Raw genomic sequence first — 70,866 nt, 5'->3', positions numbered from 1 at the left:
GATACAGTTTCTAGTGACAGCACCCTGCTTGAGTCAGCTCGCTCTAGCTCAAAGAAATGAGACACAACTGAAAACCATATAATGTACCCTGGAAAACTATTAGCTCAAAAGTGGCAAAGAAACTGGATGACAAAGGGGCAAGTAAGTATGGCTTCATCGAATGGGAGCATGGAAAATCAGCGAGACGGTCGTTTGGAATTGATATAGATAATACCTGATATTTTGACGTATGTAATGAAATTAATACATTTTATATTTTAGGGAAAGATTTGACTATTTAATCTGGGTCATTATATCTTTTATGGATTTTCTCGTAAGAAAATGTCTTTAATGGTCAGGGTCTCCTATCTTTGAGGACATGAGGGAGCTTCCTGAGTTTAGGCTGAAGCAGGAGACACTCAGGGCTATAGCATCAATACTGGTTTTGCAATTTTAGTTAATTAGCAACATGTTCATTTTTTAAAAAAATTTTTTGGCCGCGCGGTTTGCGGGATCTTAGTTCCCCGACCAGGGATTGAACCCACGCCCTCGGCAGTGAAAGAGTGGAGTCCTAACCACTGGACCACCAGGGAAGTCTCACAAATGCTAATTTTATCCAGGGGCTTTAAGACAGTCATCTTTAATAATTCATTTCATAGGCTGCAAGTAAATAGCCCGTTATTTTACACAAAAACAAAGTCAACACAATTAGACCTCTTTTCCAGGTAAGAACCAAAAAAAGGCTATTTCTTTCTGCCCACTTCAGTCCCCAAGGAAGGACAAACTTTGAGAATGTGGAGGACAGATGGACCAACAGGTAGGAAGCAGAGAGAGGGCAGAGCGAGGTACAGGAATCCCCGTAGGACGAGCAAAGGGGCTGCATCTGAAAGGAGAGAGGGGACCTGGGGCTTCAGGCCTGGGGTCCCTTTAATAACAAAAACTCACATTGCCTTTTTCTCAAACACTTTGCTCCTGGTACAGCGGATCCCTTTAAGCAGAGGCATTCTACCTGGGCTCACCTGGGAATCTCCTGGCAGCAGAAAATCCTCCAGAGCCCCAGGTCTTGCCCCCATCGATTCGGATCTGAGTGGCCTGAGCACCCCTGGTTTTCCTGGAGCGTCACAGGTGAGTGCAAGGGGCGGCCAGAGCTGAGTACCGCCTCCAAAGAGTTAGGGACGTGCTTCCCTTCAGAGATGGGGAAGGAAGGTGGATGCTAGGCCAGTATTTTCAGAAGAGTCGCCAGCAGCCTGCAGGCCAGAGGGCTGACCCCCAGACCGACAGACCCCTCCGGTCCTCCTCCAGCTCCTGTCCTAGACTGAGGGGCCCCCCTTGACGGTGGGGAGCCAACCCCGCCCCCGCCAACAGGCGGCCTTTGAGAGTCACCTTTAAGACCCAACTCCCACCCATTCTTGGGGGTGGTCTTCAAATTTTTACTTCTCTGACTTCTAGAATATTTTTGAAAGACCAGGTGCCTCCTTGCACTTCCTAAGCTGCTATCTAAACACTTCTATCACACATCTAATTAGTGAAGTATGGAACCCAGAATATTTGAATATTGCCATTTTAAATACAATTTTTTATCATCTTTAAAAGGTATCCAATAGAATCTAAATAACTTACAGATCTGACCCCCGCCACTGGCCACTTAGAGAGCACAGGAACCAGTCCTTCTGTTACAATCAGGAATTTCACGTGGATTTTTCCCTCCCTGAATGTGCATTTCCACCCTCACGCCCTCCTGATTTAATCCCAAAATAATCGGTTCAATATTGACAATGCTGAATTTTACCTGAAGGTTTAGACATCCCCTGACCCTTCTGTGTTCTGATAAACGGCTCACAGCAAGGGCCACCCCCCCTTCTTCATAAGACTTAAGAAGGCTCCCAGAGGCTCCCTTGTTTACCTGTGACGAGGCTGTGTGCAGACCCTCCGTGTTCGCACTCTTTGCCTCATAAATGATTAGCTCAAGTGATCGCTGATCACGGAACCAAACGCTGGTTACCCAGAGCGAAGCTTCTCTCCTTCCAGCCTCCTGAATTTTGGCCTGTGCCCCAGGCAGCCTCTCCTCCGCCAGAACCCCTGTCTTCCTTTCATCCCACTTCCCTGGGCCCCGTTCTTTTCTAGTTCTGTCGCTTTACTCTAGGGAAGAAACCCCCTTTCGCATCATGAGATGCTTGCAAGGCTCTCCTCAGAGTGGTTCTCCTTTTGCAAGAGGCCCTTTTCCTCTCTTGCAATAACCTTTCAGATACTGCCTCTCCTTACTAAGCCTGGATTCAATTTGGTTTTGATTTGACAATACGTGTTTATGGCTTTTTGGATTAACCTGTCGGCTTCCTTGGAAGAAAATGTAATTTTTAAATGACCTGAGGCATAGGGCACTGAGTGTCAAAAAAGCTCTTGAATTGTGAGTTTTTGTCACGATGCTTAATGCATAGCTGATGATGGCAATGTGAGTATATAGTATAACTTTTGATGCGATTGTAACTTCTATGTTTAATAAACCATTTGTTGGAACTATTAATGAGATGGTGTGATCTGAGAATGGAAACACACAGCTCCTTCTAAGGAAACGTTACCAGCCCACTGTCTTCACAGCGTGATTGTACCGCTCCTGGCGTCTGCTCCCAGGTAGATGGTTCCATCTTTCGTTACAGGAAACTCCCCAGAGGCCCATCAACACTTCGATGGCAGGTATCCAGAGACAGCACAAGGTTCTTTCAAACCCCTCACCTCAAAATCCTCTCCTGTCTGTTTCCACCTATCCTACCATCTGGCCCAATTCTAACCAAACCTCTCTCCCGCCAGCCAGCCAGACTTCCAACTCACAAAAAATCCCGACCTTGCTTCCCCTACGAGACACTCCCCAGCTCCGTGGAGCTGGACGCTGCCCAGCCTGGTGACCAACGAACCCGGCCCGTCATGGGAGCACAGGCAACAGGCTGCCCCAGTTTTCCCACCTTGGTTATGTTTCCAGATGACTGAGAAGCCGGGCAGCAGCTGGATTTCCGCTCTTTGATGTATAAATGTCAGGGCTGAGTGTAAGGTCGGCTCTTAACAAACGGCACCGCGAAACAGAGGAAAGTTTCAAGCGAGCTTTATTAGGGAGCGCTCCCGGGCGGGGTTCACGGGTCCGAGAGAAAGGGGCCAGAGAAGTCGCGCCCGGGCGAGGGCTGGGCAAGATTTTATAGGGGAAGAAGGGAAAGGGGTGTGGTGAATCTGGGAGGGCGCAGGGTATTCCTTATTTGGTGGTCTTTTCGGGTATCCTGGGGGAACGTTAGTCCCGCCCCTCGAAAGGCGGGAAGGCTGGGCCGGGTGCAAAGTCCCCAGGTCAGTTCCTGGAACTGGGTGGTCTGGAGAGCTTCTGTGTGATGCAAACTGTGAATCTGATTGTGTTCCCCGGCCCCGGGCCAGTTGGCCTTACACTGAGAAGCTTCCTGATCTCAGTAAGAAGCTGGGAACAAAGCCCTGGTCCAGCCACACTGCCCATCTTTGAAGTCCTTCCGAGCGCCTGGTCAGAATCACATGATGTAAGCGAGGCAGCCAGGCTCATTAGACCTGACACCTCTCTCCCGGTCTCCCCACCTGCCAGGTGGGCCCAGGGCTGTGCAGCCCTGGGGGTGTTCGTGGGCTATGTCAGTGGGGCCTCCAACAGTGCCCGGCACACGCGAGGGACCCCCTCCGGGTGTGAAATAATTTTCAGCGCGCTTTTAATGATCTCTCAGTGACGACCCACCCAAGGCCCTCATCTGCCCGGGTTTAAAGCCAACCTGGAAACTGCACCCCTCACTTCCTCCGACTTAGGGGAACGGCCAGGTCAGGAGGTGGGAGGGGGCTTGTTTTCAGCTGCCTCTCAGCAGAGCAATTTGAGTACGGAGGCAAGCTTGGAGGGTGAGGATCTAGACAGCCATAACCTTGACACCATCCTTGCCTAGCAGCCGTCAGGGACTCTCCATTGCCCCTGACTCGGGAGCTCATCTCCTGAGCCTTTTCCTGGACTTCTTCCAGCCCCACGGGGACAGACTGCTCTGAGCTAGCTGCCTTTCTTCTTTGAAAGCAACAAAGGACGTCTGCATTCAAATACAGTTCCTTTCCCCAGAGCCCTCCCCTCCCTTAAATCCTCCCCGACTTTCTGAGATGGCCTCTTAGCTGCTTTGTCTTCTTGGCAGTGACCTGGGAGATGCATCTGAAGGATCCTCTCTCTGCTGGCTACAACTTCTGTTTCCAACACAAGAGTCAGCAGCAACTTAAAGGGGGGTGCGTTGGGGGATGTGTTTTCTGAACTACAGAGCCCTTGGTTCAAATCCCAGCCCAGTCACTTATAAAGTGTGAGACAACTCAAGCTACTTAACATCTTCGAGCATCTTTCCTTGGTAAAACTGAGATTCCATCAACCTCCTAAAGGCAGGACCTAGGCTGGAGCAGACACTTAACTAGGTCTCAGATTGGGACCTGGCCGCTGGGAGGGGAAGACGCTCAGTAAAGGTGTCCAGATGAGTACCATCCCTGCTCACTGCTGCCCGGGCCTTCAGGCACCCCAGATATGGAGACAGGTGTCCCCCACCACACCGCCACACTCTGCCAGCCCTGGGCCCCTGTTGGCCTCCAAGCCAACAACCTTTCAGGCCAGGTGTCAGCAGCGGACCCCGTTCCAACTGCAGCTATTCCTGTAGAGCTGTGAGTGTAAAAATATTGCCTGTCATGTCAGTAAACAAAGGATGTTGCAGACATCAAGCCATCACACACAGTCGCCCTGACGGTGAGCCCTGAGGGGACTCAGGATGGAAACAGGATGCCCCCCATCCAGCAGTCACCCCTGACGGTGCCCCCTGAGGAGACGCAGGATGAGAAAGCACTGGCCCCAGAGAGCTGAGGTGCACATCAAAGGAATGATTTCAGTGAGCCCGGACTCTTGTGTCTTCCCATACAAGTAAATTCCTTAACTTGAGATGTCTGGTTTTCTTTTATTAACAGCAATCTTTTGATGTTCCGACTGCCTGGTCTTTGTTGCAAAAACCCCAAATATCCTGGCTTCTCTCTGACCTCTTTGGAGCCATCCCTCAGAGCATCTGAGATGCTGTGTCCCAGGCTTAAGTCTTCAGAATGTCCACGAAATAAAACATAATTCTCAACTTCCAGGTTGTGCATTGTTTTCAGTTGACAGAGCCATACCTGTCACTCCAGAATGAACTCATTCTTAAGGGTGGGGAGTCTTGAGGGTGGGCAGGCAGTCGGCACATCAGCTTTCCTCTGCCTCGGGTCAGGAGGTTCCAACTCTCAAAACCCACTGCTTCCCCAGGCCAGTCCCGGGGCTGGCGAAGGAACGGTCCCTCCACCCGCGCTGTCGTCAGGATGCCTCCAGCCTGTATCGGTTCCCCACCAACGTGTGGGACGGTTCCTTCCTTCGAGTTCTGTTCTGTTGCGTTGATCTCTCTGTGGTTCCCTGAATGGGTCCAAACTGATGTAACCACTAGTCCTTTAGTGATGGTCTTTTTTTTTAACATGCACAATCGACTACACATTTTCTTTAAAACATAAAGAAAACCAACATTTCTATTTCCAGGAGACATGGCCACTCTGACACCCAACCTCTAATGACCACTATTGTCACCTACAGGTTAACCTATTTTAAACATACAACAAAGGGGTGTGTGTGTGTGTGTGTGCCCACACATACTTCTCTCTGTATTAGTTTTCTTCTCTATTGCGGCTCTAACAAATGACCACAAACTTGGTTGGTTAAATAATACAGGTTTATTACCTTAGTGTTCTGGAGATGAGAAGTCAGACCGTGGATCTGAGCTAAAACCAAGGCTATGCTCCGTTCTGGAGTTTCTAGGTGGGAATCTGTTTTCTTGCCTTTTCCAGCTTTGAGGCATGTGTGGCCCTATTCTCCATCTTCAATGCCAGCTACCTTCTATCTCTCTGATCCTCCTTCAGTAGTCACAGCTCTCCCTTTCCTGGACTGGAAAGGTTCGTTCACGATTAGGTTGGGTCCACCTGGATGACTCCCCACCTCAAGGTCCTTATTTTAATCACATCTGCAACGCCCCTTCTGCCACACAACGTTGAAGAGTCCCAGGTTCTGCGGATTGAGGCATGGACGTCTTCGGGAGCGCCATCCTTCCGCCTACTGCACTTCCTGTCAATAGAATATTTAATTTCCTGCTCTTTTGTCAATTTCTGCCTTCTTCATTATTTCTTGAATCACCTGCCTTCCCTGAGTTTCGATTTACTTCTCACTCAAGTTCTTATGCTAATGTGTTTTTCTTTTTAATGAGAAATGGTGAGTGGGAAACTCCATTAACCTTTCCTTGTCTAAAAATATCTGTATTTTCACTCTCACTCTTGATTATACCATTGCTGAATACAAGATGCTAGCATGACAGTGATCCTTGCTCAGTGCTTTGAAGATGGTCCTTCCTCTGGTGTGTATTACCGGTGATGAAGAGTTTGCTGTCCGCTAATTTTTGTCCTTTTATTGGTAATCACCTTGTTCTCTCTGGCAGCCTTCAGGATTTCCCATTATCCTTAAAATTCTGAAGTGTCCCTGCCACATCCTGCATCAGCCTTCACCTTCATTCGAGGGCTCAGGCTTGGAGGCCACTCGGGTGTCACAGCCGGGGTGAGAGTCCCCACCAGCGGGCTCTGGTCAGTCAGGGACCTCGGTGCCTGGGTGGGTCATCCCAACTTGCTTTGCATATCAAATTTTTTAATTGGTAGGTAATTGCCTTTTTTAGTAGCTTTTTTGAAATAGAATTCACATACCATACAAGTCATCCATTTAAAATGTACGATTCAATGGTGTATATTGAAGAGTAGATATTCAATAGATGTTCGGTATATTCACAGGGTTGTGCAGCCGTCATGACAGTCAAGTTTTGAACATTTTCATCACCTCCGAAAGAAACCCTGTCCCCTGTCATATATCCCCATCCCATCCCCCACTGTGACCCTGGGCAGCTCCTAATAAGCCTGCTGTCTCTGTCTTGCCTGTTCTGAACATTTTCTACAAATGGAATCATACGATATGTGACTTTTGTAAGTGGCTTCTTTCACCTGACATAACGTTGTCGGGTTCACCCACATTGTAGCAGGTGTCACTGCTGCATTCTTCCCTTTTGTGGCAGAATAAGATTCTAGGTAGGTCATTTTTAACCCTGAAGAAGGCAGGAAAGAGAAGCAGAGGTCAGAGCTGAATTTACCATGAAATGAATCCAGCTTACGGGCTTCCCTGGTGGCGCAGTGGTTGAGAGTCTGCCTGCCGATGCAGGGGACACGGGTTCGTGCCCCAGTCCGGGAGGATCCCACGTGCCGCGGAGCGGCTGGGCCCGTGAGTCATGGCCGCTGAGCCTGCGCGTCCGGAGCCTGTGCTCCGCAACGGGAGAGGTCACAGCAGTGAGAGGCCCGCGTACCGCAAAAAAAAAAAAAAAAATGAATCCAGCTTAAGCGTCAGGCTTTTCAAGTGCAAGAGCCCTGACCGAGGCCCTGGGCACTAGAGACAGTGAAAGTCCAGTCTATGTGTATCAAGTGAAGGGATAGCCAGGACAATCTTGGGGTTTAAAATATTTGTAACAGTTAAGAGAATTTGGACTCTTTGAGAATATAACACACTGGACTTGTGGTGGTTCCAATCTAATGTGTTTTTGAGTAAATGATGCAGATTTTGATATCAACTTGAAAGATAGAATCTTACTAAGTTTTTAAAAACATTATTAAATATTGGAAGATGGCTGGCAAGTCACTGTGTTTATAACCTTAGACTGTTAAAATCACTTAGGTGCTTCTACAAGTTTTGTTTGTGAGATAACTAAAGTATTTGGAACAAAAATATAAATATTTAAAAATAAGAAATGCAGTTCAAAATGTTTAAGGACATTGAATAAACAGTTTTTGAAGCACGCCTCCCCCACTAAGGCTTATCAGAATTCTCCAGATCTGTAAGTAGAATAAGATAAAGTGAACTTCAAAGCCTAAGAGGAAAAAAAACAAGTTTTAAAACTTGTCACTATTGATAAATCAAATATTACTTTTTTTAAAAGGCAGCTGTGGGTAGTTTTTCCCATGCACAGAAGAGGTCCTCCAGGACACCATGAAATCCAAACAGAAACACACAAGTTCCTCCTCCAGTTACAGCTCTGAGCGGACTCACATCTTCTGTAAAATTAATTTGCCAGGAGAGAATTCATGTTCCAAAGATCAATTTCTTGCATGTCTCCCAGCATTGGCATTTATAAAGGGGTTTGGGTGTCCAGCCCCTTTGAGGCGAGCTCACCTGTCCCGGTGCCGTGGATTCCTGCGGCTCCCTCCTCCTGGCCCCCTGCTCTCCATCCAGAGCCAGGTCCAACCCTGGCACTCAAGGGCCCTGTCCTGTCCTCACCGGGGACCCAGGCCTCCCGGGACAAGTTTCCTGACAGCCCCCCAGCGCGGAGGGGTGCAGAGTTATTCCAGCCTGTGCTTCAAGCCCTGAGTCCGAGTCTGGATCTTCATCTCTCCGGATGCCCCCCCCCCCCCCCCCCCCCCCCCCCCCCCCCGGCAGTCTTCCAGGCCCCTGGTGGCCTCAGGGTAAACATTCTTGTCATTCAGCCTGTGGGCAAAACACCCACTGGCCACTGAGTACTTTGTATTTACCTTGCCCGCCCCCGCAAAAGGGGTTTCTCTGTGTATTCCTTTTTGTTTCCTCTTTACTTATGTCATCCTTTATTGCTATACTTTTTTTTTCTGTTTGTTTGTTTTTTGTTTTTTTCTGAGGTACACGGGCCTCTCACTGTTGTGGCCTCTCCCGTTGGGGAGCACAGGCGTCTGGACGCGCAGGCTCAGCGGCCATGGCTCACGGGGCCCAGCCGCTCCGTTGCACGTGGGATCTTCCCGGACCGGGGCACGAACCTGCGTCCCCTGCCTCGGCAGGCGGACTCTCAACCACTGCGCCACCAGGGAAGCCCTGCTATACGTTTTGAGGCAACAAAAAAGTCTCAAGGTACCAGACTCTGGGGGAGGTTCTATTTTCCTCTTTATATATATTTCTGCAACATTTAAACTCTTTGCAAACATTTATCTGCTCATTTATTATCAGAAAGAAATTTCAAAACACAAATTGGGAAGGAGGGATGCTGTGGGCCCTCATCGGACTTGATCGACGGTGGCACTGGATCCAGTGATCATGACGGATCACGCCCTCTCGTGCACAATTTCTCCTGGGTTTCCGTGACCCCACCCGGAGTAGTGTATCACAGTACTGCAAACTGTGCAGCTTAAACAACAGAAATTTACTTTCTCATTGTTCTGAGGGCTGGAAGTCAGAGATCAAGGTGTGGGCAGGGTTGGTTTCTCCTGCAGCCTCTCTCCTTGGCTTGTAGAGGGCCGTCTTCTCACTGTGTTTTCACATGGTTGAAGGGGAGCAGAACGTGCCACCCCAAAATGTGCCTTTTAGCCTGTGGATTATTTTGAGCTGAAGGCAATCCAGACCCAGCTGACTTAGGAAAAACTTTCACCTCTCCCTTAACCGCCTGAAAGAATTTCGATAGAGGCCCAGAAAGAGGGCTCTTATCAGAGATAACTGTTTATCTGACAGACTTACCTGCACGGCAGGGCAAGCACCTAATGACCAAACCTCTGCTCTTCTTAGCGTCCTGTGAGAGACCCTCTTCCCCTTCGGAGCCTAGACCCCGTCCCGTTCCTTAACTCAGGGTGGTGTATCAGCCTCAACTGCAGGAAGGCCTCTGGGTCTTGTATTTTTTATGCAGATCCCGTACGTACAAGTTAAATGTGTTTTTCTCCTGTTCATCTGTCTTACATCAATTTAATTATCAGACCAAAGAACTTAGAAGGGAAGAAGGGGAAATTTTCCACCACGTGGCCTTTGCCTTGTACACACGCACCCCAGAGGTCTTTCTGGGTCTTCTTCTCCTCTTCTTGGAAGGACACCAGTCAGACTGGATTAGGGCCCACCCTGAGGGCCTCATTTTACCTGAGTCATTCCTTTAAAGACCCTATCTCCAAATATAGTCACACTCAGTGGCATGGTGGAGTGAGGGCGGCAATGAGGGGGTAGGGCTTCGACATGGGAATCTGGGGGAGGCCACAGCCCAGCCCATAGCCCCACCTTGACTGGTCCTTCTTCCGCCCCTTTCCAGGATCTCTGCTGCCCCCAGGCCTCCATCCAGAGCTCCTTTCTCCGGCTTCCTCCCCTTGGTGACCGCACACAGCCACAGGCTTTAGACACTGCTGTCTCCACTTCTGTACAAACGATTCCCACATCTCTCCTCCCACCCCGCTCTCTCGCCCCAGCTCCAGCCTCGCGTTCTCAGTTCCCTCTGTGATATCTCCATTTAGGTGTCAAGTGAGCATCGCAGATTTAACTTGTCCAGACCTGAACCATCACCTCCCCACAGACTTGCTCCTTCTCAGCGCAGTAGCTGACAACCCCATCCTTCCCACTGGTCAGGCCAAGAACCCTGGAGGCATAAGACTGGTCCTTCTCGCTAATGAGGAGAGCAGTGTGCTTGAGTGCCTTTCTCCTAAACTAACCCCATGAGGCTTCGGGCAAATCGAGGCCCAGAGACTTGCTGCCGGCTGATGGCGGGTCTGGGCTTCGTGCTGGATCCCCATCACCTGCAGAAACAGAGGCTGGAAGGGCTTGGAGCGTCCAGGTGAAGAAGGCCTTCCCAGCAGACCTGTGCTGGTGGGGCAGCAAAAGCTGGGCACTTCACAGCTCTGCAGAGAGGCAGGGCTTGGTACCGGAGCTTCACCTTGGAGCACACAGTGGGGTTTCCCTGTAGGCTAAGGAGGCGAAAGCCTTGGGGCCCTGGGAGGGTGGTGCTCACGTGAGCATAGCATTTTTGCAAACATCGCACAAGTAAGATGTCATAACTGCCGTCGTGAGGACCGCTGTCTCTGCTCACACTTGCCTCCAAGCCAGTTCTCTTGGTGATGCTGCAGCTGCCATGGACATATTGGGATGGAAGCTGAGTTGGGGACACACTGCAGTTGAGATGAGTAATTTTTAAGTTGTCTGCCATCGTGTGTAGGTAATTCGCTGTTAACTGCGAGGTGTGGGAATGGCTTCCAGGAATGCTCCTACCGCCCACAGGGTGAGCTGGGGCGCAAGGATGCTGGACAGGTGCCTCCCCATCACACGAGCACAGTACGTCCTGTGGTGCCCAGCACCCTACCTTTGTGGGAAGTGGAGTAGAGCAAAGGTTCTAGACCTATGGAGCCAGAAGCTGCCCTGCTAAGGAAAGGCACGGGGTTCTTCCATCCTCTGCACAGAAATGCTTTTTTTTTTTTTTTTTTTTTGCTGTACGCGGGCCTCTCACTGTTGTGGCCTCTCCGGTCGCGGAGCACAGGCTCTGGACGCGCAGGCTCAGCGGCCATGGCTCACGGGCCCAGCCGCTCCACGGCATGTGGGATCCTCCCGGACCGGGGCACGAACCCGTGTCCCCTGCATCGGCAGATGGACTCTCAACCACTGCACCACCAGGGAAGCCCCAGAAATGCTATTTTTAAATTGTTGTCGTAAGAAGTAAGCAAAGAGTATGCTCCCCGCCAAAATGTAGTTTAAACGTCATTCTAGAATTAATAAAACCCTTAGGTTATTTTTCTGAATTTGTACTATCGTGGTACTGTTAGCTTGTTAGCATTTGCAATTTATGGTGGTTTCTCATTTTATTTTATTTTTTGAAATTGAACATTTTAATCCTATCCATAAACACTTCTGCTCTAGTCATGTTTTATTACACTTAAAAAAAATGAATTCATGACGTGTAGTATAAAAATGGAGCAGCACAAAAGGAATGAGAAAAGAGTAACTACCTCTCCCAGTCCCTTAATTACAGAACAGATTCTTACAGGAAATGCAATTGCTTTTAAATATTTCTGTTAGCAGTATTTTGTGATTATCTTCAAATTACAAAAATATCACAATTTACTGATGTTCATATTTTCCTGTTCCAATCGACAAGAATTTTGTCTATTCAAACACCTCAGTTACTCCCCCTTCTACCCCTGTATTTGGATTGTTGTATCACTGATTTCAGTTCCTTTAATAGATATCTCTGCAATGTGGATTCTCATTTTAAATAGATATCTGATCTTAACCTGCTTTTGGATTTATAATTTTGTATTTTACTCCTTCAAGCGGGTCTTTCCAAATCAGATAAGCTCCAGCTGAGGGTCTGGTCCTAGCAGGGCCGCTTGCAAATATGCCTCCCCCGTCCTCCAGCAGTGCTGGGTTCCCAGGTCTGTGCAAACACGCCATTTGTTGACAAAGAAGGAGAGCTGGAACAAGCCGGTGCCACAGAAAACCGGGCTTCGCACCTGCCCAGTTGCCCATCCCGGTCGGTTTGAATTGAGGTTTTGTTTGGTTCTCTGCAATAGTTTTGCTCTTTCTTCTCTTTTCAAACCACCTTCAGATCATCATTTCCTGGACCGTTGACACAGTAAGGACAGGCACACCCCCACGTCCCTGCATTACAGAGTTGGACACGGTCGCTGGCCGGCAGCCTTCCCACTGGACCCTGGGGGCCTGGAACCCGAACCCAGATTTCCTGGAAACTCCAGCCCTGGCCTGGATGCATGTATGTCCAGTGAGGGAAGTCGTCTGAAATTTCCAGCAACAGCAGAGATGTGCTCAAGGAACTGTTCTCTCCTCGGGGCCCAGAGAAAGAAGCCCACGGCCTCAGGGCTTAATTGCCTCTGCGGGTGTTTCTGGTCCAACTGGAAAAACCAGGTAGGCTGGGCTCTGGGTGATGGGCCAGTGGGAAGAGGGGAAATGTTTCCCCTCTGGTGCACCTAGTGAGAAAGGGGAGAAGCAGAGAAGGTGAACCATTCAGCAAAGAGCACAACCACCAGATCTGCTGGGGGAGGGACAGAACCGGTCCTGGGGGCGGTCTAGGCCCCCCACGCAAGCACCCCGGCTATGGACCAGGCCACGCAGGCCCGGCAGAGGAAGGGTCAGGACTCACTTCAGTCTCTTGCTGAGTCCCCATTTCTACCAGCCCCCCAGCTCCCCATCTCATCTCCCAGCTGTCAACCCAGCTCCCTGATAGGACAGGGGACCGCACTTCATCTAACAACCTGGCCAGCACTTGCTCTGTGGCCTAGAAGTAAACTTGGAAATGTCAGAACCTGCCTGCCCGCCGTGCTAGGCCTCCTGGGGCTGGGTGTACGGCCTCTAGGGCTCAGGCCTGGGTCTGACTTTGCTGCCGCCATCTGCAGGTATGGTGCAGGCCTGGCAGCCACCTTGACCACAGCCCCCCTGCACGTGGGTGCTGAGCCTGATGACACAGCTACGTTTAAGGACACGCAGCCCCTTCCCCGCCCCAGCCTCGACCACCTTGCGGCTGTGAACGAGCTGTCTCAGCTCTGGGCCTCATCTCTCAAGCAGGGCTAGAGACACCTACCGCCTCTTCACACTCAGGAAGCACCACTGATGTATAGAGCACACGGTACACCCTCCAAACTTAAACAAAAATTAAACCTATTGGTCTATTCAGGCTCCTATAACATAGATACCGTAGACCAGGTGGCTCAAACGGCAAACATCTCTCACAGTTCTGGAGGCTGGAGCTGAGGACACCAAGTTGCATGCATGTTCAGTGTGTGGTCAGGGCCTCCTTCCTGGTCCACAGGTGGCCGGCTTCTCACTGCATCCTCACATGGCCAAAGGGGCGAGGCAGCTCCCTGGGATCTCTTTCATAAAGACGCTGATCCCATTCATGAGGGCTCATGAGGGCCTTAGGACCTAATTCATGAGGGCCTTAGGACCTAATCACTCCAAAGGCCCCACCTCCTAATACCATCACATTGGGGGTTAGGATCTATGGATGAAGAATGTCACCTGCCATGTCAGTAAAAAAAGAATGTTGTGGCCAAGAAGCTATCAGCCACTGCAGCAGTCCTTCGGGTCTCCATCAAACTGTTATTCCCTAAAGACAGTAAGACCCTTTCCTTGCCTCTGCATTTTCTTGGGTGAACTGGACCCTGGAGAACACAGTGAAAGAATTGTCAGATGCTGTCCACGTACAGTAATAACGGGCTGTACTTGTGCAGAATCCTGCAAACATAGTGCCAAGGCTGCTACACAGCTTGTGTCCTTTAATCTTTCCAATAACCCCATGGAGGCAGGCGCTACTGGTCCCATATCATCGATAAGATAACTGAGGCTTAGAGGAGTTCAGTAGCTTTTCCAGATTACACATGTTGAGATTCTAACTCATATATTTTTCTTACACCTCCCCTTTTCCCCCTCATTCGGCTAGATCTGGCTGTGGACATTATTTCCTGGAGATGGAGGTGACAGATGGAAAGAAGTGGGTCTTTCTGGTTCTTTTTAGTCCAAAAGCCTAAATCCTTAGGAGAATTATTTAGAGAGCCTCCTTTTAAAAGGCTGTAAAATGAAGGGAGGAGAGACTTTGCTAAGAAGGAGAGGAGAGGGCTGGGGTTTTGTGTTTGGTCTCTATGCCGTGCCCTTTTCTAGGTGGAGATCAATTGTTTCAACTTCCTCTTGTATAGACGGCTGGTCACCTTCTCCCCAGGGGATGTGGGTTTCCAGGTAAGATGGTGACACAGCCCCATCTGACACTCCTGAGTGTCAGCAAGTGCTGTGGTTTTGCCAGTTTTGCCTTTTCCCCACCTGGGGCCTTTTCTGGGCACCGCAGGGCGCAAGGAGACAGCTACCAGCAGTTGTTATTTTTTACATTTGTGCTTTTTTTTTTTACGGGGCTGCATGGTATCTACTTTTAAATTTTTATATTGAAATGAGTGGATTCATGTGGTTTGAAAATTTGAGAATTTCATGTAGCTGTTGTGATCATGAAATATATCTTGAAAAAAAGATCCAGGACTGGGAATCCCTACAAGGGGGTCTGAAAGGACTGGGCAGGTGTTTTATTTACTAGGATTGATTTATATGCCACCTGTCACAAAAGTTTGATGCAAGATTGAAAAAGAGAATAAGAAGACCAAAGCAATAAGGTGACTAAAGTCAACAAGCAGGATAAAAGGACAAACAGGAAGCAAAGCGCACTGACGACAGAGGTGAACACAGCAAATGTGCTTCCGAGCTGCCTGGAATCCGAGGGCATGGGGGGATGGGGGGCAGCACGGCAGTTCTCCTTGGGAGCAGACAGTCCTTTCCAGTAGGACCAGATCTGACACTGACATCTTTTCACCAGGCACAGATAGGACCGTGTGTGATGTGGGGTCCACGCCCACAGGGAGAGCTGATAGCAATGCCCACTCCTAGGCTGGGTTTTCCTTCTATAAATAATATAGAAGAAAATCCTCCATTCTTGGAAGGACCTTAAGACTGTGCCTCCAGAGGGCATGAAGTGTCTTCTCCTCCCCTTCCACTCTCTCTCGACTCCCAGTAACCAGATGTATCACCGCTGGAATCGCCCTCACGGTGGTCCTGGGATCAAGCCAGGGTCCAGTCCGGTCCCTGCTTACATCACAGGCCAGCTTTTCCCTTCTGCTCGGAGCCCCTTCTTCTTTCAGCCTCCCAGCCCCTCTCCCCGCTTGGTCCCTCCCGACCCCGATCATGGGCTGTGTCCTCTCATCTTCCTTCCCTGGGTTCCCCCCGACCAGCTCCATCTGTGGGGGACACTCCCTTCCTGGGGGCCTGTCTAGACCCCCGGCTCTCAGTAGCATCCTCTGCAGATGACTCCAACTTTGGGTCTCCTTTCCCTCAAGTCCAACGCAAAGTCAACATCTCCACTTAGAGGCTCATCTGGCAACCGTGTTAGTTTCCTAGGGTCACTGTAACTAAACACCACACCCCAGGGGGCTGAAACAACACAGTTTTTTCCTCACGGTTCTGGAGGCCAGAAGCCCAAGGTCAAGGTGTCGGCAGGTTTTGTTTCTCCTGAGTCTCCTTGGCTTGTGGGTGGCTGTGTCCTCACATGTTCTTCCCTGTTTGCACACATCCCTGTTACCTGTGTGTCCAAATTTTCCTTCTTGTGAGGACACCAGTCAGATACGATTAGGGCCCACCCTACATGCCTCATCTTAACTGAATCACCTCTTAAAGGCCCTACCTCCAGATGCAGGGTGTTCTGAGGTGCCGGGGGTTAGGGCTTCACCATATGAATTGGGGACTGACACAATTCAGCCCATAACAGCATCTCAAACTCAATCTGCCCAAGACCACGTTCTTAATCATCCCCAAATCTGCTTCTCCATCTCAGTAAATGGCCCCTCCAGTCCCCCAGCTGTTCAGATGAAAGCCCTCGGGGGTGCTCTCTGAGCCCCTGCTTGCCTCTCAGCCCACACGCAGTCGGTAAGCCCGCTCCCAGCAGCTCCATCACCATCCCAGCTGCCAGGACACTCTTGGCCTCGCTGAACGCGCCTTCTCCGTGGACCTCCCTCATCCACTTGGCTCCCCGGTAATTCGTTCTGGACACAGCAGAGAGCAGACTGCTCCTTCCAAAGGTCAACCAGGCCCTGGGATTTCTCAGCTCCCATCCACTCAGAATACAACCTCACATCCTTCGCAAGGTCCCGAGGGCTCCCATAACCTGCCCCGTTCCCAGTGCCCCCAGCTCTCCTCTCTTACGTGTTTTTTACTGTTCCTGTTTCTTCTCCCACACAACCTAGGGCCGCACCCCCGGGCTTCTGCCTGGAAAGCTCTTACCCTACACAGGGGCACCTGTTTCCCTCCAGCCTCATTTCGGGGCCTCCCGAATGAGAAACATCCCCCCCCCGCTGCCCCCTTGTCCTGGTTGAATTTTTCGTTTTCGCTCTTAGCCCCATCTGACACTCTGTATTTATTGTTTATGAGGTTCTGCCTTTTCTGGTGGAGCAGAAGCTGCATAAGGACTCACTCTCCCAGAGCCCCCAGCACAGGCCTGGCTCACGTCAGGGGTTCAGTAAACTTGGGGGCCCCCAAGAGCAGAAGTAGGCGTGGGTGGGGGGACCCTCCGCTGGTTTCCCCATGGCCTCTACGTAAGGATGTGAGGAGTAGAGAAGGAGCGCAGAGGAAGGTGGAGATGTTTGGGTTGCTTGTCCACAGCTTCTGGTCCCAACCTTCCAGGGAGACAGGGACCCAGAACACGTTGCTGGGCATCCAGCACTGACTGGACTCCAGAGTTTCTGGAACAGATCAGACAGTGGTTCCAAGTGTGTTCTGTGTCAAGGCCAGCCAAGCAGATGCCCACGTAAACAAACGCCCCAAATAGCCAAAGCAGTCTTGAGGGAAAGAAACGGAGCTGGAGGAATCAGACTCCCTGGCTTCAGACTATACTACAAAGCTGCAGTAATCAAGACAGTATGGTACTGGCACAAAAACAGAAATATAGAACAATGGAACAGGATAGAAAGCCCAGAGATAAACCCATGCATATATGGTCAGGTTATCTTTGATAAAAGAGGCAAAATATACAATGGAGAAAAGACAGTCTCTTCAATAAGTGGTGCTGGGAAAACAGGAGAGCTACATGTAAAAGAATGAAATTAGAACACTCCCTAACACCTTACACAAAAATAAACTCAAAATGGATTAAAGACCTAAATGTAAGGCCAGACACTATAAAACGCTTAGGGAAAAACATAGGCAGAACACTCTATGTCATAAATCACAGCAAGATCCTTTTTGAACCATCTCCTAGAGAAATGGAAATAAAAAAAATAATAAACAAATGGGACCTAATGAAACTTAAAAGCTTTTGCACAGCAAAGGAAACCATAAACAAGACGAAAAGACAACCCTCTGAATGGGAGAAAATATTTGCAAACGGAGCAACTGACAAAGGATTAATCTCCAAAATATACAAGCAGCTCATGCAGCTCAATATCAAAAAAACGAACAACCCAATCCAACAATGGGCAGAAGAGCTAAATAGACATTTCTCCAAAGAAGATATACAGATGGCCAACAAACACATGAAAGGATGCTCAACATCACTAATCAGTAGAGAAATGCAAATCAAAACTACAATGAGGTATCATCTCACACCGGTCAGAATGGGCATCATCAAAAAATCTACAAACAGTAAATGCTAGAGAGGGCGTGGAGAAAAGGGAACCCTCTTTCACTGCTGGTGGGAATGTAAATTGATACAGCCACTATGGAGAACAGTATGGAGGTCCCTTAAAAAACTAAAAATAGAATTACCATATGACCCAGCAATCCCACTACTGGGCATATACCCTGAGAAAACCATAATTCAAAAAGACACATGCACCCCAATGTTCATTGTGCCACTATTTACAATAGCCAGGTCATGGAAGCAACATAAATGCCCATCGACAGATGAATGGATAAAGAAGATGTGGTACATACATATGATGGAATATTACTCAGCCATAAAAGGAACAAAATTGGGTCATTTGTAGAGACGTGGATGGATCTAGAGACTGTCATGCAGAGTGAAGTAAGTCAGAAGGAGAAAAACATATATCGTATATTAACGCATATATGTGGAACCTAGAAAAATGGTACAGATGAACTGGTTTGCAGGGCAGAAATAGGGACACAGATGTAGAGAAAAGACGTATGGACACCAAGAGGGGAAAGCGGGGGTGGGGGGGAGTGGTGGTGGGATGAATTGGGAGATTGGGATTGACATGTATACACTGATGTGTATAAAATTGATGACTAATAAGAACCTGCTGTATAAAAAAAAAAATTAAAAAATTAAAAAATAAATAAATAAAATAAACTAAACAGAAAAAAAAAACAACAACCAAGAGTCGGTGGGTCTTTTGGAGGTTCTGGAATGAATGAGCAAGCCATGTGCCTGGGCCTCCTGGAATAGCAGTCATGCTGTGAAGCCAGTGGAAGTAAAATCTTGTTGATGCAGAGACAGGGAGGTCTGGGTGTTTTCAGTTTTTGTATTTTAAAGGACACAGTCACTGAAGCAGCTACAATTTCTAAAAACCAGTGAGAAAAGGAATATCTCTGTATTTGGATCTTTAAAAATATATATACACACATTACATATACATACTGTGTATTTATACGTGTATGGACATGTACGGGTTTATGCATACATACATATGTGTACACGTATTTGCATAGGTATTGAAATTGTGCTCAGTGGTCACACATCTCAAATGAATTGAACTAGAGGCATGTGAGTCCAGATGAACTAGGCGGCATATTGATCAGCTACAGTTGGTTTCCTGAGTGGCGGTGGCCACACGGAGAGCATCCTCCTGCCTGGAGAAGTGGAAGGAGGACCAGGCAGTCGCTGCAGGCTGCGGGCCACCCCTGGGATGCTCCTGTTTCACTCTGCAGCACGTGGCCCCCATCCCAACAGAGCAGCTGCCACTCTCACACGGCTGGACACTGTGTCTCTCTGGGGAGAAAGAGATTGAAGGTTTTTTTTTTTTTTTTTTAAACATCTTTATTGGAGTATAATTGCTTTACAATGGTGTGTTAGTTTCTGCTTTATAAGAAAGTGAATCAGCTATACATATACGTATACCCCCATATCTCTTCCCTCTTGCGTCTCCCTCCCACCCTCCCTATCCCACCCCTCTAGGTGGTCACAAAGCACAGAGCTGATCTCCCTGTGCTATGCAGCTGTTTCCCACTAGCTATCTATTTTACATTTGGTAGTGTATTATGTCCATGCCACTCTGTCACTTTGTCACAGCTTACCCTTCCCCCTCCCCGTGTCCTCAAGTCCATTCTCTAGTAGGTCTGTGTCTTTATTCCCATCCGACCCCTAGGTTCTTCATGACATTTTTTCTTTCTTAGATTCCATATATATGTGTTAGCATACGGTATTTGTTTTTCTCTTTCTGACTTACCTCACTCTGTATGACAGACTCTAGGTCCATCCACCTCACTACAAATATCTCAATTTCATTTCTTTTTATGGCTGAATAATATTCCATTGTATATATGTGCCACATCTTCTTTATCCATTCATCCGATGATGGACACTTAGGTTGCTTCCATCTCCTGGCTATTGTAAACAGAGCTGCAATGAACATTGTGGTACATGACTCTTTTTGAATTATGGTTTTCTCAGGGTATATGCCCAGTAGTGGGATTGCTGGGTTGTATGGTAGTTCTATTTTTAGTTTTTTTAAGGAACCTCCATACTTTCTCCACACCCTCTCCAGCATTTATTGTTTCTAGATTTTTTGATGATGGCCATTCTGACCGGTGTGAGGTGATACCTCATTGTAGTTTTGACTTGCATTTCTCTAACGATTAGTGATGTTGAGCATCCTTTCATGTGTTTGTTGGCCATCTGTCTATCTTCTTTGGAGAAATGTCTATTTAGGTCTTCTGCCCATTGTTGGATTGGGTTGTTTGTTTTTTTGTTATTGAGCTGCATGAGCTGCTTGTAAATCTTGGAGATTAATCCTTTGCCAGTTGCTTCATTTGCAAATATTTTCTCCCATTCTGAAACTTTGGGCCGCCATTAACAGGGAGAAAGAACCCAGAAAACAGATGCAGCCCCTGCAATTGCCTTCCTGATCCAGAGCAGTAGGGGTTTTTAGAGGAGAGAACACACTACGGGTGGTAAATTCACCCAGTGCCAAGGTCTGGCCATTGAAGCTTGGGGATCCCGAATGTCTCCTCAACGTCTGAAGGGGCATTTAAGCAAGGGTACCAAAAAGAGCATCTGTAACAGCCCAGCCAGACTTCATCTTTTTCTGAAAGGTTATTTGAATGCATGTGAGCCAGAAAAGAGAAATCATGTATAAGCATGAAAAAATCAAGCATGTTTTATAATGAGAAATACTTGTGAAAAACAAAACCTCTGAGTTTTAGATCTTTAAGAACTTACTATGAATGGAATAACATTTCTAAGTTCTCTCTTTTGCAAGGAAAAAAATGATCCGGACCATCGACACCACTCTTTGTCAGCAGGGTGAAGATTCAGGGCTCACACAGGGGTTCGGTGGGGCCCATTTCATCAGAGCAACCTTTCTGCAAATATATTGCATTTGGTAATGAGCACATTTTAATTTCTCTTGACTGTCATGTGCGTTCTGCAAAGAGTAACGAAAACTGTATCGCTCATTTAGAAAACAATTTTAACAAAATGCTAAGAAACGTAGGAGGGGTGGAATATTATTTGCTATGTAAATGAAGCTTATTAAGAGAGTCCCCTGGGTGTCTGACCTCACTGAGCACCCCTCCCCCACAAGCACCTCCCCCTTCCTGCTGTGTACCTGGTGGGGGAAGGGCGGGGAGAAGAAACCAGGGCCACAAATCCGTCTCATCTCCCCTCTTAAGCCCTTCAAGGATGCCCCCGCACTGAGGTCCAGCCAAGCTCTTCGAATGGGTCTGCGAGGTCTCCGAGGTCTGACCCAGCCCAATGTTTTCAAAGCAGCACATTTCAAATGAAATATTGTCCACGCTGCAAAATGGACCCAAGCAGACGTGGACAAGGGAGAGAGTTCAGACCTGCCGGGATTGTCCCACCTTGGCCTCCATGCGCCCACAGGACTTGGTCCTCTCCAAGCACGTGCAGTGGTGACAGGCCCCCCTGCCAGGGCTGGGGAGAAGCAGCTCCTCTGTGCTGTCTCTGTTCCCCACTCACTGGCCCGCTCCTCCCCCATCTTGCCAAGACTGCCAGCCTGGCCTTAGTTCTGGTCCTGGTTGGGAACTCCCGGCCTCTGGACAGTCCCCGAGGGACGAGCTGGCCAGCAGACGTGCTGGCCTCGGTCTTCTGGGAAGCACGAAGCTTGAAAGGATCTGTGACCACGACCTCCCCCGAAAAGTGGCCCTTCATGCCTCAACACCTGGCCGTATATAACCTTTCATTCAACTCTGCGGTTTTCAAAAAGCTCAGGATGTGGGCTGGAAATATAACTCTGCTGCCTGACCTTTAGGGAAGTTTATTTAACAACAAATTGTTATTGTGAGAGTCGTGGGGCATCTACTAAAGTGCTTTAAAGGGCATGGCAGGCACCTGTATACAAGCTTTGCATTTGCACTTTACCTGCAGTTCTGCTGCCATTTCTTGTCTGAAAATGTTGGCATTCAACACTATGATGAAAACATTAGTCTGGACCTAATAAAAAAAGTCTTTCACTCACTAAGGCATAGAAATGCGATCCACTGAGCTCTTGACAGAGGTTAGGTATTGGGGGGTCTGACGGTAACAGTCTTTGGTGCTCCGAGGTAGAAATGTGGTTTGACAAGAGACAGAGCTTGAAACTCACCAGGCTGAGGTCGATGGTTCCTCCATCACGGGGTTAATTCCAGAGTGGATTAATTAGAAATGGATGAATTCACATACGCAGGAAGTGAATACCCTTAACTTATGGTTCTTAGGCACATGGGTACCATCTTGAGAGTCAGGAACACGTCGCCATGAAGATGTGGGTCCGAGTCAGGGGAGAGGTTTTGCTGGAGGGGTAGCAGGTCATGTTTTAGGGGGAGGCGGTGTCCTGAGAAGTACTAGTAGTATTACCAGTAGTAACAACTGGGTGAGAGTCATACTTTTGCTAAACCTTTTACACGCCGTTACTCAGCTTAACCAAACTTCCTCTCTGTGGCTTTTCCACTGAGGCACTGAGAGGTTAAATGACTTCTGTCCTGTGCCAGGTTCCCTGGGAGGCGGGAAGTTTCTTGAGGAGTGTTACTGGAGTCAGTGTTTTGGGAGTGAAGGAAGCAGAGCTGGACAGGGGATGGGCTGAGCTGTGGTACCGTCACCACAGAGGCCTGGGCCACCCCTTGGGGAGCAGAGACCTCCTACTCAGCGGTCATTGTGCAGACGACCTCCTGGGAGAGGGGGGTCCTGGGTCTGGGAATCTGGTGCGTCAGGGCCAGAGGTGGGCGTTTGGGTGGAATGCAGCGGGAGCCCCCCAGGATGTCATGGAAGAGCCGGTGCCCTGAGAAGCACTGCAGTTAGAGGGTTACAGGGCTGTCCCTTCATCGCTGTGAGAGGGGACAGTCACGGCTGAAAAACCTATCAGCTCAAGAGTTCATATTCTTGAGAAGAGAGAGAATATTAAGCAAGAAAAAAAGTCACAGAATCATGGGAAAAGCCAGAGCGTGGCGCATGCCCCTGGCCTGGCCGGCACAGGGGAGGCCCCGGGAGGGAGTGGGGTCCCTCCCCAGCACCCTTCGTCGTCTGCACCAGGCCACCGGCCGGTCAGGGCCAAGGACCGGGCCTGGGTCTAGCTGTGAGGATCCCGTCTGACCAGAACTGGTTGGTGGAACAAGAACTGGTTGGTTGTGGCCAGCAAGCTGGCCGCAGACCTGGAACAAGCATCTCCAGAGATGCCCCATGCAGCGTGGAAAAGCCATAAAGCCTCCGCCCGGAACTGCAAAAGGAAGTCGCTCCAGGGCCGAGCTGGGGGCCACCAGCACCTCTCGGGATGCCAGCAGGGCAGGGAGTCCAGGTCCTCCCTACTGGACGGGGGTAAGGGATGGCCAGGTGGCCACCAAATGCTTCTCTCCTCCTCCCCTTTTCCAAGTGGCATTTTTTATTGCCATTGTCCTGTTTTCTGTCCATCATGATGAATCTTGTGTGTTGGGGACAAAGTTGGAACTTAGCCCGCAGAGCCAGGCTCAAGGAGGCCTGCTGACCTGAGTGAGTGCACATCCACTGCTGCCCGGTCCTAGGTCCCTGGGTGCGGGGTGTCTCCCTGTGGAGGTGAGAGCAGCTGGGTGCGGAGGGCCAAGTTCGGATGCATGGGACCCAGGTCACTGGAGGAGGCCGACAGAGGGAAGCAGGAGGCAGGGTGGGCTGTTCCTCGTTCACTGCCAGCTGCTGTGGGTGTTCCCCAGGCCCCTGGCACACCCTATGCCCTTGCAGTTGTCTCTCCGTGGGTTCTGGGGCAAAGGGGGCCAGTAGGACTTGGGACAGACTGGGAACACTGGCCCCTCCCACATCCTCGTACCAGGAGCCCCGGCCCCTGTCTGATGCAGCCACCCAAGCGATGGCTGAGCCGGTAGGCCCAGTTCTAGCCTCAGCCCCACCTGTGTGCCGAAGGCAGGTCAGGTCTCACCCCCCGCCGCCCTGCCCTGAGCCCCAGGGTCCTCAGCTGTAAAATGGGGAAATCAATGTACCTGTCTCTCAATGAGGGAGTGTAAACTCCATGGTGGTGACTGGCACAGTAAATGTTTAACGAAAGATAATTGCTATTTTTACAGGGCCAGAGACCCAGGACACGCTGAGCCTTGGAGCAATGCCTTAGAACTGGCTCCAGCCACAAAAAACAACAAACATGGAAAACTTTTTCCTTGTTTGAACAAGTGAGACCTGAATTCACCCAAAGAACTCGCTGAAAGCACGGAGACGGTACCAAGCAACCACGGGAGACGCTTTTCCAGCAGTGGCGTTTGGGGAAGGGGCCTCATCCACTTCAGAAGGACAGGCCAAAGGTCCTGAGCTCACCCAGGGGTGTGGCTTCATGTGTCTTCTGAACAGTCTTCCCCATCATTTTGGCTTGGAATAAATTCTCTGTGTCCTGCATCCCTGTATTTCAATAGACTCGATTCTTTTTTGCTCCTTCTGAGTCTGGGTACCCATGGGACTCTTGGAGCAGGTGGGCATCAAAACCACAGCACAGGGGCTTCCCTGGTGGTGCAGTGGTTGAGAGTCCGCCTGCCGATTCAGGGGACACGGGTTCGTGCCCCGGTCGGGGAAGATCCCACATTGCCGTGGAGCGGCTGGGCCCGTGAGCCATGGCCGCTGAGCCTGCGCGTCCGGAGCCTGTGCTCCACAACGGGAGAGGCCACAACAGTGAGAGGGCCGTGTACAGCAAAAAAAAACCCCAAAAAACAAAAAAAACTACAGCACAGGACTTCCCTGGTGGTCCAGTGGTTAAGACTCTGCACTTCTACTGCAGGGGAAACGGGTTCAATCCCTGGTCGGGGAACTAAGATCCCACGTGCCATGCGGCACAGCTAAAAGCAAACAAACAAACACCACAGCACAGAATTATCACCTCCATCATAAGCGGTGTGGGCCCAGAGATGGTGTCATCACTGACAGATCATGACTAGCTCCATCATTTCCATCAGGGGAGTCATGTTCAGTTACACACATTTTAAAACCAATTTGTTTAATGATATCACATCATTTGTAAAATTATGAAATATTCCACGCATACAACAGCATAACGCGAAAAACTATAAAGAAAACATAAAGGGAACACCTACTAGGTAGTCACCATCCAGGTTAAGAAACATATCATCACTGATACATTAGGCATTATGTCCAGTCCCCCCAGTTTTCATCTCCCCCACCCATTGAACCCCATCCATTTCCACTGGGGGAAAACCCCAATACTGAATTGGGTGTTTATCCATTTCTTTCTCTTTTCCACAGTTTTGTCATATATGTATATACCCCTAAAAATGTTATTTAATATTGAATGTTTAGAACTTTATATAAATGGAATCCTCTGTATGTTGTCCTCCTGCAACTTGCTGTTTTGCTCCACATGTTGGGAGAATTATCCATGGTAATGGGTACAGTTGTAGTTTGCCCATTCTAATTGCATCGTCTGAATAGATCAATACATACTTATTTCTTTTCCCATTAGAAGGGACTGACAGGAGTTTCCTGTCAGTATTTAGGTTGTTTCCAGGCTTTTGCAATAGAAATAGTGCTTCTGTAAACATTCCTGTAGGAGGTTCTGGGCACTTCGCAAGAATTCTTCAGGGCACAAACTTGGGGGTGAAATTGCCGGGTGAAAGTTTTAAACAACTTCAACGTTACTGCAGAACTCTGAAGTTTTTCAAAGTGTTTCCACCAGTTACACCCTCCTCCTTTATCCTCCCCTCCCCTCCAGCTGACTCAGTTTGGGCCATACATGGTAGTGAGTAATTTTAATTTTTGCCAATCTGGTATGTGTTTGCTTTTGTGGTAAGATATACATTACATGAAATTTACCATTTTAACCATTTTAGGTGCGCAGTTCAATGGCATTAAGCCCATTCACAGTGCTGTGCAACCATCACCACCCTCCATCTCCAGAATTTTCCATCGTCCTCAACTGAAACTCAGTCCCCATTAAACACTAACTCCCCATTCCCCGCCCCCAGCTCCTGCCACCCACCATCTACTTTCTGTTTCTATGCATTTGACTCCTCTAGGGACCTCATATAAGCAGAATCCCACAGTATTTGTGTTTTTGTGTCTGGTGTATTTCACTCAGCATAAGGTCCTCAAGCTTCCTCCATGTTGGAGCCCTCACTAAGTTTTAATTTGTGTTCCACATTCTACAATGATATATCTGCAAAGATATGTCTGTTCTACAATGATAACAACCCCCAAAAGGGGTTGGTTAGAGGACTTGACCTTGCGCTCGAGGAAGTCGTCTAACCAGTCTCTGTCTGGTTCTTGGGTTCTCATCTGATGCTGAGGCTCGCAGACCACAGGGCTTTGAGTGATTTCGTCTCACTCTGCTCAGGCCACCATAAAAAAATATCACAGATTGGGTGGCTTAAACAGCAGACATTTGTTCCTCACAGTTCTGGAGGCTGGAAGTCCAAGATCAGGGTGCTGGCCTGTTTGGTTCCTGGTGAGGACCCTCTTGCTGGCTTGCAGACAGCCGCCTTCTTGCTGTTCTTCACATGGCCCTTCCTCGGTGTGTACAGAGTGAGAGAGAGAGAGAAAGAGATCTTCTTTCTATAAGGCCAAAAATCCTATCAAAATCACCAATCTACCTATGACCTCATTAAACCTTGATTACCTGAAAGTTCTATCTCCAAATACAGTCACATTGGGTTGGGGCTTCAGCATATGAATTTCGGGTTCATAATTCTGTCCACAGCAGGTGTAAAATGGGGGAGGGCAAGGACAAGCTGTAGCCCACAAGGTTAGACTGTTGCCCGTGACCTTGACAGGGGTGTCCTGCAGAAGCTGAGGTGGGGCTCATCGTCACAGAGTTAAACACACATGGCCAGGAGTCCCAGAAGTGGGAGGGTCGGGGTAAGGGCCTGGTCATTGCCTCATGCAGGAAGTGAGCCAGCTGGCCAACAACAAGTGTGGGAGCAAAACCTTTCATTCCTGCTTCATTTCTCCCCAAATCTCCTTTATCAGGTAAGAAAGCTTTCTTTTATTTTATCTTTGCAAAGGACTTTTGTCATGAATGCATTTTAAATTTTATCGAATGCTCTTTCTATATATATTAAGATAGTTTTATGATTTTTCTGTTTTAATGTGTTATTGTGTTGAATTATACTAATAGCTTTTCTAAAGTGAAATCAGTATTACATTCCTAGGACAAACCCAATTTAGTCGTAATCTTTTTTTATACATTGTTGGATTCATTTTCCTAATTTTTTAAAGGATTTTCACTTTTTTTTTTTTTTTTTTTTTGCGGTACGCGGGCCTCTCACCGTTGCAGCCTCTCCTGTTGCAGAGCACAGGCTCCGGACACACAGGCTCAGTGGCCATGGCTCACGGGCCCAGCCGCCCCACGGCACGTGGGATCCTCCCGGACCGCGGCACGAACCCACGTCCCCTGCATCGGCAGACGGACTCTCAACCACCGCGCCACCAGGGAAGCCCAAGGATTTTCACTTCTATATTCATGAATTAGATTGGCTCATAATTTTTCTTGAACTTTCTTTGCTGGCTTAGGCCCTGATGAGCTGGAGAGTATTTTCTAAATCCCTATTCCTTGGAAAAGATATTTGAAAGTCTGGAATATTGTGTTTCTTAACTGTTTCTAAGAATTAACCTGGAAAATCCTCTGGCCAATTATTTGGTGTAGACATCTATATATGTCCATTAATAAAGCTTGCTCATTGCATTGTTCAAATCTTCTATATCTTTACTGAATTTTTATTTGTTTGTTTGGTTGGTTGACCTGTCATGACTAAGAGAGATGATGGTGGATTTGAAAAGATTTTTCAGTTCTATCAATTTTTCTTTGTACATTTTTTGGAGACTATGTTGTTAGGTATAGGCAAGTTCCCAACTGTTATATTTCTCCAGTGATTTGTGTCTTTTACCATTACTAAGTGACTCTCCTTATTCTCAATAAAACCTTTTATTCAAAAGTCTGTTTTGTCCATTATTAAATTTGTCAAGCCAGTTTTCTTTTACATATGTTCATTCTACATAGGTCTCATACATGGCATGTTTCTGTCTTTAAAAATTAGACAATCTGATAATCTATATCTTTCAAAAAATCTATTCATATTAACTGGACAGTTGGGAGTACTTACATGTATTGTGATTACTGATGTATTTGTATATATTTTTAGGTTTATATTTTATGCTTTCCATTTGTCTTATTTTTTCTGGATTTGATTTTACTTCTCTTCCTCCCCTCATCTTTCTTTGCTTTATTTTGTTAAATTTCACTGAGTGTTTTCTTCCTTACCTCATTTTTTTCTTCTTTGGGTTTGGACTAGGTCAACATACATTCTATTTCTATTCTTTTACAATTTTCCTTTTAACAAGCATACTCAAAGAAGCCTCAGGTTAATCTATGTGTTTATTCTCCTCCAGAAGATTACCATCATTACAATGCTGTAATTCTGATCCCCCCACTTAGAGGAAGAGAATTAAAGCATTTTCCAATATTTTAGTTCTACTTTTTGTTGTTGCTGTCACTGCTTTACCTTTATAGATTAATCATTATCAGTGATGCTTTTTTTTTTTTTTTTTGCAGTACGCGGGCCTCTCACTGTTGTGGCCTCTCCCGTTGCGGAGCACAGGCTCCGGACGCGCAGGCTCAGCAGCCATGGCTCACGGGCCCAGCCACTCTGCGGCATGTGGGATCCTCAAGGACCGGGGCACGAACCCGTGTGTCCTGCATCGGCAGGCGGACTCCCAACCACTGCGCCACCAGGGAAGCCCATCAGTGGTGCTTTTTTATGGTGTTAATATTTGTTTAGATTTATTTACATTTTTACCTTATTCTTGCCTCACCATTTCCTTTTGCATGCGAGACTTGCCTTCTGGGATTATTTTTCTTCTTCCTGGACTTCATCCTTTTCAAGTTTCCTTGTTGTGGTCAACACTGTCTTGGTTTGTCTGTAAATGTCTTTTCCCTCTTTCCTGAAGGACATTTTTACAGGATATAACATTTTAGGTTGACAGTCATTTTTTTTCTAACACTTTGAATATTTTTTTCCACCATATTCCGTCTTCCATCTGGGGCCTAGGTCTTTCACTTCAGGATGTGTTTTTAGATCTTTTCTTTATTTTAAGAGTTCTGCAGTTTCACTATATTCCATTTAACTCCGGATTCCTCTCTTTTCTTCTCAGAATTTGCTGTGCTTCAATAATCGAAGGATTCATGACTTATCAATTTTGGAAAAAAAATTTAATCATTATTGCTTTTACCTTTGTTCTCTCCATTTTCACATTTTCGAGGTCTAATCAGACATATTTTAGATCTTCTTACTCTGTTCTCCATACCACTTAGCTTCTTTGTCATATGTTTTTAAAAATAATTTTGTCCTTCTATGTGAATTTTGGATAATTTCTTCAGGTCTATAATCCAAGTCACCAATTCCCTCTTCAGCTATTGAAAATTTACATTGCTGTTTGTTTGTTTCTAGAAGTTCTATTTAGTATTTTACCCCTAATTCTGTTAATTTTAAACAATCCTTGCTTCTCATTCATTTTTAGAGTCTCTGCTTTATTTTTTCACCTAGCAAACATATTTATTTTGTCATTTGTATCTAATAATGCCAATATCTCTGGTCTGATTCCACATTTTGTTATGCTTCTTGATTTTTTTCATGGTGTCTTATTTTAATTGTTTTTAATTCAATTAAGCTCATTTTAATTGACTGTGTGGGAATTTCTCCTGGGTTGAGGAGTGTATTAGTCAGGGTTCTCCAGAGGAAAAAGAACCAGTAAGAGATATATGTTATGTCTGTGTGTGTGTATATGTGTGTGAGTTTATTATTATAGAAATTAGATCACCTGATTACGGAAGACAAGTCTCAGAACATGCTGTTTGCAAGCTGGAGAAACAGGAAAGCCAGTGGCATAATTTAGTTTGGGTCCAAAGGTCTAAGAACCGGGAGCACTGACGTTGGAAAGCAGAAGATGGATGTCCCACGTTGGAGAGAGAGAGCAAACTGGCCCTTCCTCTGCGTTTTAGTTTTATTTAAGCCCTCAAAGAAATGGATGAGGTCCACCCTCATTGTTGAGGATAGATCTTTACTCAGTCTATGGATTCAAATGCTAATTTCTTCCAGAAACACCCTCACTAACACACCCAGAAATAATATTTTACCAACTACCTGGGCATCCTTTAGCCTAGTCAAGTCAACGCATAAAATTATCCATCACGAGTGGCATTCCACTAGAGAGGCTATGGGTTTGCTTCTGCCATGTGCCTGGGACATGGCCAATCTGGGACCACTTTTGATTAAATTCTTGACTTGATGTTTTTCTGACTACAAAGATAGTGGGAATTAGGGTTCAAAACTTAAATTCTCGTTAAGAGGGCTTGCTGGTAGTTATCAATTCTCCCCCTCCACTGAGAGCCAGGACTAAGGTATAGACAGGTTTATTAGTCATCACCCATCAGTGGGGTAGATACAATTATTTTTTAATCATACTTTTGCTGAGGGTATGGGGCTTTGGGGTGTTGACGTTGTGGTATCCTAGCAACCTCCCACCCTGCTGAGGCCTGTGACTTTGTTTGTCATTCACCCCACCCCCTGCCCACAAAACTCTGCAGGACTAGAGGTATTTAGGTGATTTCAGGATGCCTGCCACGACCCTGACTTCCCTGCATATCTGCTCCCATTTCACTTTTGTGTCTGAGTAGTTTCCAAGTTTTCTTGCAAAATCAGCTGTAATTTTAAAGAATAGTAACAATATATATTCTATCAAGCACTTTTGGTTGTTTTGTAGTATGAGCATTATTTCAGGATATCTAGCCTGCACATTGCCATGAGCAGAATTCTGCTACTTATTTTTAACCTATAATAATATTGTTTTGCTTTCATTGTATTATGGCTACTCCCCTTGGTCGAGAATTCTGATTTCCACTTGTGTTCATGGAAGATGTGGTAAAGGGTGCTTAGCTTCAGAGCTGGTTGGATTCAGTTGTTCGATGCTGTCATCAAGAATTGGGTTTCTTGTCATCTCTACGCTGTGGGTTGTTCTTTTTTTAATTTTTTTTTTTATTTATTCATTTACTTTTGGCTGTGCTGGGTCTTCGTTTCTGTGCGAGGACTTTCTCTAGTTGTGGCAAGCGGGGGCCACCCTTCATCATGGTGCGCGGGCCTCTCACTATCGTGGCCTTTTGTTGCGGAGCACAGGCTCCAGACGCGCAGGCTCAGTAGTTGTGGCTCACGGGCCTAGTTGATCCGCGGCATGTGGGATCTTCCCAGACCAGGGCTTGAACCCGTGTCCCCTGCATTAGCAGGCAGATTCTCAACCACTGCGCCACCAGGGAAGCCCTGTGGGTTTTTTAAAAATTGAAGTATAGCTAATTTACAAAGTTCTGTTAGTTTCAAGTGTACAGCAAAGTGATTCACTTATATATATGTGTATGTATATATATATATATTGTTTTCCATTATAGGATATTGAGTATTGTGCTATACAGTAGGTCCTTGCTGTTTATCTATTTTATATATAGTAGTCAATATATGTTAATCCCAAACTCTTAATTTATATCTCCCTCACCCCACTACCCCCTTTAGTTTGTTTTCTATGTCTGTGAATCTATTTCTGTTTTGTAAATAAGTTCATTTGTACCATTTTTTTAGATTCTGCATATAAGTGATATCATATGATATCTTTCTCTCTCTGACTTACTTCACTTAACATGATAATCTCTAGGTCCATCCATGTTGCTGCAAATGGCATTATTTGATTCTTTTTTATGGCTGAGTAATATTCCATTGTATATATGTACCACATCTTCTTTAGCTGGTCATCTGTCAATGGACATTTTGGTTGTTTCCATGTCTTGGCTACTGTAAATAGTGCTGCAATGAACATTGGGGAGCATATATCTTTTCAAATTAGAGTTTTCTCCAGAGATATGCCCAGGAGTAGGATTGCAGGATCATATAGTAACTCTATTTTTAGTTTTTTAAGGAACCTCCATACTTTTCTCCATAGTGGCTGTATCAATTTACATTCCCACCAACAGTGTAGGAGCGTTCCCTTTTTCTCTACACCCTCTCCAGCGTTTGTTATTTGTAGACTTTTTAATGATGACCATTCTGACTGGTGTGAAGTGTATGCTGTGCTTTTTGGGGGAGAAGCTATCTTCATCCTGGTACTAGCTCCCTGGTGATGGAAAGATGGCTATCAACATTTCCTGTGACTGCTTGCTTCTTCTTCCTCCAAGCACAAGGAAGAGGGTCTCTGGAAGCTCCAGCAGAAGAGTAAAAAAATACCAGCTTCCCCACCCTGACCCCAAACCTCCGAAACCCTCTCTTCCAAGTCTCACTGGCCAAAAGTGGGTTGTGTGTTCTCCCTGAAGCACGAATTCGGGCAGGGATGGGATTCAGCTGCTGAGCCAGACACTGGCCACGTGCTCCCCTCTAGCAGTGGGGTGGAGTTGGCTCCCCAAGCCGGTGATCTGCTCCTGGGAGATGTGTAAACTCCAACAAAAGTTTGGGAAAGTTGCCCAAAGAAGGGAAAATGAATAGTGAGAAAACAACCACAAGAGGGATGAAGGTACAGACACACATACCGCCTGGTGTGTAGGTGGACATTGGGTTTTGCAGGAACAATGGTGCCATTCCCAGAGGGCTCCAATTATGCTATTTAAAACAGAAATATGTGCGTCGCCACCAGAAGACCACCTGACCTGACCTATCTGCTGGAGACGGTACTCAAGGGTCTTCTACTTGGACAACCCGGACACCAGTGATGGGAGAGAGATGGGAAGGGCTGGGGCATATGCAGGATGGTCTCCTGTTGTGGATATAAGGATGGGAGCCAAAGGAGAGGGTGGAAAGAACTTACTAGGAAAGTCCAGTCCCAGGTCACCTGCTCAGGAAGGAGTGCTGAGCCAACGCAGCATGTGACTTGGAATGAATTGGGCTTTCTTCTGCTTCTACCTGATTCTAAAGCAATCCACGCTAATCTGCGTATTGCAAACAGCATTGAAAAGAGCCTCTTAAAAAGAGGCAAGATTTATCTTACCCTCTTTCCTCACCCCCTGTCTCTTGGCTTAGGTGGGCGGGAAGACCTCAAGCCACTCTTGGGGACGTACTGAGGGAGAGGGAGGGACTTGGGACCTGAAGGCAGAGAAGAGCTGCCCAAGAGGACTGGGGAGGGTGCTCGGCGCAGAGGGCTGCGTCTTGGGCTCTAGTGTCCGGGCCAGCGGCCCTTGGGAGCAGACTCCTGGGTCCTCTCCGAGGGCACAGAGGTCAAGCGGGTCCCCAGCGCCAGGGCTTGGCCGGGTCGTACGAGACTCGGTCAGCACTGCCCAGAATCTCCCTCCTGAATCCAGACTTGAGTGTTCGGGCGCAAAGCGCCGGCCACCGGCTCGGTCCAGGGGAAGTGGGGAGGGAGATGCGCTCCTCCCCAACCCTAAAAGGCCGGCTGGGGACGGAAGCGTCCCCGGGCTCCCTCTGGGTCCCGCCGAGAGCGCGTCCCGGGCTTTCCCAGGAAGAAACCCCTCCTCCTGCCGCCCCGCCCGGACCGGCCTCGCCCGGGACTGCCGTTCCGGTCCGTCCCCTCCCCCTGCCCGAGGTGACCCGGGACCGGCGCTTGGGGGTGTCACCCTGGCCACTCGGACACCGCCTCCCGGATTAAAGCGAGAGCCGGGGAGGATCGGGGACTCCGGAGGAGGCGGAAGAGGGGAGGAAGGCAGAGGGGCGGGGAGCGCCGGGCCCCGAGCACCGCAGGTGAGCGGCGCGCGCGGTGGGCTCTCTGGGCGGGGGCGGGGGCTGGGGGTCCAGGGCGCGAGGGAGGCCCTGGGCGCCCCCCGCGCTGGGTGGGAGCAGCGGGAGGTGAAGCCAGGTGTGAGCAGCTCCTGCCCGGCAGGTGCGTCCTCCCGCCCGCGGGACGCACGGGGCTGAGCCGAGCAAAGTGACCTGCGTGAGGTCAGGAGGGCTGCGCGCGCCTGGGACGCCTTGGCGCGCGGGTCAGAGGCCCCCGGCTGCCCCGTTGGCATCAGTCGCCCGGGACAGGTCGCCCTGCGGGTCCTTAGCCAATTGGTAGGAGACAGGCGTGCCGCGGAGTCCCTCGGGGTGCGTCCCATCGGCTGAAGTCGGCTCCCGCTGCCCTGTCCTCTGGGCCCCGAGCTGGGGACGAGGGGTGCGCCTTTTCCCTTTGGGGACGAGGAAGAGGGAGACTTGTCCCTCCTCTTCTTTGTTTTGGGAAAATCTCTGCAGCCCCGTAGTGTTACCTGAACTCCTGCTTCTTGGTTGCCTCCCGGAGTAGGGAGAAACTGGAAACTCTCTGAGATGCCGGGAGCGATACGGCCGGCGCGGCGGGGACAGGCCCGCAGGGCCCCCGGGCGAGGTGCTAACGGCTCGGTAGCCCCGGGAAGGCACTGGCCACAGCCCGAGCCCCACGGCGGCGACCCGGAGGCGACGATCAGGGCTGGGCCGCCCGGACACCGGGCACCCCTGCCCCGCGAGGAGTGGTCCTGGTCTCTAGGCGCACGCTCCCTGCCAGGAACAAGGCCAGGCACCCGGGCGCTTCGGTCCACGGCAGGACCCCGGACCGGGGCCAGGAGGCCGAGAGCGCCAGCCAGATAGTGGGCGCCCTTATCGAGGCTTCGTGGGCCCTGCGGAAGAATTGCCTTATGGCCCCAAATTGCGTGCTTCCAGGCCCCAGAGGGCCTGGTTGTAGGTGGCCGCCGCCAGTGGCCTGAGCCCGGGCTTTTGCGAAGGGCCCGCCCCGCTGAAGGGCACAGCGCCGTGATCCCGAATCCCGAATCCGTTTCAATTCCGTTTCGGACGCCCAGGAGGAGGCGGGCCTGTCAGGTGGAATCCCAGTGGATCGTTTGGGAGGGAAAAGATTGCGACCCGAGGTCTGCCTATAGGGCTGGGGTGTCCCAGGGCTCTGCCTCCAGCCTGCGAAGCCCACCCGGATTGAAGCCCGCGCGGTAGTCCCCGGGCCAGGTACGGTAGGGGTCCCACCCAGGGCGCCAGTGCGTCCAGGCACTGCTGGCGCTCACGGCTGCAGAGAGCCAAACAAATGACGGAAAATTACAAAAGCTGCTAAGGAGAGTTTCAAGGTGTTTAGAAAACCTGACGTGAGGGGAGGGCTGTTGACTTAGCCTGGGAGGTCGGAGAAGGCTCTTCAGGAAGTGAGGATGGAGCTAACATCCCACCGCACCCAGAGGAGAATGGGGGCTGGGAGTGTGCACAGGGCTTGCACAACCAGGGGACCTGGGGGCCAGGCGCTGCTGCTGCTGGGTGAGGTGGAGGGGTTGGGGGGGCCCGGGGGATCACTGAAGGGATGCTCCCCTTTCTCAGCTTCACCAGAGGCGGGGCAGGCCTGCGTCTCCCCACCCCGGCCAAGCTTACTGGACCCCTGGGTCAAGGTTGAAAGGCCAGGGGGCACCAGCAAGCACTCAACACAGGAGTCCGGGAGTTGCGGTGGCGGCCTCTGCCTGGAGATTGGCCGCGGACACACCTCCCTCTCTGCTTTGAAAAATATGACCTGGTGAGCAGCAGGGGGCTTTCTCATGACTCCCAGTCTGTTTGGTCCCCAGCAACATCTTTCTTATTGACGCCTCCAAGGTCGGTCTTCTAGCAAGTTTGTGTAGCTGCCGGGAGCCTACAGAGCCCAGGATATGGCGTGGAGCTTGGCCCCCTCGCACCCTGGGCTCAGTTGCCTTAATTGTAGGAGAAAGTTGGGCCGCACTGGTGTTGTCATGATAACAGCAAATGTGGATGTGGCGTTTTCTTCCAGCCAGGCATCATTCCAAGCTCCTTATGATGTATTTAACTCAGGTGAGAGGAAACTGAGGCAGAGGGGTGACATAACTTGCTCCAGGCCCCAGGTCCTGTAGGGAGAACTGGGGATGCAGGCAGGCCACCTGGCTCCAGGGGAGCTGAGCGATGCCCGGACCCCTCGTGGGAGAGGGGCTTGCCCGCCAGCCAGACTGGCTTCACCATAATCCAGGAGCAGAGCCCCACCTGGGCTCCGTGCTGCCCGCTTCCGGGGTGACCTGGGCAGGAGAGCCTGGGGCAGTGCAGCGGGTTGACCTCCCCGAGTGATGGGGCCAAGGGTGAAAATGTCTTGCAGGCAATGCAGCCTAGACACACGATTGTCATCGTCATCCTCCTGTAAGCATACTGACTGCGACTCTGGGCCTGGCCTGGGGGCACGGGGGTCTATCAGGATGTGCAAGCCAGGGCTCCGGGCTGGTGTCTGTCACTCTTTTCCACCTAAGCCTGGGACAGGAGTCCTGGGGGCTTTGTAACCATTTGGGGTCATCGCCTTGGTTTCAACTGCTGCATCAGACTCGGAAGGAGCAGGAAATCTATTTTCTCTAAGCCCCCCAGAAAGTTCCAGGCTTGGGAACCAGGGGTCATGCCTGAGCCTCAGACAGGGAAGTAGAAAGGAAAGGCGACTGGCTCAACATAGTGTCTGGTCAGCCTCGCTTACCTAAGGAGGGGAAGCTGGCCCTGCTTGGGTGGGGGACGGAGAAGGGGCACTCAAGTCCCACGTACTCATCTGCCCTCTGCCGCTTTCACAGCTCTGGGTCTCCTGGGGTGCCACTGCTTTTCCCAAGATTGCTGAGCCTCTGCTGCCCTTCCTGGTCCCTCTTTAGTTTCCAGGGCACCTGCCAGGGGACCCCTGCCACTGGGCCAGCCCCAGGACAAGCTAAGTGGCCTCTGGGTATAGGGAGCAAGGGTGTCACACACCTGAGTGCTGAGATGTGAATTGGGCCAGGCTTGGTGAGTCCCTTCCTAGCTCGGGGATGGGGAGCCCTATATGTAGGCCATCTTGGGGAACCCTGGCTTGCAAGCCCCCAGGGGCTGTAGGCCTGGGTGTGTGGGAGGGGACTCCGGGTGCCCCCTGTGCCATTTACCATCCTGGTCCCAACAGCACATGGAGGAGCAAAGGGCTCGGCCGATCGCACAGGCAGTTCCAGGGAACAAGCCAGAGACAGAGCTTGAGGTCAGGAGGAAGGGCAGGTGACCTAGGACTTGGTTTGCCCTGGCCACTGGACAGCCGTCGGGAGAAGAGGAACTGGGAGCGTGCAAAATGTCACGGGCAGCCTTAGAGTCATCCAGGGAGAACGGCAGGTGCTGAAATTCCGGTGAGGGTGTGGGCAGTTCCTTGGACTGTAAACTGGATTTTGAAGAGGGAAGGTGACCCAAGGACAGGCTTTTTGCTCCTGTTAGAGGCAAGTCAAGGAGAAGGAGGGAAGGACTTGCCGTGGGGGGAAACTGCTGGCCTTTAGTTCGTGTGAACCATCAGGCATCAGCGGGGCGGGGTAGGGTGCGGGAGGGGCGAGGGTACAGAAGTGCGATATGGCATCAGCGGGGCGGGGTAGGGTGCGGGAGGGGTGAGCGTACAGAAGTGTGATATGAAAGAAGGAAATGTTTGAAAGGCACCAGCTGAAGTCTAGAAATTCATGCAAGGGCAGAGTGGACAGAATCATTGGGAGCTCAACCAAGTAGGCCTGGGAAGAGAAACCGTGGCCTTCCAGCAGACGTTTGTTAGACAAATATTTCCTAGTGAGCTCTGGTCTGGAAGACGAGACTAAGCCCAGGCTTTGTGATGACTTGTTTGTATGTGACCCCATGTCAGAATCCCTTTAAGGTCCATGATTCCCGAGGGGCCCTCCTGGCAGGGCTCCCTGGAGACTTGATCTGTACATGGGGCTCACGAGCCTGTGTTTTCTAGGGATGCGTCTGGAGTTTATCCTTTGAATTTCCCAGCAAAAAGAATAAAAGATCGTCATGTCTGGCCTCACAACTGAAGCCTGATTTGGTTCTAGAACGTGCTGGAGAAACGGCCTTCCAGTGTTGGATCAAACTTTATTTTTTGGTTTGAGGAACTCTTTTCTTCCAAGGCAATCCAGTCGATATTGAAACTTTCTCGCTGTGGGAAACTTGGTTTCCCTGGATTGCGTTAGATCTGCCTTCCTGATGTTTCTGACCATTTTGATTCCGGATTCTCCCTTTGGATTTTCACAGAAAAATATTGAGTCCCCTTTCCGCACAGCAGTCCCTTAGCTGCTATCATTGTGTTATTCCTGAGGGCTCATGATGTGAAGGGCACGGTGCTAGGACACGTGCACACTTAATCCTGGCAAAACCCCCATTGACGTGTTATGCCCATTTCACAGATTGACTCGGGCAAGTTCTTCAAACCTTAGACAGTGGCTTTTGCACTTTGTCAAGGCCTCCTCCCTCCTAGAGGGATTGGGACACCTCTCTGGCCTGTCTGTCGTGCTCGGCATGCAGTCAGCTCTGTACACCTGGACGTGTGAGGTCACCCACATCCTCAATTTGGAGGCTGTTTCTGTCCAGGTGCCGGCTTTCCGGCACTCTCTCTCTTAAATTTCATCTTACTCATTTGGCCTTTGGAATGTTTTCTTTGTATGGTACAAAGCTAGATTTGAAAAAAAAAAAAAAAAAAAAAGGGACCAGACCCAATTCCTGCCCTGAAAAGTTTGTAATCTCGTTTGGACCATGAGGCATTCATAGAAAAAGAAACTTGGTGATGCAGGCAGTACTTCTGAACTGCTGTCTCTCTCCCTCTCCCTCTTTCTGCCATTCTGCTGATGGTCTTATACTTGTTTATGCTGAACTGTTCGTTAAATCCACCACAGTCTGTTACCTTCCCTCTAACAGTGCATTTTGTCTCCAACAGGACACGCAAACATCTTTACACGTAAGGTGATTTTGTGCAGTGGTTGAGGCATAAGGGGTTCCACTGGTCATGGATCAGCGGATAGGGAGTGTCTGTTGGTGTTGCTTGCTTTGGAGTTTGCAGAAGGGATACTGAATCTGAGGTCAAGGGAGGTGGAGCGTCTTTCACCCATCACACCTCATCACACCACCAGCATCTCGAAGGTACCTGGCGGGGTCCATGCAGGAGCCCCTATGTGAACGGTCTGTCGGGGGAAAGTCAGTGGAGCCTTCATTATAGGGAAAAGCCCTGACCCCCAGATGGGGGTCAGTATCTATGAGGCTGACCTCCTTTGCGTTGGTTTGGTAGTTTTCAAAATAAACCTCCAGCAAGTGCGTTCTGAGGTCCAGAGGAAGGAAAGACTCTTCTTGTTTGGAAATAGCTTCGTTACTTCACGGGAAGCCGGTGGGTTCCACGGCACCGTCCTGCTGAGTGGTGGCCGGGCAGGTGACTCGAGGCTTGAGTCAGCCCTCTGACAGGAGAGCCCGGGGTGGCCCGGGACAGCCGTGCGCTGTTGTGTGAGTCAAGTGGGGGAAGTTGGAGCAGGACCTCACCGGGAACAAAGAAGGGGACCAAGCTTTGACACACATGCCCTTTGGCGCTTCAAGGAAAAGTGCTTCATTGAGGCTGGCTTTCTGGAATCCAGGGCAATCAGCTGTGTCCTTTAGCTGACAGGAAAGAACACTGGAGAAGCAGTGTTGTCTCTCACCATCTGGGCTGTCTTGCTCCTTTCAGAAACCAGTTAAAGAGATTTACTATCTCGTGTGGGTGTGGAATTGCCTGTTTCGAAGATGAACCACACGGAACGTGATCTCCCGGTCCTTTTAGACAGCAGTGCGTCTCCCGTCAGGTCCAGTTCCCGAGGGAGACGTTTCCCCCTTCCTTTGTTTTTGGCCACAGAGAGTTAGAGGTGGCGCGACTCTCGTCTTTCCTTCCAAAGTCCGTGCAGCCGATCTGGGCACACTTGGTGTTCTGGGTCCTAAGGGTTTGTGGGCCGTGGGATCGCTGGGTGAGATAGGATTGTGCTGCGGTTACTTCTAGGTCCTGGGCTTTTATGGGACAATTCCCGGCCGCGGCTCCCGGTGCCCCTGGAGCTCCTGGCTTCCTAGTCTCTCGCTGTTAGGGATATTGAATGAATAGGGAGCGTGGATTTTGGGCATTGATTCATCACTCCTTTCAGAGGGCTCTTAAACTGGGAAAGCCGCCAGTGGGATCAAATTTTCATTTCCTGAAACTTCAACCAACCCTATAACTGGCGAGATACCTCAGAGGCACAGGGAGTGACAGCCACCGAGGGCAGAGAAACCAGGGGTGAGAATGTTCTCTGGGGCAGGACTCACCTGAAACTAATCCGAGGAAGGTGCGAGCTTTTCCCGCTTAGACTAGAGGATATTGTGTTGCTGTCAAGTCTCAGAACCCTCTCTCTTTACAGAGCAGACGATGTAGGAAAGGTTATTAATATGTGATAATCACACCCACTTAAAGGCTTAAACGTCATATATATTCTGTATGGTGATCTCTGCCTCCTGTATATTGCTCAGATTCATTTCCTCATGCTCGGAAAAGTGTTGACTCTTTTTTTAAATCTTAAAAAAATCTTAAAGCTATCAGTACAAACTGGTTCTTTTATTTTATCTTTGCATGAAGAGTAAATAAATGATCTGCGTCATCTTTCTTGTGACTTGTTCAACGAGCTTTCCTGAGATTAAACAGCCATACTTATATTTTTATTTATAGCAAGTTAATGTTGGGTTTTTTTAACATCTTTATTGGAGCGTAATTGCTTTACAATGGTGTGTTAGCTTCTGCTTCATAACATAGTGAATCAGCTATACATTTACATGTGTCCCCAGGGTTTTCTTTTTCTAATGTAATGAGTCAGAGAATAATTTCGCTCTGGAGTCACGCAGTGCCCGGCAGGAGCTGGCTCTGTTGCCTTTGGCTCCACTGGATTTTCAGAGCCGGTGGAGTTGGTATCTTGAGCACCCTTTCCAGATGTACATCTGCAACTGCGACCGATCAGGCCCATCCTGCCTCTGTGGCCTGTTCAACGTTTATCAGCAGCTTTTCTCTAGTTGCGGCGAACGGGGGCTACTTCATTGTGGTGCGCGGGCTGCTCATTGTGGTGGCTTTTCTTGTTGCGGAGCACGGGCTCAGGAGTTGTGGCTCACGGGCTTAGTTGCTCTGTGGCATGTGGGATCTTCCCGGACCAAGGCTTGAACCCGTGTCCCCTGCATTGGCAGGCGGATTCTTAACCCCTGCGCCCACAGGGAAGCGTATGTAGCACTTCCTGTGTTCCAGGCACTAAGAGCTTCTTTATCAACTCACTTTACTCCCCTAACAACCCTGTAGTGGGTGCTACTGTTAACCCCTTTTGCAGACAAGGAAACCAAGGCCCAGAAACCTTAACTGAGTGGCCCCAGGTCACAGGTAGTGAGTGACTGAGCTGGGGTTTGGATCCAGAGTCTAGTCATCGTGCTGTCTGCGTCTGCTGTGTGCCGGGCACTTTACAGATGAAAAATGATCAGACCTGATCTGGCCAGCTCTGAAACCCAGAGCTTTCTCACTGTGGATGGGGTCCTGTGGAGGCGTGACTGTGAAGGCCGTTTCTTGGAGTATTGTTTGGTCAATTCAGGGCAGCCAGGGGTGGTGGACAAAGGCCATTATTTGCTTATGATGGGAAGAGTGACGTCAGATAAGCCTTTACTACAAAATTTCTTATGTTGATGGTCTTTCTAGATAACTACTGTTCACAAATGTCAGAAAACAAGGTGACCCAGGGCTTTCTTTTCATGACCGATGTCCTTAGAAACCACCCAAGTGGTTAGTTCTAAACTTCTTTCTTTTCTGGATTTGGGATAGTGAGTGGAGTAGCAGGCAGGGATGGATGTGTTTTTTGTTTGTTTGTTTGTTTTTTGCGGTACGTGGGCCTCTCACTGCTGTGGCCTCTCCCGTTGCGGAGCACAGGCTCCGGACGCGCAGGCTCAGCGGCCATGGCTCACGGGCCCAGCCGCTCCGCGGCATGTGGGATCCTCCCGGACCGGGGCACGAACCCGCGTCCCCTGCATCGGCAGGCGGACTCCCGACCACTGCGCCACCAGGGAAGCCCAGTACGGATGTGCTTTATGGAATTTCTAAATGTATTTGTTTATTAAGGTTGGGGCGGTTCCATATGGATTATTTGAAGTCCGGTGTGGCCTCCATGTGGGTCTAAGCTCTAGACCACCTGCTCCACGCTGGGGTCGGTGGTTGCTCCACTGTCCCAGTGGGTGCTCTGCAGAGTCTTATCACCCCTGCCGTGGCCTGGGCACATGAGGTGTCTGCCTGTGCCCTCGCGTTAAATCCTCACGTGAGCAATCCAGCACGATGGCTGCGTCCGCTTCTGTCCGAGATTCAGAGAGGTCAGTCGCCCAAGGACACCTCACGGTGTGGCACTGCCAGGAGTTGATTTTTGCCTTCCTTCACCACCACCCGACTCAACGGTCTATAAGTCCCTGTGCACGTTTCTCTCTTCCTGGATTCTCCTTTGGTGGAGATGACGTCGGGGAAGTCTGGGCTTCCGGGTGGGAGCTGGGTGAGTGCCGCAGGCCCTGAACTTAACAAGCAAGTGGGTCCCCGTCTTCTTCAGGATGAGCAGCTGCAGGAGGAGGTGGTGAGCTGAAGGCAAAGGTGAGCGGGCAGAACCGCCATGGCTCTGGCGAGAGGTGACCCTTCTACTGCATTCTCGATTCATCGTGTGCAAACTCACCGATACGGAAATAGCACAGTCTTGTCGTTGTTTCTTCTAGGTCAGCTTGGACGTTCCAAATACCTCCCTTTACCTGATGCAGCTGATAAAATCAGGATGGCTTTAAACTCAGTAAGTGGTTAATCATTACCTTCCTGGCCTTTCCTCTGTTCCCGGTTCCTTCTGTTATTTCCAGCTATGTGTGTGAGTCGGCATTTTAAAAGCTGCTTGCAGGACTGCCTTTGCTCCCCGGATGCTGTGAAGGCGTTCTTGGGGTGAGGGGTGAGCAGGGGCTGGGCGGGGGGAGCCATGTGACAGCTGCACAGCGGGAAGTCTCAGAGCTCTCTGAGCGGGTGTGGATGTGTGATTCTCCCCTGGGCCTCTTCTCTTCCTGCTCAGGTTGGGGTGGGGCAAGGGGACAGGGGTGAGGGTGTGGGGACAGATAGAGGCAGGACAGTGGTGAGAGGGAGTGAGTCCTGGGGAGAAAAGCGCGCTTGGGATGCCGCCAGCCAGCAGAGCACGGAGTCGCCTTGCTTCCTGGTAGCCTGGGACAGGCTATGGCTGTGTGGGACACTGGGCTGGCTGCCCCTCTCCCTGAGACCCTCTCCCCCCGCAACACACACACTTTGGAGACAAATGCACTATCTTTATTCCCCATCGCATCTCACTCATGGTCTTATACCTGGGAATAAGTGCATTTAGTAGTTATTCTACTGGTTAATGACAAAATTCTTCTCTCTCTTCTATCTGGAAAACAGACGTTTGCTTCCCCTGCCCCTTTATTTAGTATTATGTATTTATTTATACTAGAGCCTTTTTAAATTTTAAATCCACAGCACAGGAATTCACTGGGCCGAACCGCTCCCACCTTTCCTGGGAAGGACGGCACGTTCTTACATGCTTCAGATAGAGGCCAAACGCCTGTGCCGCTTTTTGGCCTCTAGTTCCCCCATTTAGATGAGAGATTACATTTCGTATCCCTTTCTGTTACTGCTCTGGTTTCGAGTGTAATCTTTGGACTTTGGAAGGAGCCCGTTGGTGAGTCATTAAACTCGCATTCGGCCCATTGCTTTCTAATCACGCTGCCCTGGAGGCCCTGTTTAAAATTCTCAGCATCTAGTCGCCTCTGCTCAGAATACTGGTCCTCTCTGAACTCTCGGTCAACAAGGAGCAAGGGGACAAATTACTGAGTGGGCAGGAGTGTTGCATGTGGACACTCAGATAAGAGGGCAAGTGTGGCTCCCAGAGTGGCCCAGCCAGTGGGCGGTTCAGGGGGGCTGACGCAGGACAAGGCGGCAGGCTGCTGGGGTCCGGAGTGTCCAGTGAGGGGGCAGGGCCTGGAGAGGGCAATTTTTAAGTAGGCAGAGGGGGAGGGCAGGACATTCTAAGAAGATGGAAACCAGCCAAAGGATGGAGCTGAGAGGGAAATGGAGTAGCTGGGCCCCCCCTTCCACGTTTGTGTGTGTACACACTGTGTCCCAGAAATTCCACTGACAGGGACGGAGCCGCGGAACTCCGCACACTCTCAACATAAACGCATGTGTCCTAGAAAGATGCTTGTGGGAGCAGATCTGCTGGCCACCCCCCCAGTTGTAAACCTTTTAGGTAGATTTCTTAACCTCTGTCACTCACGTTCCTGTCTGCAAAATTGGTCTATCCATCTCAGCTGTACCATCTTAGGGGGTTATGGTCACGCTTCAAGGAGGGCATGAATACAGATGCCCGAAGCAGGTGAGTTCTCGAATGTCAGCTCTTATTATTCTCATTCTAATCCTGGCATTGCTAGTCCATAACTTTGTAGCCCACTCTCAGGGGATGGGGTATTGTCTCGTTCCCAGACTTCTACACGTTTTTTTACTCAATGTCAGCCATTTGTTTTTTTTTCTTTATTTCAAAAGATGAATAGTAAACAAACAAACCCCAAAACTATTGCCAATTAATTGGAAACGCTGGTGAGCTTTCATTCTATGTGAGTTCAGTTATTGGCATAATTAAAGATGCCCTAAAGGAATCTGCAGCACTGACCCAGCCATCCCACTACTGGGCATATACCCTGAGAAAACCATAATTCCAAGAGTCATGTACCACAATGTTCATTGCAGCTCTGTTTACAGTAAGCAGGTCATGGAAGCAACCTAAGTGTCCATCGACAGATGAATGGACAAAGAAGATGTGGCACATATATACAGTGGAATATTACTCAGCCATAAAAAGAAATGAAATTGAGTTATCTGTAGTCAGGTGGATGGACCTAGAGTCTGTCATACAGAGTGAAGTAAGTTAGAAAGAGAAAAATAAATACCGTATGCTAACACATATATATGGAATCTAAGAAAAAAAAAGGTTCTGAAGAACCTAGGGGCAGGACAGGAATAAAGACGCAGACATAGAGAGTGGACTTGAGGCCATGGGGAGGGGGAAGGGTAAGCTGAGACGAAGTGAGAGTGGCATGGACATATATACACTACCAAGCGTAAGATAGATAGTGGGAAGCAGCCGCATGGCACGGGGAGACCATCTCGGTGCTTTGTGACCACCTAGAGGAGTGGGATAGGGAGGGTGGGAGGGAGATGCAAGAGGGAGGGGATATGGGGACATATATATACGTATAGCTGATTCACTCTGTTATAAAGCAGAAACTAACACCATTGTAAAGCAATTACACTCCAATAAAGATGTTAAAAAAAAAAAGAATCTGCAGCGCCGTCCCAGTGTCTTGTCTGAGTGTGATGGGGTGTATATTTAACCTTTAGGATAATTAGGGTTTTGTATCATTCATCTTCTTGTTAAATTTTTTTAAAAAATGTTTAGTGGGTATAGCTGCTTTACAATGCTGTGTCATTCATCTTCTTTTTAATCATTCAGGGGTCACCACCAGGTGTCGGGCCTTACTATGAGAACCATGGATTCCAACCCGAAAGCCTCTACCCGCCGCAGCCGCCCATGGCGCACCGTGCCTACGCGGGGTACCCGGCTCAGTACTACCCACCCGCAGTGCCCCAGTACGCCCCGAGGGTTCAGACGCACACCTCGACACCCGTCATCCTCATGCAGCCCAAACCCCCGGCGGGGCCAGCATGCACCTCAAGTAGGACCCTTTTTGCATTTATTTCCTCTAATGAAGCCTGAGTTTTGGGTCTGCCTTCTCCGGTGGCCCGTCTGCCCCACCGGCTCTGGTGCCAGCTCTCCTCTGTCTGCCGGGCTGGTCTGGCTCTGCATACCTCTCCCCTCCCCCACTCTGTGTCAAAGCTGTGGGCCTGGGTCTCGCCTCCTGTGGGCCTCTGGGGGCCTCCCGGCTGCTAAGACCTTCATCTCCCACTAATGCTCTGGTAATGGCTTGGCCTGTACCACCCAGGGTGGTCTTTCTAGCTGGGCTTCTCTGAACTGCTTCTTGTCTGCGTGGTTTGCCGCTGAATCATCTTGAGTAGATGGTAAACCCCCATTGCAGGGAGAAACGATTTAACCTTTCTCTGTGTACCATTCCCTGGGCACTGCAAGTCACGTTCAAGGTGCTCAAAGAGTAGCTTGTGTATTTTGTGTTTGGTGAATGAAGTGGCCGGTGGAACTGTTGTACAGAAGCATCTTCAACATTTCTCTTTCCTTGAAGGGTCTTGTAGCCAGACCTGACTGGGCCACGGAGGAGGGTTGAGGGACTGAAGGTGGTGTGTCCTCTGCCCATCCCCTTAATCCCATATCTTTCTTATCCTCTCATTCATCTCCTTTCTTTGCATTGCATTTTATCTCTTCTCCCTCCAGACCCCTTCCCGTCGCACCCCCCCTCCCAGGCTTTTAATGCAGGCTAGTTGATGTGGTGAGAACTGCCCAGGCAGGACAAGTACTGCCATTACTAGTATGAGCACAGAGCCAGTACAGTGGCTGGACCAAGGAACATTTTCACTGATAATGTTTTAATTTTAATTCGTGAGATACGCCTACCTACGTACACCACTTGCACAGTTAAAGATTAGTGACAGAGTGAATTTCCACGTGCCACCACCATGCCATAAATAATGACAGTAAGGAATAGTGAATAAGACCCGTACCCTTTGAAGATGCCCCTCCGCAGACCACTCCAGCTCTTCACAGGTGCCGTCGCCCTTGGATTTCTGCCTCGGTCCTTGCCTCTGCCTCCTTCGCGCTTCATAGGTGGCTCGTCCATCCTTCCTTCTCGGCACCGCTACTCTCTTCCATTCCTGTGTTTTCTGCCCCTGCCCCTTTCCTGTGTGGTTCTCTTTCCCTCCATTCATTTGTCTTGGATCAAGGAAGCACTTGTCTCTGCACTGATGTCTTTCTGGTGGTGGTGGGTAGAATGAGGCCAGTGGCTGCTACTCGGGGTGATTTCGATCCCCAGGGACATCTGGCAATGTCTGGAGACAGTTTTGGTTGTTATAACTGGGCTGGGGGTGCCCCTGGCATCTCCTGGGTAGGTGCCAGTGACGCTGCTAAACATCCTCCAGTGCGTAGGGTGACCACTCCCCCACCAAGAATGACCCAGCCAAGGTGTCCGTGGTACCCAGGCTGAGGACCCCTAGTCTTAGCCTGTCATGCTCTTAGCTCATCCTTCCCTCTCTTCCCCGACACTTGGCAAACACTGATCTAACTGTCTCCACAGTTTTGCCTTTTCAGAATGTAGAGTTGGAATCACGCAGCATGTAGCCTGGCAGAGCCTTGACAGTATTTTGCAAGTTACTTAAACAGCACAAACTCAAGAGAACCCCAGCAGGAATACAAGGGACATTTTTATCTTAATGGCTCTATTTGTTTTATCAAGAGTTGTAGGTGTTTCACATTGAACCACAAGGCATACACATGTGAATGTTTGGGTTTTGGAGGACTGAAGGTCAACAATCCTGTGCTGCTAATAGTTGACACTGGACACGATAGGGCTTTTGTACGAACAATTGACAACAATGAAGGTAAATGATTAGTCAGTTATAATTACACTCACAATCCGTACAGTTGCAAACCAGCACCCAGTCATGTCCGATCGACCAGACAATGATTCCGAAATGCCTGTCCCCCAGAGGTGAGATCCGGGGCTCCCGCTGCCCAAGCTCCTAGTGAGGGCTGGGCAGGTTGCCACCTTCTCAACAAGAGGTTCAAGATACCTAGTTTAATAGCCCTCAACTCACCAGGCACGCTATTTTATCTCGGATAAGATAACACATAGGGAAGTCTCCTAAAGGAAGACATCATCCTTGACTAATGGGTCAAATTGGCCACTTGGAATTTCCCCTGAGCTTCCTTGGGGACCCTGCCCTGCTATCGGTAAGATGCAGGCACAGTGCCAAGTCCTGATAATGGGGCTGGCGGTACATGGAGCTCCTCAGGCCGGCGGCCGTGACCTCACCCGTGAGCCTGTGGCACTGCAGACTCACGCCTCCTCTCCCCGAGCTGAGTCAGAATCTCTGGGTAACAGGCTCCCCGGTGATTTCTAAGCCGGTTTGAGCACAGACTGTGGGATTGGCCGAACATGGTAACGAAATGAGAGGCGAGGCGTTGAGCCCCGATCAGATGGGTCAGCTCTGGTCTCTCAACCGCAGAAGCTGAACGTCTTGGTCTGGTGGACTTCTCGAAGCAAGAATGTGCACAGGTGGGGTGCAAGGCCCCCCCGCACTGCACCTCTGCAGCCTGGGTATGAACTAAGCGGTTGGAGTGCCTGTGTGAGCGCCTTCGCCCGGACACTTCCCTCTGCCTCTCCGCCTATCCCAAGGGATCACTGGGCCAGGAGCTGCTCTCTGCACAGGACCTGCTGAGGGTGGCGGTGGTGGGGGCCTTCCTCTGAACCTTGGCATGACGTTCGGCTTACACTCTGACCGACAATGGCGTGTTGGTTTGTTTTGACTAGAGAGCGCTGGTGACCTTCTCCAAAGACTTGTATTCTTAGCTGGAACGTGAGCCCAGAGTTCCTGCCCCCAGACCCGGGAGCGATGCCAGCGCTGCCCAGTAGCACTTCCTGCAGTGACGGAATGTCCTGCCTCTTCACAGTCCAGCACAGTAGCCACTGGTCACATGGGATTACTGAGTAGTTGAATTTACCGAACGATTTAATATCATTTGACGGTAATTAATTGAAGCGCAGATAGCCACATGTGGCCAGTGACTGTTTAAATGAGTCAGTGTGACTCTGTCCCATCCCTCCCCAAACCACTTTGAGGAAGAGGCTTTTTCCCCGCTGCCTTGAGTACCACTGACACAGAGATGATAGTCTGAGGAGAATTATTATTATTTTGCTTATGCTTTATAATCACCGGAACAAGGTATGTTTCCTTTTTTCAGCCATTTTTTAATGCATCATTTATTTGACTACCTTCAGGCCATACTTGTGGAAGAGCTTAATTTTAATGTATGTTGCTTCATATCACGGCTTCCTGCTTCGGTTCTCAAAAAAAGCCTAAAGTTCAGTGCTATGGAAGAAGTAAGACCTCCCAGGATACGTTCATAAAGAGAAAACTCACATTTTTAAATGTATAAGAAATTATTATTCCTTGATAGGATATACCATATATATCTGAGAGTCTAACTTCTAAGAAACTTGGCGACTAAGTTGTTCACTCGACTCTTTTCTTCCAGGGACTAAGAAAGTCCTGTGTGTCACCTTCTCCCTGGGCGCCCTTCTGGCTGGAGCAGTCCTGGCCGCCATGCTGCTGTGGAAGCTCAGTGAGTGCAGGACGGGGCCAAGTCGTGGTGTGCTGGCCCTTTAGTGGCCCTACTCTCTGGGCTGGGGGCTCACCCACAGCCCCTCGGGAAATTTCTCATCTCTTTCCTCCTGTTTGGTTACGCGATGCATGAATAACCTTTCTCGGAAGCGGCCAATCTCGTTTGCATGCTTCCTCCTAATCCGTGGGCTGTCAAGGTCCCGTGCCCTTTGTGTGTGATATTCATACACGTGGGAGAAGCACGTTGAGTTTACCCCGTGCTTCAGGTACTAGGTGGCACCTGGCACTCGTGAGCACAGTGGGTGCAGCACCTCGGGGCCACACCTGGTCCCTGTGTCTCAGTGTACAGCGGTGGCTGCCACAGGCCCCTCCTGTACCCACAGCCACGTCTCCTCCATCAGCCCGGGGCAGGGTTTGTGGATCACAGGACTCACCTGTGTGGCAGAGAGGGCGGGTGCTGTCCAGATCCGAGGCGAGGGGTCCTCCCCTGAGCAAAGGGACAGACCCGAGGGGGTCAGGATCCCTGCAGCCGCTCCCTGTGACGTACGTCGTCGGGAAGGACTCATCCCCTCCTTTAACAGTAAAGGAGGAAAAGCTCACTCCCTCTTGTCACCTGGGTGCTGGGAGGTTTTCTCGGTTTCTCAGCCCGATGGACATCTCCCTTCCATTTCTCTGCCAGTGGAGGACGAGTGCTTGGGGATGGAATGCAGCTCCTCGGGGACCTGCGTCAGCCCCTCTCACTGGTGCGACGGCATCCTGCACTGCCCCAGCGGCGAGGACGAGAGCCGGTGCGGTGAGTGGCGGGGCCGTGCCGGCTGCCTCGGAGGGGGGACCGCTCTGCCCCACCACAGAGGCCACAGCAGGGCAAGCGTGACGGTGTCAGGCCCGTGTCCCGAACGCCGAGCGTTCCACAACTGAATCCCTTCCTGAAGGCTGAGCCTCGCGTCTAAGCCCGGTTTTCAGATGACGGGACAGGCTCAGAGTGGGCGAGCGCCAGCCCTCCACCAGCATCGCGCAGCATGGGGGAAGGGAGACCACAGCCCAGGGCCAGGCCAACGTGCCTGCCCCAGCTGCCACGACGTCACTAAAACAGGCAAACTGTTTAAGACATAAAGTTGGGAGTGGGCTCTGCGTTTTCTAAACAAGCTGCCTTTCAAGTGATCTTTGTTGTCACGGGGTGGGCACCTTTTCTGCTTTTATTATTTTCAATGAATTATTTCATGGGTGGTAAAGTGGTCATGCCAGGGAAAATGATGACCCTGGCGTTGAGGACGAGGCTTGTGCTAATACCCACTGAGGGCCATACCCAGAGCCTAAAGCCTGCTGCGTCCTCTGGGAGCTGTGTTAACTCTGAACGCAGGTGATGCCAGTCAAAGGCCGGGCTCTACGCCACCGCTGTCTTCCTTCTGCAGCCATCCTGGGGGAGGATGGATTTCCCGTACATCCCATTTCCAGGTCAGGGCACCTGTGTGAGATGCAGTGCGGACTTGGCCGTGGAATCCTCAGGGTTGGGGGTTAGGCCAGAGCTCAGTCTCTGCACCATCTGCATGGACCTGCGTCCACGCTGGTGCCTTGGCCTCTAAGTTCCGACCTCCTGCAGTTCCTTCCCGGAGGGGGTTTGCACTGGGCAGTGACTCACTCTGTAAACTGTTGACATAGTGACTTGCCTTTATTTTGGTGATAATATATTTGTCACCATTTTCTTAAGTAAAGCAGGGAGTTTTTGAGGTTGAGAAGATGTGGTTAAGCTCTCAGGCGGGATGACATTTGATGTTTCCCTACCTGTGCATGTGCATGTGTTGATAAACTCTAGCAAGACAAACTCATGTTACCTGGAGAGACTTTCTCTCTCTCTTCTTAATACTGAAGTTGTATTTACTTAAATACTTTAAGAGTTAGTGTACTCAAATAGATCATAATTCGGGAAGTCCCTAAGGGTATGCAGTGAAAATCTCACCTCCCCCATTTCACTTACGCTCATGCACACTCACACACACACACACACACTCACATACTCACACAGAGTATATACTCACACACTGTGAGATAACAGAGTGTATGTATTGGTCTCTGCCCCCCGTTCCCGGCACAGGGCTCCTGAAACTCTAGTGATTCCGAAGTGAAAAGACCACCAGGTGCATCTTTGGTTCTAGTATTTCATCCTTGACCCCAGTTCCTGACACGGAGCTCCTAAAACCCTTGTCACTTCCTGGGTGATAGGAGTGTCTTTTGTCCTAAGAACGCGACTCTTGGCGGGCTCCTGAATGGCTCCTGGATGGGGGCTGGTCTTGGTTAGAAGCTTAGACTGTAGCTCTGCACCCCACTGTCTAGAGAGGGGGAGAGGCTGAAAATGGAGTTAATGATCGAACATGCCTACGTGATGCAGCCTCCATAAAATCCCAAAAGTACAGGGTTGGGGAGCTTCCGGGTTGGTGACCCCATGAAGATCTGGGGAGACCGGTGTGCCCAGAGGGCACGGAATCTCCCGCCCCTCCCCACACACCTTGCCCTGTGCTTCTCTTCCTCTGGATGTGCATGTGTGTCCTTTATCCCATCCTTTATCATGAACTGGTAAACAGTAAGTAAATGGTTTTCCTGAGTTCTGTGAGCTGCTCTAGCAAATTAATCGAAGCTGAGGAGGGGGTCGTGGGAACCTCTGAGTTCTAGCTGGTCGTTCAGAAGCACAGGTGACAACCTGGACTTGGGGCTGGCATCTGAAGTGGGGGGGCAGGGGAAGGGGGAGGAGGGCAGTCTTGTGGGACTGAGCCCTCAACCTGTGGGATCTGATGCCATCTCCAGGTAAAAGAGTATCAGAACTGAGTTAAACTGTTGGACACCCAGCTGGTGTCCCAGAGAACTGCTTGTTATGGGGTAAAACCCACATGCATTTGGTGATCAGAAGTGTCAGGAGTGATATGTTCTGTGTGAGCAGTAAAGAAGACACACGTGAAACAAGGATGTGAGGAAGAGGAAAGAACAGGGTAGTTTTTCTAACACACAGACACACACACACACAGACACACTCACACACAGACACACACACACTCACACACAGACACACACACACACACACACACACACACACACACACGCCTGTTCATCAGCCAATCATGTTTTTTCCTTGGGGCAACGAATAAGAGTATCTTGTTTCTCCTTGCACAGAGTTTTTGCACGAAAATGTACATGTGTTTGCATCGTTAATGTGCCCGTTTCCCTATGGCTGCCATCCAGCTGACTCCACAGGGCTTGATGACACATCCTGGAAGTCACTTTTCTGCTGGGACGTGAGCCTCCCCTTTCCCTCCGCTGCACTCGCAGCGTTCCTTTGCATGGAATCCTGAGCAGTTTCACGTGTACAGAACAAAGAGAGTTCCCATCCCTCCCCGGCCCTCACATACAGTCGCCCCTGCTTGTAACATCTTGCATTGGGGTGGTACCTGCACTGTAAGTGATAAGTCGATATTGATACATTGTTATTGACTAAAGTCCTTAGTTTACATTAAGGTTTACTCGGTATTGCAGATAAATGTACAATGTATACATCTGGACAGTAGGTTTGGACAGATGTCTAACATGTGTCCACCATGACAGTGTCATACAGAGTAGTTTCACTGCCCTAAAAATCCTCTGTGCCCTACTTGTTCATCCCTTACTCCCCAGCCCCGAGTAACCACTGATCTGCCTACCGTCTCCATGGTTTCGCCTTTCCCCAAGTATCTTAGAATTGGAACCCTTTCAGATGCTTCTTTCGCTGAATGATGTGCATTTAAGGTTCCTCCACGTCTCTTCGTGGCCTGAGAGCTCAGTTCTTTCTAGTGTTGAATCGTAATGCATTGTCTAGATGTCCTCCAGCTGGCTTATCCACTCACATGGTGTGTGGAATCACTCATCACAGAAGCAGCAGGAAGTGACCAGACCAAGGCTGGTCATTCCACAGCAGGATGAGCCCCAGATGCCAGGTCCTGAGCAACCACTAATCTACTTGCAGTCTCTACAGGTGTCCTTCTCTAGACGTTTCACAGAAATGGGATCACACAGTGTGTGAGCCTTTGTGTCTGGCCTCTTCCACTCAGCAGAATGTCGTGGGTGCTGTATTGTGTCAGTGTTTCATCCCCTTTCATGAACAAATAATACTGCATTATGCGGATGGACCACATTTTGAGCATTCATCGGTAGATGGACATTTGGGTTGTTTCCACCTTTCGGCTCTTGTGGATAATGCTTTCACGAACATTTGTGTACAGTGTTCCCTTTTGTCTGAATACCTGTTTTCAGTTCTTGTGGGCGAAGGGCATATTTTGCGGGGAAAGGCTGGATTCTCGGCACCTCTCATGTGTAGCTGGTGCCTTGGGAAGAGGGAGCCCAGCCCTGCCTCTGGGTCCCAGGGCCTCTGTGTCCCAGGGAAGGTGGGGCTTATGTGGCGGACAGGACGATGGTTTGAGACTCACCAGAATCTCCCTTCCTGCAGTTCGCCTCTACGGACCCAACTTCATCCTTCAGGTGTACTCAGCTCAGAGGAAGTCCTGGCACCCCGTGTGCCAGGATGACTGGAGTGACAACTACGGGAGAGCAGCGTGCCAGGACATGGGCTACCCGTGAGTTCCGAGCCCCGTGGCCTCCGTGATGATGGTGACAGGCGCAGAGACATAAGATCAGTGCTTCTCTCTGTCCCTCCCTGGAAGCGCCAACACAGGGGCACCGCGAGCCTTTGTCTCCTTTCTAAAGCCGCTCCAGGAAGCCGGCAGGGGACCGTGGGCAACACACTGCCCCATCCCCCTCCACGGCATCCCCAGCCCTGCCTCTGGGGCCTCCATCAGCTCCTGGTTCCTCGAGGCTGTCCAGTTCTGCGGTCACCAGGGTCCAGGGTGCTGGCCGAGGGCCTTGGGTGACTCATTTCCTAAGGAGCCCCCAGGCAGGGTCGAAGCCTTGACTCCACTCACCTCCTGGGTGGTAGCGAGAGGGGAGGGCTGCAGGGAAGGTCTGGAGGGAACAGATCTGCGTAACCTTCACTGCGTGAGCGCGGAAGGCGCTGGAGGCCTTTGAACAGAAGAGAGCTGATCAACAGATTTATCCGTTAGAGAATTCATTCCTCATGCAGCCACCAGAGGAGGTGGGAGAGGGGGGTGGGAGTGCCCCCTCCTCAGGATTCCAGCCAGGGACACGCCAGACCATCCTTGTCAACGCGTGGCAGCCGTCTGGCCTCTCAGGGAAAGGCTGTGCGATTTCATTGCCACCGTCTCTTCCTTGGGGGTGTCACCGTGTAAATTCTGTGCAATTCTAGTGTGTTGCCTTTATGCCAGTTTTCAAAGTGAATTACCACTTGATAAGAAAGCTGGCATCTTAGCTAGTGAAATACTTCAAAATGCCAGCCCCCAATTGCAGCGTATGTCACTGGGAATGACGTAGGTGAGGCCCCATCACGGTTCAGGGTCTGTATTTTATCACTGGGAGCATTTTAACAGGTGTAATTTTGTTACATTATATGTACTCACACACCCTTATTCTTACTGCTTCTTTATCCTAATCCAGATTAGATTAGAAACACGACTGATGGAGGACATTTCCCTGACACTTCAGGCTTATCGGATGGAAAGATGGTTATAACGCAGCGTCACTTGACTGGAAGTTGTGTTTTTGTTTTCCCAAATGCTATGCTGTTCCTCGTAACCAGAATGTCATATTCTGATGTAGCTATAACATAGGATTTACGAATGCTCACAACAAAACCCATTATTTTACATAAGATTTTCTGTCTTTTTCAGGAATAGTTTTTTTTCTAGCCAAGGAATAGTGGATGACAGCGGGGCCACAAGCTTCATGAAGCTGAATGTCAGTGCCAACAATATCGATCTCTATAAAAAACTCTACCACAGGTATTTAATTTGGTGATTTCTTTTTAAAAATGTATTTCATTGAAGTATAGTTGATTTACAATGTTATGTTAATTTCTACTGTATGGCAAAGTGATTCAGTTATATATACGTTCTTTTTCATATTCTTTTCCCATTACAGTTTATTACAGGATATTGAATATAGTTCCCTGTGCTATACAGTAGGTCCTTATTGCCTATCCATCCTATATATACTAGTTTGCATCTGCTAATCCCAAACTCCCACTCCATCCTTCTCCCACCTCCCTCCCCACTTGGCAACCACAGGTCTATTCTCTATGTCTGTGAGTTTGTTTCTTAGATAAGGTCATTTGTGTCATATTTTAGATTCCACATATAAGTGATATGTGGTATTTGTCTTTCTCTTTCTGATTTACTTTGCTTAGTACGATAATCTCTAGGTCCATCCGTGTTACTGTAAGTGGCATTATTTCATTCTTTATTAGGGCTGAGTAATATTCCCTTGTATGTATGGACCACATCTTCTTCATCCATTCCTCTGTCAATGGACATTTAAGTTGTTTCCATGTCTTGACTATTGTAAATAGTGCTGCTATGAACATTGGGGTGCATGTATGTTATTGAATTGTAGTTTTGTCCAGAAACATGTCCAGGAGTGAGATTGCTGGATCATATGGTAGCTCTATTTTTAGTTTCTTAAGGAACCTCCATACCGTTCTCCATAGTGGCTGCACCAATTTACATTCCCACCAACAGTGTAGGAGGGTCCCTTATCTCCACACCCTCTCCAGCATTTGTTATTTATAGACTTTTTTTTTTGCGGTACGCGGGCCTGTCACTGCTGTGGCCTCTCCCGTTGCGGAGCACAGGCTCCGGACGCGCAGGCTCAGCGGCCATGGCTCACGGGCCCAGCCGCTCTGCGGCATGTGGGATCTTCCGGGACCGGGGCACGCACTCGTGTCCCCTGCATCGGCAGACGGACTCTCAACCACTGCGCCACCAGGGAAGCCCTTATTTGTAGACTTTTTGATGCTGGCCATTCTGACTGCTGTGAGGTGGTACCTCACTGTGGTTTTGATTTGCATTTCTCTAATGATCAGTGATGTTGAGCATCTTTCCATGTGCCTGTTGGCCACGGTGATTTCCTCTTTCCTTTCAAGAATTGTGTAATGGGAATGAGTAGGAGGCGTCAGGGAGAATCACTGTCCAGAGTTTGATTTCTCTGCTGCACCTGCGGGTTTGTCTGAGTTTCTCATGGGGAGGAGATTGGACTTTATGTAGGACCGTCCCTCTGAGCAGCTCTGGGTTTATTCCAGGGAAGTGACTAAGGTTTATTTGCCATCTTGTTTGTGCCCTCTGCCCTCTGCCCTCTGCCCTCTGCCTTCCATGGTATTGGGTAACATTGCACAATTGAAATTCCTCTTTCCTGATTTTTTTCTCTCTCCGGACATTAGACATGTACCTTACTGTGTGTCAGGGTGTGTGTCTAGGAGTCCAAAAGAATGTCTCAGGATCCCCACTGGGGTGATCAACTCATCCTGGTTTGCCCAGGACTCTGCCGGTTTCACACTGGAAATCCTGCTTCCCAAGAAGCCCCTCAGCGCCAGGCAGCGGGGGTGGTTGGTCCCCCAGCCCAAGCAATCGTGTCAGAGGATGCTGTGCAAGGGGTGGGCCTGGGAGCGAGCGGCTGGTCCAGGGCACCAATGTTTCCTGTACCTGGAGGGATACTCGCAGCGCTGGGCGGGTCGCAGTGCGTCTGGTGGGTGGAAATGAGCCTGAGCTGGTCCCATGGTTGATGGTTTAGCTGTTTCGGAGGGTGGGGGAGAGGGCTGGACTTGAGCAACTCATTTTGTGTTGCATATGTTGAAAATGGTTGCGGTCTTCCTAGGATCATTACTATCCAAATGTTCCTTAACGTGAAAGATACACAGTGTCCTTCTTGCGTAAGTCCTCCTCAGCTCCCAGGTCCCTATCTCCCATCCCCAGGTGGCCAGGCAGGCCGGCACCTCCTGCTGGCCAGGTGCCAGATGCTGCCTTGACGGGAGGATGGACGGGTCACACTTCCCCTCCTTCCGTGTGAGTGGGAGGCTGGGGGCAGGTTTGCGTTCCTGGTGGCCCGGCGGGCTGACTTCTGCCTGGGGCCCCTGGTCTGGCTGTCCCCAGGAATGTGAGAGGGTGAGCCCAGGAGAAGGGGTGCACACGGCCAGGTGTGCCCATCAAAACAGCAGGCCGTGGTTTGCCCTCCCGAGGAACTAAACACAGCTGCCTGGGCTCTTTGTAAATGCCCCCGACTGTCTCGTCATCGTCTTTGGTTACATGGAATCAGGGCTGAGCAGGGGAGGAAAGGCTGCCACCTCTCGGTAACTCACAAGGTGGCTGCAGGGTTTGGAGGAAAGAAGAGAAGGTCATTGCCTGGGATGTGGTGTCCCCGGCATGCATGGCGTGAGGTGGGAGAACTGCTTTCCTCTTTGCTTTCAGAAGTTGCTCTTTGCTACCCGAGTCCTCGCAGGGTTTGTCTGAGTGGCCGCTTTGCGCCCTGATGCCGGTGGCTGCACAGTGTGTAGAGGAGAATGCCCTTATGATCCTTAGGAAGCATCTTCTCTTAATGGGAACATGTCTTCTCTCGGCATCCAATGCCCCCCAGCCAGAGACCACCGGGACATGCCTTGTCCTGGAACTGTGGGTGTCTCCATGGAAGCGGGTGAGAAGGGACTTATTACAGGGCGTGGGCTTGTGTTGAGTCCTTTTGGGGAAGGTTCCAGGAAGCAGGGCTTTGCCCTGCATTGGATGCTGTCCGGAAGTGAGGGTGATTCTGTAGTTGGTACCTTAATGGTTTTTTTTTTTAGAAGGTGGGTGGCAGGCATGAAGCCAGGCTATGGCTGGGATTGGCTGGGAAGTGCGGCTACTCGTGTCAGCCAGCATAGGGGCCTGTTGGTCACCGTGTGGCTTGGACCAGGCTCATGGGATCGTGCGGTGGGCGCGCCCGCGTCCTGATCCATCATGTAACAGTGGTCTGGCCCCATGTGGATGCCCTGGGAGCTGTTTACGTTCAACAGAACGTGGCCAGGTTCGAACATGTGGGTGTCAGGGCTGTTTCTCTTCTCCTCAGCCTATTGGGGGAAAATTCCGTACACGGTGGAATGCATTGGTTGTTTCTTTTTCATAGGTAACCCGGAATGTCTGCCCCCCAAAGGAGTAACTTTTCTTCTGTTCCCAGCAAATGATTGACTGTATAGTTTCCTGTGCGGTAAATGTAAAGCAGTTATAGGAATCTGGAAGTTTACGAACGTCTTCCTTACAAAATTACAGGATCGTTTTAAATCCCAAGGAAAAATAATAACAGCTGATATGATGTGTGCTTATCTTCACAACCATCCTATGAGTTGGTACTATATTAGCCCATTCTGCAGATGGGGAAATTGAGGCACAGAGAGGTTAGGAAGCTTGTCCAAGGTCACACAGCTTGGATTTGACCCCTGCACGTTGATTCAGTGTCTGCTCTTTACTACCGTCCCCTATGTATATAGATTTACTTTCCTTATTCAAGTCTTCAACTGTGGACTCTTCTATGTCTGGGGAGGCAGAGAGTGAGAACAGTAGAAGAAAATATTCATGTCTAAGCATTTTGAGAATCAAGTGTCTCGTTTGTTAGAGTGACCAGAATTTTCCCCTCTTCTTTTGTAGTGATGTCTGTTCTTCAAAAACAGTGGTTTCTTTACGCTGCATAGGTAAGTGATTCTTGGTTTTCCTTTTTGTGTTTCTAAAATAAGAAACATTTGGTACTTATAGAAATGTATCTCCCTGTGTCTCTGGGGGATGTGGAGAGATGAGGTGGGGTAACAGGTCAGGACATGCCCAGCACTCTGCCCAAGGGGCTCCTTTCTTGAATTCTGATGCACTTGAGACACCTTCAGCCTCAAGTCCAAGAAGCAGCTGTCCCATGAGGACGGGAGAGCTCAAGAAACTGCCGGGGCCACACTCTAGGGCATCCGCGCGCTGGAGCTGGACGCCTGTGCGTGTCCCCGCCCCTGTGTTTGGATTATTTATAGCTTCCAAACCTTCTACTGGTATGGAGGACACTGTCCCTGCGCTCCCTTCTCTGGGACAGCCCCATCCTGTTCCCATTCGGGTCTCAGGCCTGAAGCTTGGCTGTTCAGTTTGAACAGCTGAAGCTAGCAGATGCCCCTAGGTGGACGCATGCCCCAGTGGTCCCGCTGGTACCTTCCCACCCAGGCTGGCTCAAGCTTCTTTAGGTCCAGAGAAAGCAGGTGCCTGCCCTGCCTTCCCGCGCATGCGCCGCCATCCACCTCCTGGCAGCTTGAGAACAGCACACGTGAGAAAAGCCTCCTTAGCTCTGTTCGGGAATCTTGGCGCCTCTGAGCATTCGAGGGGGTGCCAGGGCCTTTGTTATCCAGGCCCCCCACCTGGTGTACGGGAGACGCCGATGGAATCGCACAAGTGCTAAGGAACAGGGGCACCCAGTGCCAGCAGAAGTGGTGCTTCCTGGGGGGGAGGGGGAGGAAGCACCTCCTCTCACCCCACCCCCCAACGCAAAGAGACCAGGACACATTCTCGGAAAGTCGGACCCCAAACAAACAGGAACAAGAACAGACAACAGTCACCCTCCGGCCAGACAGGACCCTCGGGCTGGGGGCCGTCTGGGCACCGGGTGTGACGGGCGTCAGGCGGCTGGGAGCGGGCGGCCCTGCTTCGCTCACCGGCCGGACGCGCTGTGCTTGTCGCCCTCAGAGTGCGGGGTCTCCGCGAAGACGAGACGCCAGAGCCGGATCGTGGGCGGGTCGAGCGCTGCCCCGGGGGACTGGCCCTGGCAGGTCAGCCTGCACGTGCAAGGCACCCACGTCTGCGGAGGCTCCATCATCACCCCCGAGTGGATCGTGACCGCCGCCCACTGCGTGGAGGAGTAAGTCCCGCGGGGGCGGGTCCCGGGTTGGGAGGCGGAGGCTCTGGGCCCTGCGGCCTGGAGTGAAGTCTCCGAGTCCTTCGAGTTCCGGTTTCCTTGTGGACACGCGGGGATTCTAAGGGCGCCCAGGTCGTTGCCTCGCTGGGAGGGTCAAATGACTCGTGCAGCGCGTGGCCAAGCCCATCCCTTCAGCAGGCGTCCATTACTCCTGGGGTCTGGCGCAGGGATGCAGTGTGGGGCTGGAGTGATGCTGTGATCAGAACTCCTTCTAGGGGCTTCCCTGGTGGCGCAGTGGCTAAGAATCCACCTGCCAATGCAGGGGGCACGGGTTCGAGCCCTGGTCCGGAAGATCCCACATGCCGCGGAGCAACTAAGCCCGTGCGCCACAACTACTGAGCCTGTGCTCTAGAGCCCGCGAGCCACAACTAGAGAAAGCCCGTGCACAGCAACAAAGACCCAACTCAGCCAAAAATAAAATAAATAAATTTATTAAAAAAAAAAAAAGAAAGAAAGAACTCCTTCTAGCCCACAGTCTTCTCAGCTGTCCCACTTTTCCTGAGTCCCCTGCCCTCTTGGGAGGCCTGGTTTCCCCTGGGTGCTCATCCCCAGAGAGGGTGCACTCAAAGACACTCAGACCTCACACTGCCATGCAGGAAGGTCCTCTGTGGTCCATTAAACACCCTGGGCCACAGCATTGCCCATACAGGGGGGTGGAGAGGGGCAAGGGTAGCCATCATTTACAGTGTTAGCTTTTGTAGAAGATACTATTCCCCCTCCTTTTTTCTTAAACGTGGAGGGTTTTTTTGTGTTTTTTTTGTGTTTGTTTTGGTCACGTGGCTATTTTGAAAAAGCCTCGCTCATCAGAGTTATTTTTCTTTAGAGTGAGGCCGGGCCTGGCCTGGCCGTTCTCCGGCTCAGTGGCTTCAGACAGTCCCCTCGAGGTGGCTGCCTGTAGCATCTGCACCTGTAAGACAGGTGTGCTGCTCCACGGGCTGTTGTATGGTTGAAGAAAGCAGTGTTTATTACCCAAGAGTGTTCCCTTCCTTCCATCCACCATATTCCATGGGCTGTAGGATTTAGGATTTTCTTAGAAGGGAAATACCCAGATAAAGGTAATGCCAGGACGGCTATTAGACTCAGAGTCTGTTCATCAGTACACACCTATTAAGCACCTACTGTGTGCCAGGAAATGCTCTAGCATGTAAAAGTCAGTTAGACCCAGCCACGCCGGAAATGGGGTTTCAAACCTCAGGAAGGCACTTAGGCTCAAGAATAAGCGTTCTTGGAATCGCGAGGGTTTGCCGGCTGGCGGGGAAGCACGGAAGGAATAGGATTCACTGACGAGGTAAAGGAGGGGAGTGGGGGCTGTGTGGGGTGTGGAGGGGGAGGGGCCTGAGACCACCTGGCCAGCCTTGTCGTGCGGCTTTTGACAAATCACGTCGCCTTGGAGACCTTGGCTCGGGCGGGTGACTTTTGAAGGCCGTCGAATGAGCGTTTCGTGTTTGTGGTTCTGACACGCTGAGCGGTGTTCACGTCTGTCTTCCAGACCTCTTAACAATCCCAAGATTTGGACGGCCTTTGCAGGAATTTTGAGACAATCTTTCATGTTCTATGGAAACGGATACCGAGTAGCAAAAGTGATTTCCCACCCGAATTACGATTCCAAGACCAAGAACAACGACATCGCTCTTATGAAGCTGCAGACGCCTCTGACTTTTAACGGTGCGTAGCAGCGTTCCTGCAGCCCGGGGTACGTGAACGGTTTTGACTGCATCTTAAGGAGAGGTTGACTGGAAATAAAATGTGCTGTGATGTCCAGAAGGAAGGAAGTTGCACTGAGTTGTAGCGTGTGGAGCCAGGGGAGGGGTTGGCTGCTAGAAGAGGGCTCAGCAGAGGCCGAGTCACCCCAAAATGTGCCTTTGGCCACTGAGGGATGCGTTCACTGCGGCACTTTTCCTCCTCGGCACGGTGACGACTTAATCAGCACACGTGAACGTCTAGAAAAGTTGTTTCCTAGTCAGCATCTGGTGGGTGCTGGTTTGCAATTGCACCTGTTGTGAGTTTAATTATAAATTGCTAATCACTTACCTCCATCCTTATCAATTGAGTCCGATGCAGCCCTACCACGTCCAGTGTCAACTCTTTGTGTCACAGGACTGTCGATCTTCAATCCTCCGAGACCCTAACTTTCAGAGGGGGGCGTCTTGCCTGTTAGAAGGAGGGTCCTGGCAGGGGCAGGAAAGGGGATGCCAGGACACACTGGAATCCAGAAGTCTCCCTGGGCAGGAGGCTGGTGGTCCCAGGCCCAGGGAAGATCCAGGTGGACACCGTCGCCGGAGGCCTTCAGTTAGACCAGACCCGCTCACGCTGTTTTCCCTTCTTGGAACAGACAGAGTGAAACCAGTGTGTCTGCCCAACCCGGGCATGATGCTGGAACCGACACAGGCCTGCTGGATTTCCGGGTGGGGGTCCACCTACGAGAAAGGTGAGGCTCCCAGCAGGGGATCTGCGGGTCTCAGGAGCAGATCACTGGGTTCTGAAGCGGGAGGTCTAGGTTTTGATCCTGGTTCTACCACTAAGTGATTTGACGACTTTGGGCAGTTCGCCCAGTCTTTTTGCCTGTTTCCCCACGTGCTAGATGGGAAAATCCTAGCTGCCCTACCTACCCCATGCCCTTATTAAGACCAAATGGAACAATGTGTGGAAACTGGTTTTTGAAGGGTGAAGGCCACCGTGTGAGGGGCACACGGCCCCCATGTTTGTACCCCATGGTCGCTAACAGGCCGCCTGGAAGTCTGCCTGCCTTTGATGGCTGAGTGATAACGGACTCGGTGAGGATGGGCTTGTGTGACCGGCAATGCCAGCTGCAGGCGTCGGAGCCTTTGTCCTCCTGCCCTGACACCACAGAGTGGGAAGAGGCGCTAGACCCTCCTGACGCAGGCTGGCCCAGCTGCCTTCAGTTACAATTTGCTTTCATCTCAGATAACGTTTTTCAAATGAAGGGACCCTTGCTGTTGCATTCTTATGGAGCATTGGATGGGCTTAGTCGTGCATTTATATATTGTTTACATCCTTCCAAAAGTGTTTAGGGCACACCTCCAAGGATCTTTTAAAGCACGGTGAATAGCTCAAGGGCGGGGTGGTTGGGAGGGGTAGGGGAGATGTCGGTGGCCCTGGGTGTCCTGGCATCTGGTCTAAAGAAAACTCCTGGATTGAGCCTTCCAGTTGTGAGCGAGGTTTCCCAGCATCCAAGACAAAAGGGAAAGTCAGCCACAATTTGGGGAGCACCGACCAAGAGCTGGGAACGCAGCAGTGAACAAAATGAGACAGAAATCCCTACCCGCAGGAGCTTCACATTCTCCTGTGGATGTCTGGGGGCAGGATGTGCTCAGACAGGAAAGGAATAACTGAACTAGGTGCTTTCAAACAGCGGAGGTTTGCGACAGCGAGCGGTGGTCAGGGAAGGCTTCTCGGAAGAGAGGACATTTGAGCTAAGATCTGCATGACTAGAGTGTCTTACGAACAGAAGGGCCAGTGTGGCCAGGGCACGATGAGCCGGGGTGAGGGGGCAGCCTGGGGCCAGGTCGCATAGGGCCTTGTAGGCTATAATGAGGATACTGGAGTGACTTGATCTGAGAGCTGTGTAGGGAGTCACGGCAGGGTTGGGGGTGAGGGCAGACGGAACAGCACGGTGAGGGGACCAGTGCTGTGTCCTCCGAGACAAGAAGGCGGCTCAGACGGGGGGTGGGGGTGGGAGCACGTTTGGGACAGAGCCTTCAGAGCTGCTGATGGATGGAGTGTCAGCAGAGAAAGAGCAGAGAGTCACAGGAAGGCGGCTTCCAGCTGTGACGCGAGCCCCCCGGTGGGTGGTGGAACCATTTCCCGAGTCCGGAGGACGGGGGGCGGGGTGCGGTATGGCTTTGGGTGGAGGAGCCCTCTAGGAGAGGGCCCAGAAGACATCCAGGTAGCAACTGGGAGACATAGAGTGCAAGTCCCAGCGAGCGTCTAGGAAGTTTCCACCTGCTGGCAGCCGAGGGCAGATGGTCAGAGAGTGAAGGGTCGTGTGGGGTTGAGGACGGTCGGGTGTTTGAGGTGGAAACACAGGGCTCCTCCGGTGGCCCTGGGAACGGTCCAGAGAAGAGGGAGCAAGGAAGGAGGAAAGCTGACCCCAGGGAACCAAGTGGCTGGGTGATGGGAGAGGATGAGTCTAGGACACAGGCGATGGGAGAGGATGAGTCTAGGACACAGGTGATGGGAGAGGATGAGTCTAGGACACAGGTGATGGGAGAGGATGAGTCTAGGACACAGGTGATGGGAGAGGATGAGTCTAGGACACAGGTGATGGGAGAGGATGAGTCTAGGACACAGGTGATGGGAGAGGATGAGTCTAGGACACAGGTGATGGGAGAGGATGAGTCTAGGACACAGGTGATGGGAGAGGATGAGTCTAGGACACAGGTGATGGGAGAGGATGAGTCTAGGACACAGGCGATGGGAGAGGATGAGTCTAGGACACAGGCGATGGGAGAGGATGATTCTAGGACACAGGCGATGGGAGAGGATGATTCTAGGACACAGGCGATGGGAGAGGATGAGTCTAGGACACAGGCGATGGGAGAGGATGAGTCTAGGACACAGGCGATGGGAGAGGATGAGTCTAGGACACAGGCGATGGGAGAGGATGAGTCTAGGACACAGGCGATGGGAGAGGATGAGTCTAGGACACAGGCGATGGGAGAGGATGAGTCTAGGACACAGGCGATGGGAGAGGATGAGTCTAGGACACAGGCGATGGGAGAGGATGAGTCTAGGACACAGGCGATGGGAGAGGATGAGTCTAGGACACAGGCGATGGGAGAGGATGAGTCTAGGACACAGGCGATGGGAGAGGATGAGTCTAGGACACAGGCGATGGGAGAGGATGAGTCTAGGACACAGGCGATGGGAGAGGATGAGTCTAGGACACAGGCGATGGGAGAGGATGAGTCTAGGACACAGGCGATGGGAGAGGATGAGTCTAGGACACAGGCGATGGGAGAGGATGAGTCTAGGACACAGGCGATGGGAGAGGATGAGTCTAGGACACAGGTGATGGGAGAGGATGAGTCTAGGACACAGGCGATGGGAGAGGATGAGTCTAGGACACAGGCGATGGGAGAGGATGAGTCTAGGACACAGGTGATGGGAGAGGATGAGTCTAGGACACAGGCGATGGGAGAGGATGAGTCTAGGACACAGGTGATGGGAGAGGATGAGTCTAGGACACAGGCGATGGGAGAGGATGAGTCTAGGACACAGGCGATGGGAGAGGATGAGTCTAGGACACAGGCGATGGGAGAGGATGAGTCTAGGACACAGGCGATGGGAGAGGATGAGTCTAGGACACAGGCGATGGGAGAGGATGAGTCTAGGACACAGGTGATGGGAGAGGATGAGTCTAGGACACAGGTGATGGGAGAGGATGAGTCTAGGACACAGGCGGAGCTCCCCAGCCCCAGAGGCAGGCAGTCTGCTACCAAACCCAATCTGGAGCCGCTTTACACACAGACCCCAGCAGCTGGAAGATACCCCGGTGTCCCAGGAGCCAGTATGGGAGGAAGGGCGTGGCTGTCTCTCCACGCCCCCCGGGAGGGAGTCCAGGCTTCCTGGGAAAGCCAGCCATCCTCTGTTGCAGGGAAAACCTCGGATAGGCTGAACGCGGCGATGGTGCAGCTCATCGAGCCCTGGCGGTGCGACAGCAAGCAGGTGTACAGTGACCTCATCACGCCGGCCATGATCTGCGCAGGGTACCTGCAGGGAACCGTTGACTCCTGCCAGGTGATGACCAGCTTGCGTTCGGTCTCTGCGCCTTGGCCGGCTCCCAGGGGGCCCGTGAGGAGCACCTCCTCCCCGACCTGGGGCCCGGGGGCGGCCGTGGGAAGTGACGGCCATGGACGGTGCGACAGCCCTGGTACCCCCAACAATGCGCGCCGCTGCTTCCTCCGGAAGGCGCTATGTGGTCGAAGTGTCACAGAAATAAGTCTTTTGACTATTTAAAAATATGGACAGCCATTTATTTGGCAACTATTAACTGATGCAGACGCCAATTTGTCGCTGGTGCAGTCTCTTTGGGGGACTATATGACTGTCACCTCGTCGGAGGAGACCTGCAGCCCCTCCCATTACCCCCACCTCCTTGCCCTCTGTGATGTACAGCCTGGGGTTTCACTTCTGCTCTGTAACCTGCTGTGTCCCCCAGGGTGACAGCGGAGGCCCTCTGGTCACTCTGAAGAGCAGCGTCTGGTGGCTGATTGGGGACACGAGCTGGGGGTCTGGCTGTGCTAAGGCTTACCGACCGGGGGTGTACGGAAACGTGACCGTGTTTACAGACTGGATTTATCGACAAATGAGGGTAACTTTCCCGTCCTCCTCGTTGGGTTCTCTGGCTTCGCTGTGTCAAAGCCTAGGAGGTGTGGTCCCCGTGCCAGGTGGCATCCCCTCCCCCACTGTCCAGGGCCCACCACTGGTGTTTGGGTGAAAACGTCTGGGGCTCAGCTTTGTAGGGTCCAGAGCTGACTGTGACGGGCTTCCTTGTGCTCTGACCACGCTCGGTTCTGGCTCAGGTGGTTCTGTTTACCCACCCAGACGTCGTTGAGTCAAACTTCTGGTGGATGGGCAGAGAGCAGGGAGAGGCAGGTCAGCCAGCCGTGCCTCTGCCCTGTCCTTTTCCGGGCTATCGAGTACGCCCTGGGGCCGGGGAGCAGCTGGGGTTCTCTGGTACAAGGAGAGGTGGTAAGGTGGGGAAAGATCCCAGGGGCTCCCGACCTGGCCTGTGGTGCATAACGGAGCCCAGTCCTTGTGCTCTGCCTGGATCCTGGGTCCACCTCACGGGCCTCGGGACCGGCAGAGCCCACAGATTTCGGCTTCTTCTAGGGGTTGGCTCCTGGTGGAAGAAAAAGTTCTGTTCTGTCCCCTCTCAAGTCTCCAAAGGTACCCAGGTGCAGAACCAGAGGGCACTGCCCAATGAGGTCCGGCCTGCATCTCCCCAGATTGAAACCGTAGGACCTAACACCTTCAAGTGGCCACGGGGCCCATCTAGTCCCCGCCCCAGAAAGGGCCGAGTGCTGGAAGTAGATGACTCCCTCTGGCCCGCCGGGGGCTATGTGGTAGAGGGAAGCTGGGGGGGCTGCGGTGGGGCTGGGAGGAGAAGGCAGCCCGGACACGTTGAGGGAGGTGAGCCAGGCCAAGGGGAGACTGTCCGTCCAGGATGAGAGAGCAAACGGGCAAGGTGTGTTAAGGTACCGCCGGTGGCTCAGCACGGCCAGAGCGGGGAGTGAGAGGGCTGGGTGGCAGCAGAGAAAGTGGTAGAAAGCAGGACAATTAGACACTTGACGTCTTTCAGTGGCTAAGGTCACACTCGGTTTGCCCACAGAGGCCTGTGTCCCAGCTGTGCTGAATGATTGGATCCCTACACACCCCGTTCCCCCTTATGCCTCAGGCCCTTTGCACATGCTGTCCTCCACTGTCAGCCTAACCCCTTGACCTTCATGCTGTAGAAAAACAATATCCCTTTGTCTTATTAAGCTTACTCATTGGTGTATAAGGGCCTCACGTTCATTTAGGGGAAAAAATAATTTTCTACCTTTGTTTGTCTCAAGAAAATAACATCGTTTCTTTTTCCTTTTTGAACAGGCAAACAGCTAATCCATACAGCCTGGGTCCTTGACACCATTTCACAAGAAAATGAAGGGGCTGATTTTTTTTTTTTTTTTTTTTGCGGTACGCGGGCCTCTCACTGCTGTGTCCTCTCCCGTTGCGGAGCACAGGCTCCGGACGCGCAGGCTCAGCGGCCATGGCTCACGGGCCCATCCGCTCTGCGGCATGTGGGATCTTCCCGGACTGGGGCACGAACCCGTGTCCCCTGCATCGGCAGGCGGACTCTCAACCACTGCGCCACCAGGGAAGCCCGAAGGGGCTGATTTTTAATCCCTGTGCATGATGTATTTTTAGAAATGATTCCCAGGTCCTTTCGTTTTTATTAAATAGTGAACCTGTCTGTCTTTGGCACGCTCCACAGTTCTCTGCAGGCCACACGGCCTCCCCCACCCCGGGTGTACACTGCCGCGCCCCTCGTCCGACAGGGGAGGCCCAGCTGGGTGTGGGCATGCAGGGCCAGTGCAGGCAGAGGGCTGGGGTCTGTCCCACGGGGACCTCCCTTCCAAGCCCCGTTCCAGGGGCCCCTCTTGTATGCACATGGGGCTGGTGACTTCTCAGCTGCTGGACGGCTTGAGATGGGAAGGGAGGGAGCCAGGTAGAAACTGCAGGGGCCACCCTCTGGGGCCATCACCAGTGCGGGCCACTTGGGGCAGCCCCGGGGCCTGTCTCCCCACGAGGGATTTTTGCTGATCATTTTTTAGTGCCTTTTTAGCAGCCCTGGAAGGTGGCTGGAAATAAAGGGACCAGCCCTTCATGGGTGATGACTTGATAGCCACTTGTCAGGGCACTGAAACCTTTTTTCCTTCTTGGGCGGTGGTGAGGGTGTAGACGGAGCAGATGTGTTCAGTGCTGAGCACTGCCGGGGCAGGGGGCCCCTGCCTGTTGGGTGGGGCGCTGTCCAGGGAGACCAGCCTTACTCCGTGTCTTCTCCCTGTCCCTCTCCTTGGAGACTGTGCTACGCCCCACCCCCTACTGTGGTCCCACCCCGAGTGGGGTGTCTGCTGACCCTCTTAAGGTCTGCTAATCACGTGGAAATTGAGGTGACCCAGGGCAATCAGGGATGCTGATTAAAGATACACTGTTTCCTGTAAACTTTCGACATGTTACTACCTCAGTGCTCATGGAATCTGGGCCGTGATCCTCTAAGTAGTTCTACCCCTGACTCTGAAACTACTGTTGTCTTTGCCTGTGTGAACAGCAGCGGACTTGAGTTGCTGGCTCCGAATTGAATGCTCTGTAAGTGACATGCACAGCACCTGTGCTTGTGACAAAGAAGAGAGAGGTGTGTGTTGGACTCCCTGTGACCCCTTCCAGCCCCTAAAGTTTCCCTGGAGGGAAGGTCACGTTTCAGTTGCCAAGTGTGAAGCATAAACGCAGGGCCGTGAGGTTCTGCACCCTCTCAGACACGCTGGTGTTTCCAAGAACAAATTGAGTGATTCTGTGCTAGGACTTAACCTTGGAACGGAAGGCTGTACGATCCGCTCGCAGGATGCTTGGCCGGCAGCAACCGCAGGGACCATCCGGACGCGCCTGCTCCCCGAGGCGGATTTTAAAAAGCATTGTCATGGTGAGAAGGCGTTCCTTCTTTAGTGCTTCTCTTAATTTATGTGATCACTGTTTGTCTTCTGTTTTGTATCTTTTTTAAATTGTAAAATTCAAGTGTGAAAAATTGTACAAATAAATTATACATTCTTTTTCCAAACGTGTTGAGGCTCTGGAGATCTGTGTGGCCACCGTGAGCCAATCTGCGTTACTTTGTAGGGCCGGGATGTTGGAGCAGCTGCTGCGTGGTGGGGTGGGTCTGAGGCTGGGGGCGAGGGGCTGGGTCTGAAGCGGCGGGGCGGGGAGGGGGAGGGAATCACTTGTACCTCCCACTTCTCCCAGATTCAGACCCCGAGACCCAACTCTCTTCTAGAACTCTCTGCCCAGTGTCCCAAGAGTTTTCAGAACCTGCCTCCTCAAACATGAGTCTAGCGTCTCTTCCCCTAAAGCTGTCTTCCTAAAATCCCCACGAGCTCACGGTGGCAGAACTGCTTCCTTAACTAACAAGCATCTCCGTCCCTGGCATTGTGGCCACAGGTGGGAGACGGAGCTTAGGTAAATGTTTTCCTGCCTGGAACAAAAATCCATTCTCATTCTTCAAATTCCCCAAATCCAGCAGGTCCCAACAGGTAACAGGTGATTGGAGAAAACAACTGGCCGTTGTCTTCATCATGTCAATTTGCGTTAAAATTATGGAAAAACTTGTAATTGAAAAAGAAAAGAAAGCACATGTTTTTGTTAGATAACATTCAAAAATACAGTTGAGGGCTTCCCTGGTGGCGCAGTGGTTGAGAGTCCGCCTGCCGATGCAGGGGACACGGGTTCGTGCTCCGGTCTGGGAAGATCCCACATGCCGCAGAGCGGATGGGCCCGTGAGCCATGGCCGCTGAGCCTGCGCGTCCGGAGCCTGTGCTCCGCAACGGGAGAGGCCACAGCAGTGAGAGGCCTGCGTACCGCAAAAAAAAAAAAAAATACAGTTGATTCTTGTTACTCGTGGCAATTATGTTGTACAACGTCATCGCGAACCTTGAATTAGTGAATATTGAATCATGGCTCCTAAGGGACAAATAGGGGCAGATGCCTGCCAGCCACCTGTCTTTGTCAACCCATCACTGCATAACCTTGTTCGGTATGTGTTTGTTTAAAGACACCTTATGGGTATATATTATTCATTTGTTAACATTGAACTTACGGCCCACAGCCCTAAAACACTCACTCCTGAAGGCCGCTTCTCCGTAGGGCACAGCCCAGCCTTCCTGCACTTAGCACACCAGACAGCTCTTTCCCACTCTGCTTGGGGCCATTTCAACAGTGAAATCACCAGCCCAAAGTATAAAAATGCTAAAAAAACACCGCACTAAATAGACTGAAAATGATACTTCTTTACAGTCTGAGCTGAAACGCATTCAGCAGCTCAAATGTCTTGCCCCTCTGCCCCTGTCCGCAAGTGTTGATTTTGCGGGGAACCAATAAATTTTAAAAGCAAGTTGGTGAACCCACCCATAAGGGATCTGCAAATAATAAAGACTGTATACCTGAAAACGTCCATGTGGGCAAGGCAGCTGACATGCTTTCCAGTCACACTTTTCATTTTGGAGTCCCCTCGTGAATGGTTTTACTTCTGGATGAAGCTGATTTCACCTAAAAAGTCCAGCCAGAACACTGAAAACATTGATATGTTTGTACTTAAACCTTTATAAAAGACATAGGTTCGATTTGCTCAATATAAATGAACCCAAAATACTAATTAAAGTGGAAATGAGTATTAAGGAAAGTGTGGAATCTGTGTTGATCGTCTT

The 70,866-nt window shown here is 50.7% G+C and overlaps 1 protein-coding gene across 2 annotated transcripts; it reads left to right on the top strand.

The window, feature by feature from the left end:
• The first annotated feature begins 42,440 nt into the window (after positions 1-42,440).
• Positions 42,441-67,585, top strand: TMPRSS2 (transmembrane serine protease 2). Of its 2 annotated transcripts, XM_067737313.1 has the most exons (13): positions 42,465-42,531; positions 45,265-45,487; positions 48,973-49,059; positions 49,738-49,851; positions 53,527-53,653; positions 54,821-54,931; positions 58,595-58,638; positions 59,660-59,831; positions 61,378-61,553; positions 62,221-62,316; positions 65,506-65,648; positions 66,069-66,221; positions 67,502-67,585. In XM_067737313.1, exons 1-13 carry the CDS (start codon positions 42,517-42,519, stop codon positions 67,511-67,513), a joined length of 1,473 nt encoding a protein of 490 aa, XP_067593414.1. In that variant the 5' UTR covers positions 42,465-42,516; the 3' UTR covers positions 67,514-67,585. The 2 variants fall into 2 exon arrangements, with proteins under 2 accessions (XP_067593413.1, XP_067593414.1); XM_067737312.1 differs by lacking the exon at positions 67,502-67,585 and having other exon boundaries at positions 42,441-42,531; positions 66,069-66,347.
• The last annotated feature ends 3,281 nt before the right edge of the window (positions 67,586-70,866 follow it).

Source organism: Pseudorca crassidens, chromosome 5 (assembly GCF_039906515.1).
Source record: "Pseudorca crassidens isolate mPseCra1 chromosome 5, mPseCra1.hap1, whole genome shotgun sequence".
Taxonomy (NCBI): Eukaryota; Metazoa; Chordata; class Mammalia; order Artiodactyla; family Delphinidae; genus Pseudorca; species Pseudorca crassidens.
Note: the sequence above shows the minus strand (reverse complement) of the source record. Positions and strands in the feature narration are given on the sequence as shown.

Excerpts from the sequence above, each read along its gene's own strand:
- TMPRSS2 (XM_067737312.1), top strand. Across the intron at positions 45,488-48,972 it reads GGGGCCAGCATGCACCTCAA|GGACTAAGAAAGTCCTGTGT; the intron begins GTAGGACCCTTT and ends CTTTTCTTCCAG. Across the intron at positions 65,649-66,068 it reads GAACCGTTGACTCCTGCCAG|GGTGACAGCGGAGGCCCTCT; the intron begins GTGATGACCAGC and ends TGTGTCCCCCAG.